At 44.3% G+C, this 72,089-nt stretch overlaps 1 protein-coding gene across 1 annotated transcript; it reads right to left on the reverse strand.

The window, feature by feature from the left end:
• Positions 1-18,924: 18,924 nt before the first annotated feature.
• Positions 18,925-57,651, reverse strand: LOC124722677. Its single transcript, XM_047247820.1, has 2 exons — positions 57,542-57,651; positions 18,925-19,441 (listed from the first exon to the last, which is right to left on the reverse strand). The coding sequence occupies exons 1-2, from the start codon at positions 57,649-57,651 to the stop codon at positions 18,925-18,927; spliced, it is 627 nt and encodes a 208-aa protein (XP_047103776.1).
• Positions 57,652-72,089: the final 14,438 nt, after the last annotated feature.

Raw genomic sequence — 72,089 nt, forward strand, 5'->3', positions numbered from 1 at the left:
TAATAGTTCAAAATGGTCACATTCAAGTTTCGTATCTTAATTAACACAATTAGTAGCAAAGTATTTGGCATTTTTCTGTAACCACTCCACAAATATCCACTCTAAGTTTGAAGCTACGAACAAACACGTCCCAGATTTTTCTGCGTCCATCGCGATGGTAAGGTTAGCCTGGAGGAAACTACCAGGCCGCTTGATTTATACTGTGATACTCCTTTGCAATCTTCAGTATTCTCGGCACGTACGGATGCGGAATTCTGGAAAATGATGGTAAATAGGAGAGAGTTGATTCAAGGATGGCGTGGAGTGAGGACTGAAGTAGCAGTGGTCGCCCATGGTGCACCGATAGCAGCGGAGTCCACCATTCGAGTCCGTCTACGGGCACGCTAGTCGTCCACATGTAGATTTGCGGCAGCGAGTACGAGGCTACTGTCGAGGGGCAGTTGTGTACGGTGAACATTTTTGCAGCCTGGCACATTATGAATTTCCCAGGTGTTCTATCACCCTCTCCAGCATATTCTTTCGAGATGCAGCAGCATATGTTTAGCTAATGCAGGTACCATACTCTTACAGTTCAGGGGTTCGCTGTCACTGTCGCTCAATGTAGAAACAATATAACAGAGTTAATGGTTATACTCAAAAAAGGAAACATGTCATGCAGAATTCCACTTCTTGATGCCAACTTGGTCAGTCCCATTAGTGCTTATACGATTTTGATATATGGCGTACTTTTTTGTTTTTTTTTTCTTTAAATATCAAATTGCATCCACAATCTATTCAATAAATCCATTATTATCATGAATAACTGATGATGGTCGAAGTAGAGAGGATATAAAATGTAGACTGGCAATGGCAAGGAAAGCATTTCTGAAGAAGAGAAGTTTGTTAACATCGAGTATAGATTTAAGTGTCAGGAAGTCGTTTCTGAAAGTATTTGTATGGAGTGTAGCCATGTATGGACGTGAAACATGGACGATAAATAGTTTGGACAAGAAGAGAATAGAAGCTATTGAGATATGGTGCTACAGAAGAATGCTGAAGATTAGATGGGTAGATCACATAACTAATGAGGAGGTACTGAATAGGATTCAAAGTCATTACTCTGCAGAACTAGCGCTTAGCACTTCAAGCGTTGAGCTATCAATGTCGGAACACTATTGCTTGGTCCAAGAATAGCAACTAAAGTTTTGTGGTCTGTGAGTAGGATAAATTTACACCAGTAAATATAATCATGAAATTTCTTGAGCGCAAATATAATCACAGCAGCCTCCTTCTCAGGCTGACTGTAATTTATGTGTGCCACCGTCAAAGTCTTTGAAGTGAACGCAATTTGTCGTTCAAAACAAGCATTTTGTTCATGTCATACGTCGTGAGATACTTCGCATCAAGTAAACACAATTTGTTAAATGCGCATTGATTTTCACTGTTCCAGTTCCATCTGATACATTTTCGTAACAACTTGTGTTGTGGTTCATTGAAGGTAGTTGCACGAGGAAGAAACTACCTATAATAATTTATTTGTCCTAATACAGCACATAATTGCTTGACGTCCTTGAGGGAGAAACTCCTTATAACAATTTATATCTCCTAATATGGCACATAATTGCTTGACGTCCTTGGGAGCCGGAAGGTGTTTAATAGCATCAAAATGCTGCTTTGTGGGCTTGATGCCTCGTGCATACGATATGTGTTCTAAATATCGCACTTCGCGTTCGAAGAAGATGCACTTGTCTTTCCTGCATTTCAAATTTGCCTCTTGTAGAATTTTGAAAATGGATTACAAATTCTGCAAAAAAAATGGCTCTGAGCACTATGGGACTTAACATCTATGGTCATCAGTCCTCTGGAACTTAGAACTACTTAAACCTAACTAACATATGGACATCACACAACACCCAGTCATCAAGAGGCAGAGAAAATCCCTGACCCCGCCGGGAATCGAACCCTGGAACCCGGGCGCGGGAAGCGAGAACGCTACAGCACGACCAGGAGCTGCGGACACAAATTCTGCAAGAGTTCTTGTGGCCCGAGAAAATTACGTCGTCAATGTAGTTCACAGCATTCGATGCCTTCTAAATTTATTATCCTAGATACCGCTGGTAGAAGCCGACCTCGGCGAAGATCAGTTTGGATTCCACAGAAATGTTGGAACACGTGAGGCAATACTGACCCTACGACTTATCTTAGAAAATAGATTAAGGAAAGGCAAACCTACATTTCTAGCATTTGTAGACTTAGAGAAAGCTTTTGACAATGTTGACTGGAATACTCTCTTTCAAATTCTAAAGGTGGCAGGGGTAAAACACAGGGAGCGAAAGGCTATTTACAATTTGTACAGAAACCACATGGCAGTTATAAGAGTCGAGGGGCATGAAAGGGAAGCAATGGTTGGGAAGGGAGTGAGACAGGGTTGTAGCCTGTCCCCGATGTTATTCAATCTGTATATTGAGCAAGCAGTAAAGGAAACAAAAGAAAAATTCGGAGTAGGTATTAAAGTCCATGGAGAAGAAACGTTGAGGTTCACCGATGACATTGTAATTCTGTAAGAGACAGCAAAGGATTTGGAAGAGCAGTTGAACGGAATGGACAGTGTCTTGAAAGGAGGATATAAGATGAACATCAACAAAAGCAAAACGAGGATAATGGAATGTAGTCAAATTAAATCAGGTGATGCTGAGGAAAATAGATTAGGAAAGGAGACGCTTAAAGTAGTAAAGGAGTTTTGCTATTTGGGGAACAAAATAACTGATGATGGTCGAAGTAGAGAGGATATAAAATGTAGACTGGCAATGGCAAGGAAACCGTTTCTGAAGAAGAGAAATTTGTTAACATCGAGTATAGATTTAAGCGTCAGGAAGTCGTTTCTGAAAGTATTTGTATGGAGTATGGAAGTGAAACATGGACGATAAATAGTTTAGACAAGAAGAGAATAGAAGCTTTCGAAATGTGGTGCTACAGAAGAATTTTGAAGATTGGATGGGTAGATCACATAGCTAATGAGGACCTATTGAATAGAATTGGGGAGAAGAGAAGTTTGTGGCACAACTTGACAAGAAGAAGGGACCGGTTGGTAGGACATGTTCTGAGGCATCAAGGGATAACAAATTTAGCATTGGAGGGCAGCGTGGAGGGTAAAAATCGTAGAGGGAGACCAAGAGATGAATACACTAAGCAGATTCAGAAGGATGTAAGTTACAGTAAGTACTGGGGGCTGAAGATGCTTGCACAGGATAGAGTAGCATGGAGAGCTGCATCAAACCAGTCTCAGGGCTGAAGACCACAACAACACAATCTTTCATTTCACATAAATTAGTATACCTTAATCACTTAACTAATTTTGGGCTTTTTATACATGTTTTGTTGTTTTATGAAAAGTTTGAGACTTAAGATTCAGTATTAGGGCTACACACTTCATTAATTCGCATCTATATATCCAATCGCGTACAGATTACAGTGGTTTTTCTTAAAGGTGGTTCTGTGTCGAGGGTCAGTCTAGCACATAGGTAATTCACACATTACCATACCACTGGGCATTTTGAAACAGCGTCTAATGTTAAAGAAAGAGATGCATGGGCCATTTAACTATTATCTACGTAATGAATTCCCCAAGTTCGTCACTGCGAAGCATTGTGTCAATACGGAGCTACCATTTCTCTTGCAAGGGAACCACAATGTGGCAGAGAGATAAATATTTGGGAGAAATCAGTAAGGAAGCACTGGAAACCATTTCGAAGAAATATAAAATTCCTATGGCTATACCATATAAAGTAGAATTAGCCAGCGTTAAAGTGGATGTCCTAATGAAAGAGCTGCTTGGAATACTGCAGCAATTTCTGTAGACGACTATTACCTTTTCGATTTACACACAAGATTTAGTTGGGATTTTTAACAAAATGATACTGCTACTACCAAACCACGACTTCTACATGGAAGAAGATTGCCAGGGAAACAGCAGTGTGATTGTGGACAACGAGAAGATAGTTGGAATTAACTGTTTAACGTGGATCAATTCCAATTGTACGGTAAATGTACACCCAAATTTATATGTCAAATCACAAGTCCGGGAGTGAACAAAGTTAGCAGCAAGCGCCTTATAGATCTTATAAAGTGTACAGACATGTAACTACCAGCAACTTTTACGTCTTCCCTGGCTAAAGAACATGATATTGCCACGTTGGAGGCTACAATACACAACTACAGAATGGATCGTGTGTTTGGCCGTGTGCAAGACTGTTAAAGTTTATTAATTACCACACACTTCCATGTGGTACCGGTTAATGAGTAAATTACAGAGCAGCTGCTGTGTGGTGTTTAAAAAAGTTCTCCAGTTTGTCTACTGGGGTAATAAGAATTCATGATGTAAGTGTATACAGAAGTGTTGTATTAAAGCAGCAGATACATATTTTTCCAAATCCAGATGATTGTTCTCCATAATACCATCAAATATAGATATTGCTGGCTCCCACGAATAACATAACCCCACAAGTCCCAATAAAAAGAAATTAGTGTATTGAAAAGACTTAAACCATACACATTTATGGAAATTACTCCTGTAAGTACAGTTAATGTGTTACGTGCGCAAAAAAGAGAACTCTAGATCAAAGTCAAGAAGCGAAAATTGCCGTAAAGGAAGAATATAAACTGCAATTGGAAAAGAACAAGTTACGGTAGATGTGCAAGCAAGGTTTACCCATTGTTTTAAACACAGTGTATGGAGAAATCTGGCTATAACTGGGGGATATAAGAAATCTGTATTTACAGTAAACGACAAAGGAAATGGATCACGTGTCGGAGTACTGGACAAAATACGTGGAATCAAGTATGTTTGTCACATTACCGGACATGACAATTTTCTTTTTTTTTTTAATTAATCCTCCATTTTCATTAGGATTGGCTTAAAAAGAATGGCTATATTCTATCTAAATGTGATACACTGGATGGTGTGCACCTATCAACAGAATAGATGTTTGCGGAGTTAAAAACTGATAGAATAACATCGGAAACAGAATATCTAGGGACGTTTAGGAGTGTGGAAACCTCGCACACAGACGTATGACACAAGTGACACCCAATCACCTAACCATGTTCGAATTCCGTGAGTGCCGCGGAGCTCCCCTTTCTGCTCTCTTACGATTTCTAATGACTGATGAGGTCGCTGATATGGAGTACCTGGCAGTAGGTGGCAGAACAATGCACCTAATAGGGAAAACGTATGTTTTTGTGGGTGTCCGAATACTCTGGTCACATAGTGTAGTTATTCTTGCTGTTGAACGCACACAATCTTATAAACAGCACGAAAGCAGAAGGATAATGGTGGTATTTTGCATATTGTTGTGGGGATCAATCTGAGATCTCCACTTGACATGGGAAGTCCGCTGGCAACTCTCTCTGTTGTTTGATACAAGCGCAAATGCTTTCTCATAGGCACCTATGTGTCGATGCCACCGTGCTGTGATGTGGTTGCTGTTGCTACATAACATGCATTTGGAAATCTATCTATTTGCTATGTATCACTGTTAATGTACAGCACTGAATGAAAGCTTGTGGAGCGGAGAATGAATACACTGGCCGCATCTCTCCTTTTAGTAATTGAAGTATGTGTTGTGACACACGATATTTGAACGACTGTTATTAGTAGTAGTAATTTTAAACACTACAGTGTGCTTTTTGACTAGCAAGGGAACACTCCAATCCAATATATCGAAACGTGCCCTGAATTTTTTTGTGTTGGAAGAATACACCCAAAGAAGCAGAACGTCAAAATGTTAACTGCTAACACACACTACATGCATTTTTTAAAAATATGTTGACAACTGCCAAATTCGTAGCTCGTCAGGTGGCTGGAGAAATGTACAGCCCTGTCATAGTTGTAGCAGACAGCACATGCGCAACACGGTGGGCTATATCTTTGGTTGATGGTACATCACTAAGCAGATAACATGGCACAATGCGACAGTAATTCGTAAAGCGAGTTCCAGTTTCCGTTGACAGTTTTTCTGACACAGTTGTTCACTGTTGCTATTCGCTCGAATTTGCAAACGCATTAAATATCCTTAATAATTAGCAGTGGTTGCTAATAGCATCTGCCACTGTGCAGGTTCCAGATTTACACACAAATGTGGAATCAAATTAATGTTTTCAACTTTGCAAAGATGACATGAAGAAGTCAATATGTTATCGAAATCCCCTACTTCTCCCGAAGACCTACGTATGTGTTATTTCTTAGTTAATTTCTCTGACATTCATTCGAATTATGTCAACCTTTCTACAGAAATTGTGTAAACATTAGAAGAAACAGGAAATAAGTTGGACGACTCCGTGAATTGTGGTTCGAATGATAATTGTTCTTATGATTAAAGTCCATAACAAAAATAGAGTACCTTCCAAGCCAAAGGAAAACATGTGCAATGATAGCTTTCAGCAACAAAGAAAAGGCTCTAAATGTTTTGGTTGAACGAAGGAGGAAGGAAACGATTATACTTTAGCAGTATGCAAAGTCAGTTTCGCTTTGTGGAATCTGAACATGAATGGTGTAAATGGAAGAAAGATTTATACGAAGTACAATGCGCCAAAATGAAACTCGCAGAGGTGTGAAAGAAAAACTATTCAGAATATTTAGAACTGCTGGTCAGAGTTAGTGCTCCTTTACCAAGGGAGATCCACGAGACTGAGCGCTCTGAACTGCAAGTGAGATGAACATTACTGATTTGCAGGCTTCTTTGACTTGGTTACACAGATTCAGGAAATTATACAGAAAAGGAAGTCTCAAAATTACGAAGTTTACTTCAGGTAAACGTGTAGAGGCGATGTCATTAAGAGGCCGTTCTATAGAGAAATTCGTAGCTGACATGAAGACGAAACTTCTTTTTATCTCCTAAAACGCTGTGTATAAAGCCAATTAGGTTTTGTGCAAGAACTGCGTGCAAATCACCCTTTATCATTTCGAGTGAAAAAGATAGAGCCGTTCCTACAGACGATGACTGCTATGACAATTTCGTATACAACAATGCCACTGATGAGTATCAGTGGGTAACTGTTTACGCAGCTTTATATCTGTATTCACTAAACAGATATACATCTGTATTCAGGATCATCAAAGGAAATAATGACCAAAAATATAAAAATGTAAAAAAGGACTGTTTACTTGCAAAAATCTTGTAATCTACATAGCAAAATCGGGAAAATGGGAGAAAATAATTTTCAACATTACAACCGAAACGTCTTCTTACCATTTTCAGAAAAATTATTTGTTGCTTTTGTTGGGCTCTTGGCCTGAACATAAGACACCTCTGTCTTCAGGAAGATGACCAAAAGGCTCTTAATATGATTTGGATTCTAACCTCAACTAATAGTGTGATTTAGCTCCTCAATAAAAAAAATTTCAACAGCGTAAAGCATTTTTCAGAAAATTGTCGGACGTGTCCGAAAGAACAGATACCATCGTTGACCATACAGATCTCTTAGAATGAAATAATAATTAAATCAAGACGTTAAGCTGCCAACAGGCGTTGATATACATCAATAGGGACAGTTGAAAATGTGTGCCATGGCCGGCACTCGAACCTGGGATCTCCTGCTTACATGGTAGACGCTCTATCCATCTGAGCCACCGAGGGCACAGAGGATGGATTGAGCGTCTGCCATGTAAGCAGGAGATCCCGGGTTCGAGTCCGGTCGGGGCACATATTTTCAACATGTTCCCAGTGATGTATATCAATGCTTGTTTCCAGTTAGGGTGTCGATTTAATTATCATTTCATTCTAGAGAAGCTGCACGGTCATCAATGGTACCTGTTCTTTCGGGAACACACTACTTCAGTATTTTGCAACTCTCGAAGTACCACCTCTTTCCTTATAATAGTTGTTTGAGCCCTAGCGTTTTTGAGGGACGCTTTAAAACGTTATCAGCATTAATCGATGCATGCCCATGAACAGAAATAAATTATTTTTCTTGCTCGTAAAACTCGCGCATCCTTCGTAGTGATTCCAAAGCCTGACTACTTAATGACTCTCCACGACGCAACGGATTGTCACGTGGTCTTGGTGAACGACTTTCTTTTGGTGACATTTTTTAATAAACGTCGAGACGGTAACGGCAACACAACTATATAGAAGCAGGCGGTCGTGCACTAACACACAATCTTTACGCAGAAGCCGGCAAAGTGGTAGAGTCGACACCGGAATCAGCTTTTGTTGCTGTGCTGTTAGTGGTTCAGAAGAGACAGGGCTTCGCTTTCCTCGTTTGTTTGTCAGTCATACTGCCATCTTAAGACGCTTGTGGAGTGACCCTGATGTGACATGTCTCAGCGGCCCGGGTATAGTTTAATTTCCTGAAAAGGTTTAACTTCCTGAAAAGAGAGTTTTGTAGCGTTGTCAGTGACGATGACAGTCCATCAAAAGAGACGACCTTAGACAAAGTCAGAATAGTCTTTGTTGAAGATATAGAAGACATCGCATATCCAGTTCTGGAGAAGGCATCGATGAGGATGTGCCAGTAGCTTCTGGGAAACGGTACTGCAAAATCAGTATGCAGACGTGACACGGGTTCTGATGCTTGTGGTCAAGGTAAATATTGTTGAGGCGGAGCTGACAGGTAATTTCTGAATAGTTTAGTAGCTTTTAGCTAGCATCATTTCATTGTCTTCATCAATATTTTTCTGGTAGCTACGTTCTCTGGCAATTCGTTTGTTATTGACTATATCGAGTGGTGTTATGTAGCATCTGTAATAGTTTAGATTAAAGCACTGCAGGAATAACCACTCGTGTCTTGTCTGATTCTGAATATTGTACACAGTAAATGCATGCCGTGTGATGTAATAAGATTTCATCTCTGGCTGATTAAATGACATCTTATCATTAGGCCTCTTCGTTTGAATAAACTGTTTGATATTAGACAAAACAGGGTCTTTAGGCACAACGTTGCAAATTAATTTTGAATTTACTGGGAAATTTTACAGTTTCTTGCCTACTAATGCCTATGGAGAAACACAAAACAACAGATGAATCTACTTTTTATCTTGCCATAATGGCAGACGTCAAAGCGAATCTGTATTCGCGTGTTGTGTTGCGGGCCTGGAACAAACTCGGAGCGCTGTCTGTTGCGGAGGGCAACCTTTTGTAACGGCAGAGACCTAATGGAGTATTTATCACCATAAATTTCTGTGTTTTCTTCGTCCAAAGGGAAATGCAAATATGCTTCTCTAAGATCCAGTTTGGAAAAGTGCATACCAACTAATTTAGGCATCAGTTCTTCCAGCTAGGAAATGGGATATGAATCAATAATGGATTGAGCGTTAACTTCAGTCTGATATCTCTGCAGATGTGCTGTGAGCTGTTCGGTTTCTGTACAACTACGATTAGCGTTCGTCATTGGCTACTGGTTGTGTAACCTCATTCTGTTCAATACGGTCGAGTTCCTGTTCAACTTTATGTTTTAAAGCAAAAGGGATGTTGTACGCTTTGGAAAATTTCGGCACCGCATTCAACTTCAGCATACTGTGTGCCTCCTAAATTTGATACCGCATGTTGCTTCGGAAAACAATATTGGCATATTTTTGCAACGCTTGATTTAACTTTCCATTCGGAGCATCTGTTTGAAGTCTGAATCGCTCCTTTGTGATTGGTGAAGCCCAAAGTACTGACGAGATCCAGTCCCAGTAAATTAGTATTTGTATTTTAAGTTACAACTACGAATTTAACTTGTTTCGTTAACTGTATATACGTACCGTCTACTGAAAATCGTCCTTTCACTGAAATCTCCTCATTTCTGAAACTGAACAACGAACTTTGACAGTCTGTTAACGTTGGTGATGCAAATTTTCAGTACGACTATATTTAACGATTGCAACTGACGACTGATGACCTCGTGTCAATTTAAAAGTTGATTGTCAATTTCAAAAATGGTTCAGATGGCTCTGAGCATTATGGGACTTAACATCTGAGGTCATCAGTCCCCTAGAACGTAGAACTACTTAAACCTAACTAACCTAAGGACATCACACACATCCATGCCCGAGGCAGGATTCGAACCTGCGACCGTAGCGGTCACGCGGTTCCAAACTGAAGCGCCTAGAACCGCTCGGCCACACTGGCCGGCGATTGGCAATTTGTTACCTCGAAGAGTTACAGATAACTACTTTTTATTGACAGAAAGGATGGAATTCACATAACGTTTCGCCCATGGAAGTTTTTGAATTTGAACATGTTCGTTATGAACATTAATTGACTTAATTTTAACCACTATCGTATGTTTGAGTGTCCGATTTTTTTGTCGGTTGTGCATCGATTTGTACGTCTCAACTCTATGTCCGGTCTCTTCACAATAACTGCAGGGTACTTTCCGATAGAAGCAATTACCACTTTTTCGTTTAAGTAACAGCGTGAACAAGATTATATTCAGCATTCCTGAACTTGTTTGCTGACTGTCTCAGGCGAGTAGCGTGCTCGCCCTGTATTTTTCGGGTTTGGCGGTGCCGTGTCTTGACTTGACAGTGCCGGCTGTTGGAATGATGTGAATACGTCAGCGTCTTCCCTATGTAGTGCTTCATTAGATACATTCGTTTGTTCGTAGGTGAAATCAGTGGCACACCGTCTTGTAAGGGTGGGTTTGTTAGACTAAGCAGGCTGTTCTTTAATTTATTGTCAGGGGAGTGCATGACAAGTATAGCGCCAATTAATAAATCTGCGAGAGAGTCACAGGTTCAGAAGTAGGTGACGATTCCTGAAGAAACTGAAGTTGAGTGGGGCCTCAATAAACAGGTAAAAGTGATTTTAGTTCCAAGTCACCTGATATGTAAAGTGTGACGAAATGCTGCTCCAGATGCTGTATGTAGCTGTCCCATGCCCCAACTTTCCGGCCGTATTCCTCAAAGGGTGGCGGCGACACCTTAAATTGCAGTAGTTGTTTTTGGCCTTCGTCCTTGAGTTCTTCAAGTCTGGCTAAGCACGCCACCCTGAGCTCCTGGGTAGCTTACAGTTGTTGTAATAAATGGAGCATGAGCTGTAGGACATTGAATTCCGATTGGGCCATGACTGAAACAGATGCTCAGAACAGTTAACGAAATTTACAGAATCTTCCTGAAAAGGAAACAAATTAGCAGTTTTAGAACATAGTATGAACAAATAATTTTAAGCCACGTAACGTTGCCACAAAAATCAATGGCATAAAACATGCATTCAAAGAAAAAATTGAAAATAAAATTGCCTGCTTAGTTCTGTAATTCATTTCCGGTATTGTTTCCTTTTGTTCGGCGCTCTTGTTGGGAACAATACTGAGAGTTTGCCCAGCGTCGTTTTCAGTGCTGGAAACTGACGAAAGTATCATCAATCTTGACTTTATCTATTCGCTAGTGTTGCGCGCTGGTGGAAACTTCTTCAGCATATCTATAAACTTTCCCTCGTTGCCAGAATTCTTAACTGGCGAAAAATTTCTATTCATCAGTGTGAAGTTTTACTCGTCGCCAGTGCTGGGATGTTGCAGCTGGATGTTACTATTAATTCAGCACAAACACCCTGATTAGCAGAAAACTTACCTCGACGATAGTTCAATGTAATGGGGCAGTTTGCACACTAATTATTACTAATTAAACGCTTACTGGACAGGGCTGCACTAGAACAGAAATGTGGCAACATTATAAGAAACAGTCAATAGCATTTATTAATTTTGATGATACAACAGTTTACTTAACATTGGTAACGGGTGGATGCCTGGTATTTCATGTGCCATACCTAATGCAATGAATTCAAAATAACTTTGCTGTCTCTTGACAGTCTATGATTTAGTCGCTATGACTGAAAGTAATTATGCAGACACTCGTGACTGACTGTAAAAGGCAATTCCTAAGTCGGAATGTAGTTTTCTGAATGGAACTCGCAGAACTGTGCTCCATAACATAATGCAGGAAATACTTGTCGAAATAGTTGAACTATAGGAACTGAAATGAGAGAGTGTCTTTGGCACATCGTCTTTTCTGCCTGGCGGCGGAACGATCTCCACCTCCACCAGTACCAGGCAGAAGGAAAGCCTCCGGTTAAAAGCGCTCCCTGTGGCTGCTGGCAACATTATCGGCAGACGAATATGACGCGCTGATGGATGTAGGGCGGAAGCAGAAAGATAGTCCCGGTTGGCATGCGCCATCTGGAGGCTAGTGCACGGAAGTTAGAGGACGCCTGGCGACTGATGTTGATAAATATCTCAAGCATCTATACTTCAATATCAGGTGTCCCCACGTAGCACTGTCCTCTCCCGACGTGTCAATCTCGCAAGGACTATTTATTTATTCATACGTTGGTGAAGTCCACTAAACGTTGTGTAATTTGTAGGCGTTTTCTGCCAGGGACCATCTGTCTGTAGTTACAGGAAGCTTGCTTTCCGTATACTCTGACTTCTCTGAAACATTATTATGTGAGCTCAGAAAAATTAGTGACACCAGTACACGCGTAATGTTTGCCAGCAACTGCTTGCAGAGTCTAGAACAGAAACAGAAACAATTTATCGTTTACATACACGGAGTGTAAATCCCAGCCAATTGAAATGTGTGCATGGTGATGAGAGAAGCAATGCATGTCGTTGTGTATTGAAACGAAACGGAAGGAGCTATTCGTGCTCTTCTACCATGGAAACTGAAGCACTAGGTACAGAGCTTCTTACAGTACAGCAATAAAACAGACATACGAATCTCCGCAATCTTTTAGTCGATTGCCTGCAAGGGTTATCTGGTGCGTTTCCGTCAGTATTTCTGGTTGGACCACCGGGCAATAAAACGCAAGTTTCCTTTGTTACGAGACATTGACATCCTTGGAAATCGGAAACAGGACTTCCGAGGAAAACTTTGCTAATTACTTTCTCTGTTGTGGTATGGAAGTCGGTAGTTTAGAGCTAAAGTCTGAATGCAATACGCAACAAAATAATCGGTACAGGTTTAGCTTAATATTTTAAAATTTCAGATCTCGCTGAACTGTAGAACTGCGACGTGCCTACATTTCAACAGGCAGATTTGATGCAATGCGACTGTTTTCTAAAGTGCCACTGGATCATACTCCTTAAGACTGTAATGCTGACATTAACTGACTTGTCCGTTGGGTCCTGATGAAAGACTGTAATCATTACACATGGAAATACATTTCTACCTACGTAGATTACCTTTTGTTATAAACGATCTACGTTTTTCGGTTCCAAGACCGTTTTCTAAGTGTTACACCATCTCAGAAGTTTTATTAATACATTATGATATTTTACCAAGCATGGAGGCTTGCTAATAAAATTAAGTGACAGCTGTAAATGCATTGGGTCTTACATTATACGAATGTATACGTTACCCTCCCAGTTTAGCTACCAATAAATAATAAAGCGTATTTATTGTATCAGCCATTTATTACTATTTGCTACTGAATATAGTGAAAAGACAGAAACTGTGTTTTCGAACTGTTCTCGGTGTGTTTGAAGTCTGTATTACTACGTATTATGTACCACTGACATGGCATTGTTAACTGAGTAAATGCAGAGGGTGAGGAATCAATAATTTTTATAAGTATTATTCCAGTAACCAGAAGCGGTCAGTAAGTGAAATCAGTTTAGTCATTCAGCTGTTGCTCGTAGTGGCTCTTTTGGTGTCTTTTGATCTCAAGTATTTCAAGCACTGTAAGAATGTGGCTACTTTGTCGCCAGTACCGGATTTCAATATCGATGATGGGTCTAGTTTCCAAACAATTCTAAGCGAAAGTAGAGTCGGTTTTCAGCAATTTCCAATATGTACGGTGTTCCTTCAATTTATTACAAAATGATCCCTCTGTTTCTGCTGCATAACAAGAGCTACACTCCTTGAAAAAGACTTGCGTACATCCCTTTCATTCTTTGGATGTAGCACGCCTTTATAACTTAACAAATTTTTGCGTACCGCATTACTAATATAAAAAGCTACAAAATTATATCTTATGCTCAACCTATTCACCACTCAGGTAACGAATTTGCCAGTTGTACTGTCTGCCATCGGGTTCCCCTAAATGGCAGGCAGCACCGCATAACAGCCACGCTATGAGGGAAGCAAACCAACAGCCAAACAGGCAAAGACATCAGGTAAACACGCCGAAGATTCCAGTCGATTAATAGGAACCTTTCCTTGCAGAGGTCGCCGCGACATATCCAGCCACGGATTCCTACGCCGGGCTTCTATTGGCTCCAGCTCACTATGTAGGCCCGGCCGGTCGAAGGCAGACCAGTCTTCATCCACTGCTAATGGCCACCGCTATAGCAGAGACTCTGAGAAGATATCACCGAAGCCGCTGTACTGCACCGCCAATCGAAGTACCAGCCGACCGAGAGGAACCACATCTCTGGCTAGATCGACAGACGTCTACATCTATTGTACAGCCAGCTATTGTATTGTAGAAGAAGTTATGTTCAATAAACTGTTGGAGAATACAACAGTGGCGACGAGTAAGGATTCGACAACCCAAAGAAGATGGAACCACAACAACAACAAGCACAACCACAACTGCAACAGCAGAATCTATCAGTGCAGCAGGTACTGAATCAACTTTTTCAACAGTTCGTGATACTGCAGCAGCAACTGATTGCCGAAATTCAAAATCTTCACCGTCCACCGACACCGCCAGCGTTCCCGGGATTCGATGAAGACGCTGAAGATTTGGAAACATACGAAAAGAGGATTCGTCAACATTTCCGGATTCATCAGGTATCCCAGGAAAATGATCAAGGAGCCTATTTTCTTTCTTGGAATGTCTCCCGTATGTACGTGCTCATGACGAAACTCCAGCCACATGATGCGGACAGTCTTACCTTCACCGCCATATATGAGTGTCTCACCTCCTACTATCGCCACAGATATCACGTCATGGCAACAAGAGTGGAATTTCACCAGAGTCGAAAGAAACCCGATCAGACGTACCGACAATGGGCTGCTGAACTCCATGGTCTCGCTCGGAAGTGCAACTTTGTCACCCGCATTTCCCGGGAATCTTACGCAGATGACACGGTTCGGGATCACCTGATCCAAGCAGCCCCCGACGCGGCTTTCCGCCATGATACCTTAAAGTTGGAGGACCCGTCGCTAGATAAAATCATAGAACTTGCATTCAAGTTTGAAGTTTCCACTGCAGCTGACCGCAGACTGGAAACGTGGGCCGACGTCGCAGCCATCCGAGAAGAGACTTCCGACGTCCAGGAGGACGTCGCTGACATATACGCACCTTCACGCCGCACTCCTCAGCGCAACACCCCGGCATCTTCTCGGCGTACGGAAAAGAAAAAAAAAGACGGTCGTTCCAGGAAGACAACCAGCAGCCGCCGCCGGGCCAGCAACGCCACCGCAGGGAACCCCTTGCGCCTTCCATCTTGTCCGGGATGCTACTCTCTGCATGAACGCGAGGATTGTCCTGACCTCTGGGCGACGTGTCGCCATTGCGATCGGGACGGGCACCGTGCATCTGTCTGTCGCTCCGCCACGGCACCGATCTCCAGGCGCTCCGACACCGAGGCGTCCATGGACATTAACCAGGTTGTGTCTTCGGCGTCCCCCAACCTGTATATTGATGTCACCATATTGGGTAAGCCAGTTCGAACGCAGGTCGATAGAGGGGCTGTGGTATCCCTGCTCAATTACACTACCTACACCGTTTTAGGAGCGCCAAGCCTTCAACCAGCTCCTCGACGCCTCCTTACGTACAACAGAGAGGAAATCGCTTTGTTGGGGCAGTTCACGACGGTGGTTTCTTACAAATCTGTCAGTCGTACGATTTCTTTTCTGGTAGTCAACAGTTCCGATGCTACCGATCTGTTTGGGTTGGATGCTTTCCAAATGTTCTGATCCACAATCGACGATCATGTACAACTGGTTTCTCCACAGGTGCCGTTTCCCGAAGTTGACTCTCTCGGCACCGAATTCCAGGATCTCTTCTCCCCTGGCATCGGGTGCGCCAAGGGGTTTGCAGCGACCCTCCACCTCCGGTCGTCAGCCCGCCCTCGATACTTCCGGGCGAGGCAGGTCACCGTCGCTCTCCACCAGCCGCTGCGTGACGAATTGGACCGTCTGCAACAGGAAGGGGTGCTACGGCCTGTTCAGTTCAGCCCCTGGGCCACGCCTCTCGTCATCGTCCAGAAGCCAGGTAGGCGTCTCCGTCTCTGTGGGGACTTTTCGGCGACCTTCAACCCCCAGCTCCAGGTGGACGACTTTCCGCTACCTCGGCCTGATGATCTCTTCCGTAAATTGGCTGGTGGTCGTTACTTTACCAAAATTGATCTCGCTGAGGCGTACCTCCAGGTTCCTTTGGATGAAACTTCTCAAGCCCTCACCGTTCCGAATACGCCCACCAGCCTGTTCCAAGTCACATGTCTCATGTTTGGCCTGGCTAGCGCCCCGGCCATTTTCCAATGCTTCTTGGAACAACTTCTGCAGAACATTCCCAGTTGCATTAATTAACTCGACGACATTGTCGTTGCGGGCCCTACTGCTGCAGCCCATCTTACCAACTTGCGTCAGCTGTTTCTTTGCCTCCGCCAGACTGGGCTAAAATGCGATACGCAGAAGTGTTCCTTCTTTCAAACTTCTATTTCCTATTTAGGACATGTTATTTCACATAAAGGCGTCTCTCCATCATTTTCCTATGAGAACACCATACGCCGCCAGCCTCCCCCACGGTACATCCATCAGCTGAAATCCTTCCTCGGAAAAATATCTTATTACCAGAAGTTCTTTCTGTCAGCCGCTCAGGTGGCGGGGCCCCCTTATATCACTTATGCTGCAAAAATGTCCCCTTCAATTGGTCCCAGGCCTGTGAGACGGCCTTTTCCACCCTCAAACGCCAGTTGCAAATGGCCTCCTGCCTGATGCCGTATGATCCGTCTCTGCTGTTGCTCCTGGCCATGGACACCTCTGATTACGGGGCCGGGCCTGTCCTCTCCCACAAGCTTCCGGATGGGACAGAACGTCCAGTGGCTTTTCTATCCAAGGCCCTAACTGCCACCCAGCTGAAGTACTCTCAGATCGAAAAGGAGGCATTGGCTATCGTATTCGCCTGTTCCAAACTCATGCCTGTTTTATATGGACGGGCCTTTCATATCGTCACTGACCACAAGCCCCTCCTCTCCCTGTTTTCCCCGGAGGCCCAGCTTCCTACGAAGACGTCTCAGAGGCTTCAACGATCTACATCTACATCTACATCTACATTTATACTCCGCAAGCCACCCAACGGTGTGTGGCGGAGGGCACTTTACGTGCCACTGTCATTACCTCCCTTTTCTGTTCCAGTCGCGTATGGTTCGCGGGAAGAACGACTGTCTGAAAGCCTCCATGCGCGCTCGAATCTCTCTAATTTTACATTCGTGATCTCCTCGGGAGGTATAAGTAGGGGGAAGCAATATATTCGATACCTCATCCAGAAACGCACCCTCTCGAAACCTGGCGAGCAAGCTACACCGCGATGCAGAGCGCCTCTCTTGCAGAGTCTGCCACTTGAGTTTTCTAAACATCTCCGTAACGCTATCACGGTTACCAAATAACCCTGTGACGAAACGCGCCGCTCTTCTTTGGATCTTCTCTATCTCCTCCGTCAACCCGATCTGGTATGGATCCCACACTGTTGAGCAATACTCAAGTATAGGTCGAACGAGTGTTTTGTAAGCCACCTCCTTTGTTGATGGACTACATTTTCCAAGGACTCTCCCAATGAATCTCAACCTGGCACCCGCCTTACCAACAATTAACTTTATATGATCATTCCACTTCAAATCGTTCCACACGCATACTCCCAGATATTTTACAGAAGTAACTGCTACCAGTGTTTGTTCCGCTATCATATAATCATACAATAAAGGATGGGCCCTGTTCCTCTCGCAATCCCGTTACACCTTGCATTTTAAGTCCACCTCCCAGCACATCGACGCAGATGCTCTTTCCCGCCTTCCTCTTGGTCCCGATCCTGCGTGTGACTCTTCGGATGTCCTCGTGTTCCAAGTTGATGAAGCGATCCACGACACCCTGCACGGGTTTCCCATCATGGCCTCCACGGTGACAATTGCGATCACATGTGACCCATTGTTACACCATGTCCGCTCCTATGTTCAGCGCGGGTGGCCCAGCTGTGCCCCCACCCACGACCAGCAGCACCTTCAGTTCTTTTTTTTCTATCCGCCATCAGCTGTCGGTGGTGGATGGTGTCCTATTGTGGGTAGACCCTACGTCCACTCCACGTGTGGTCATTCCTCAGCATCTACAGACAAAGTCCTGACTCTCTTACATCAAGGCCATTGGGGAATCGCTCGCAGCAAGGCGTTGGCCCAGCGTCACGTCTTTTGGTTCGGACTTACCAGGGACGTCACTCACATGGTTCAGAATTGCTCCACGTGTGCCCAACAGCTGTCCCAGCCCTCTCAAACCTTCCTCTCTTGGCCTAAGCTGGCGGGTTCCTGGGATTGCATTCATTGGGACTTCGCCGGCCCCTTCCTCGGCTACCAATGGCTTCTCGTCACCGATGCCCTTTCACATTTTCCGTTCATTATCCGTTGTACTAGCACCACTTCGAAAGCAACCCGCACTGCTCTCCAGAAAGTTTTTTCCTTGGAAGGGTTGCCGCGAACAATTGTTACCTTCAATTCCGGAGCCAGGAATTCGCGACGTTTTGTGCTGCCAACGGCATCCAACAGGTCCTCACTCCGCCCTTTCACCCGCAATCGAACAGCGAGGCCGAACGCCTCGTCCGGACATTTAAGGTCCAAATGACAAAATATGCCACCGTCCACACTTTGGACGACTCGCTGACGTTATTCCTCAGTTCCTATCGGTCGACGCCCATCGGCTCCCATAGTCCGGCGGAATATTGCATGGCCGGCAACCTCCTATCCTTTTGCACATCCTCCGGCCTGGACACAAACAACGGGTTCTGACTGCACAGGCTCCCTTTGTTCCGGGATCCCTTATCTGGGCTCGAGGTTCCGGCCCGAGAGCCGGATGGATCCACGGAGTGATCGTCCGGCCGCGAGGCCGTCAGCTCTTTGACATCCACATCGCCGACGCGGTGGTCTGCCAGCACCGCAACCAACTCCGGCGCCGGTATCAGGGTTTTCCGACCGCCTCTTCTTTTCAGCAAGCCGCTCCGCTGCCTTCTTCCGGCCGCCCGGATGTGCTCCCTTCCACCCCTGGTCGGCGTGCAGGGGCGCCAGACCCCGTCCAGCAGCAACAGTCGTCGTCTCCACAGCGGCTGCAGGCTCCACCGGCTGCTCCGCCGGCCCGACTGCACCATCCGCCATCGTTGACGATGCCCCCATGCCCTTGGCACCGCCGCCGCCGATGTCGCCGCCTAGCCAGCGACGCCCGCACGGTCCCCTTTCCGGGCAGCATCCCGCGGACGTCGATGAACCTATGCCCCTGGCGCCGTCGCAGCCGGCTCCCCCGCCTCTTCCGCGAGGCAGCTCCGCCACGCCGCGCACTACTCTGTGGGGCGAGTGTTCACCGCCTCCTTCACGAGGCCGCCAAGGCCGAGAGGGACGACGTCGCCCTCCTCTCCACGCCCCCCCCCCCCCCCCCCCCCCCCGCGGGAAGGGCGGTGTGTACCGTCTGCCATCGGGTTCCCCTAAATGGCAGGCAGCACCGCATAACAGCCATGCTATGAGGGAAACAAACCAACAGCCAAACAGGCGAAGACATCAGGTAAACACGCCGAAGATTCCAGTCGATTAATAGGAACCTTTCCTTGCAGAGGTCGCCTCGACATATCCGGCCACGGATTCCTACGCCGGGTTTCTATTGGCTCCAGCTCACTATATAGGCCCGGCCGGTCGAAGGCAGACTAGTCGTCGCTGCTAATGGCAACCGCTATAGCAGAGTCTCCGAGAAGATATCACCGAAGCCCCTGTACTGCACCGCCGATCGAAGTACCAGCCGACCGCGAGGAACCACATCTCCGGCTAGATCGACGGACGTCTACATCTATTGTACAGCCAGCAATTGTATTGTAGAAGAAGTTATGTTCAATAAACTGTTGGAGATTACAACACCAGTATGTAACAGCATGAATATTTTCTTGGCCAGTATTTGGGATTCTATTGCATGGTAAACCAGAGTATGTCCTTGTTTACTTAGTTTCCTTTGAAGCACGCTATCTGTTACAATGTTTTGGTACCTGCTGTTTAAAGCTATTGTGTTAGTAGTCTAAATTAATTATAGACGTAAGGACTGAGAGCATACAGGTTATCAGAAGCGGAACGCAGCAAATTTATGGGTAACTGGTAACATTGGGGCAGCTGGCATCAAGGATTCTGTGGATGCGTCCTTCTAGGTGTTTTAAACCAATGTCTTGCTATCTACATATAGAGTGAGTTGACGGCAAAATTAAGACTGAATTACTTCTTGTTCATGTGTACTGCGGCTAACGCCAGGTTCATTTTTTTCTACCAGTTCTGTGTTCCTATTGCCCTGATCGTGTTAGTAACTTCGGACGCCAAAGCTCATTTATTTGCCGATCTATTTTCTGCGTATGCATCTAAAAAAGCATACTTGTATCACCTGAGACTGGAATTAACTACAAGCTGATGTCAGCAATACACGTTAACTGCTGGCCTCGGTGGCCGAGCGGTTCTAGCCGCTTCAGTCCAGAACCGCGCGACTGCTACGGTCGCAGGTTCGAATCCTGCCTCAGGCATGGATGTATGTGATGTCCTTAGGTTAGTAAGGTTTAAGTAGTTCTAAGTTCTAGGGGACTGATGCCCTCAGATGTTAAGTCCCCTAGTGCTCAGAGCCACTTGAACCATTTTTTTTATGTTAACTTTGTGATCACAAGCGCAGCGTAGCTCTAAAAAACGATAGAAATAAACAGTGTGAAAATTAAGTAAAAAAACAACTATGAACCGATTTCCTAAGCATTCTCTTGCCAGCCGCGAGATTTTCGTGGAAGGGGTCTAGAAACAGACATAATGGTACACAAACATTGTTTGCTTCTTATCTTGAGCTGATGCTATTGTTTTATATTAGTTGAAACATAACGTAACACTTCCTGATTTTGCTGTTTATATCGGACTAATTTGGCTGACGAAACAAATTTTATCGAAAACTTGACAGAAACGTTTATCAATACATGTAGACCCTGCCTTACATGCACTAGTTCTTGCTCACTCACTGTTGTTGAAGTAGAGCTTTGTGTAATCTTAACATAGAAGACTTCCTGTGACCCACATAAGAATAAAACGCGAACGCCGAACATGATCCTGGCAGATAGTGACATCGCTTTCCCCTCTCATTCTTCCATTGCTCTCAGGTCCGGCTAACGAAAGCTAACTGCTACAATTCGAAATACCATACAAGTTGTAGATCCAGTATTCAACGCGTTTATGCATATAGTAAACAATGTGTCTTTTGTTTAGAAGGCCGACGATAAAGATAGAAGTTACCTTTAGCAAATGCGCAGCACTAGTGCCGTTAAATCAATTGATATGGGGGGCGATATCAGCTACCATAAAAAGTAATGGCCACTTTGTTGCGCTAAACACGTACCACAAGCCGTAATTGGTTTCCTATGAAGCCAGCGCAATCGTTGCAAGCCATCCTCGCAAATCATTTGATGTTAAACGTAGAAAATAAGGTTTGTGCGCTGCGATTTCGGAACTTGTTTCATTCTCGTTTAAGTCGTGACTAGAAAATGATTCGAACTATTTTAGTTTCCGAGGAATCATAAGATGCCTATTGTATCTTGATATGTTACTGAACAGATTTTCATTTAATTTTTTCAGAGCTACAAATGGAACAAGTCCACGATAATGTACGCTTTGTGATTCAGTCACTGAAAAGTGACCGCCCGCGAAAATTCGCACGTCGCTTTCCGTGGCCTAGGCTTTGTTCTGTATCGCGAACAAACCGAAAATAACGTAACGCTGTCCCTTTTGGATGAAATCATTTCTTTACATCTGATGATGCAACATTTTTGAGTATGGCAGTGCAAGGAATGAACTTCTAATGTTCCCTTGACATCTGTGTCATTACACGGATGTTCATTTGGATAAATATGACCACGGCCGTCTGTCCCCTTTATTTAAACTAGCGTCCTAACATTTGCTTAGGAAAACATAAATAAAAGTAGATAGATAGGAATCTGGATCGTGCTCTTCCCTAATTCGAGACCAATGCCTTAACCACCGTCGCACCTTGTGGTATTCGTGAAACGTGGAACGTAAATTAATCGCTTCGTTTTTCAAAATTACACAAATATTTAGAGTGGAACAAACATACGTCCAAAACATCTTGGTTAACATTAAGTCAGAGCAAGAATATGGATATATACTGACGAAAAAAAATCACAGCACCAAGAAGTAGTTGTGCGACATAAACGAAAGCTGGTAGGCGTGTTTCTACATCTGAAAGATTTCGCGCCAGTCGCATAAGAATGGTGTCACTAGAGCCAATATAAGGATGAAAATCAGGTTTCAAAAAATGGTTGAAATGGCTCTGAGCACTATGGGACTTAACATCTATGGTCATCAGTCCCCTAGAACTTAGAACTACTTGAACCTAACTTACCTAAGGACATCACACAATACCCAGTCATCACGAGGCAGAGAAAATCCCTGACTCCGCCGGGAATCGAACCCAGGAACCCGGGCGTGGGAAGCGAGAACGCTACCGCACGACCAAAAATCAGGTTTCCTTTAAATACACACTTTATCGGTTGTGAGCGTTAGCTGTCTTTGAGACTGGGCGTGGGTAGTTGATGTTAGTCAAGAATGCCTTTAAGGCGAAAAAGAAGCCATTATCAACACCTCACTGAGTTTGAACGAGGTCATATAATAGGACAAGCTGGATGTTCTTTATGCGATATTGAAGAAAGACTTGGCAGGAATGTAGCCACTGAACACGATTGCTGGCAGCGGTGGTCACGGGAATGTACAGTCTCAAGAAGACCGTGCTTCGAACGCCACGTGGCACTACCGAGATGGAAGACCATCGTGTTCGGCGTAAGGCTCTGGCGCTTCGCACTGCATCTTCAGCAGCAATGTGAGGAGCAGTTGGCACCACATGGAAACAATAAACTGTTACAAATCGTTTAATTCAAGGACAGACGTCCCGTGTAGTGTGCATTCCACTGACCCCAAACTGCAGCCATTTGCGACTTCTATGGTGTCAAGCGAGAGTTCATTGGAGGGCAGAGTGGAGGTCTGTGCTGTTTTCTGTTGAAAGATGGTTTTGCCTCTGCCAGTGATAGCCATGTGTTGGTTAGAAGGAGGTCAGTTAAGGCCCTGTAACCAACCTGTCTGCGTGCTAGACACACTGGACTTACACCTGGAGTTATGGTCTGGGGTGCGATTTCGTATGACAGCTGGAACAGTTTCATGGTTATCTCACGCATTCTGACTGCAAATTTGTACTTCAGTCTGGTGGCTAGACTTGTGCTGCCATTCATGAACAGCATTCCAGGGAGTATTTTCCAGCAGGATATCGCTTGCCCACATACTGCTGTTGTAACCCAACATGCTCTAAAGTTGCCTTGGCTTGCTCGAGCACTAGATCTGCCTCCAATCGAGCACTCATCGGACATCATCGGACAACAACTCCAGTGTCATCCACAAACAGCACTTACCGTTCCTGTTGACCGACCAAATGCGAGAGGCGTGGAACTCCATCGCACAATCTGACATCCAGCACCCGTGTAACGCACTGCATACAGATTTGCATGCTTGCATTCAACATTCTAGCGGCTACACCGGTTATTATAGTAACATCATTTCACGTTTACAAGGACCCTTACTTTTTTGTGTATATCAGTGACCTTTGATCCCTGATGTTATCGGATGCCAAGTTTATTTTGTTTGCAAATGATACAAGCATTGCATTAAATAGCAAATCACGTATACTCTTAGAAATACCAGTTAACGGTATTTTCATGGACATTAATAAACGGTTCGTGGCCAATTGTTTATCACTAAACTTTGAGAAATCACACTACGTTCAGTTCAGAGCTGGTAGGACGTTTCCCATCAGTATATGCCTAAAATATGACGACCAACGGATAGGAGAAGTTGACAATGTGCTGTTCTTGGAATTATAGCTTGATAAAGGATTCAACTGGTAGGAGTATACCACAGAAACGCTTAAGCTATGCGAATGTTATCAGATATATGGGACACAAAAATTTAAAAAAGCTGGCATATTGTGCTTACTTTAATTCCACAATGTCACACTAATTTTTTTGGGGTAACTCATCAAGACAAGTTACATTTTTCCGGGTCCAAAAACGTGTAATAAGGATTATTTGTGGTGAGAACTTAAGAACATCCTGCAGAGACCTGTTTAGGGAACTAGGGATATGAACTTCTGCTTCCCAGTATATTTATTCCCTAATTATATCTGCCATTAAAACATATCTCTTTTTCAAACCAACGACTTAGTTCATGGAATCGATACTAGAAATAAGAATATCTTGACAAAGATTTAAAGTCATTTACTTTGGTCCAGGAAGACGCCCATTATTCGGAACACAAATTTCCAATACTTTGTCACCAGCTATAAACAGTTTAACTTCTAATAAAGTTCAATTTAAGAGGGGCCTGAAGGATTTTTTGGTGTCCACCTCCTTCTACTCGACTGATGAATTTCTTCGTAGAACCGAATGATGTGTGTATGTTACTAGTACATACACTGATCATCCAGAACATTACGACCACCGACCTACTATTGATATAAACCATCTAGGCGATAGCAACGTCACCTGCGAGGAATGCCTGCTAGTCAGACACGTACACGATGCATTTAGTATCAGTGAGCGTGCTGTCCTTGTGTAGAATGGGAAAGACGCGCGATCTATATGAGTTTGACCGAGGGCAGATTGTGATGTCCCAGAAGCTCGGTACGAGCATCTCGGAAACTGCAGGACTTGTCGGGTGTTCGAGGAGTGCTGTGGTGAGTATCTTCAACACGTGGCGAAACCAAGGTGAAACCACGTCCAGATGTCGGACGTCGTAGGCTGGGCAGACTGGTAAAACAGGACAGGCGGCGAACTGTGACGGAACTAACATCAGACTTCAATGATGGGCAGAGTAGAAATACGTCTGAACGCACAGTGCACCGAACACTCCCAACGATGGGCCTCCGTAGCTGACGACCCATACATTTGCGAATGTTAACACCACGACATCGGCAACTACGACTGAAATGTGCACATGATCATCGGCACTGGACATTGGGGCAGTGACAGAGGGCAGACTGTTTTGTAACACCTCTTGTTGAACCACTTGTCACCATTGTAAGTAGGCTGTTTAGCTTCTTATATTGGTAACGCCACCGCCAGGTAGCGCTCTGTATGAAAATCACTGGCTGTGCTGTGTGCAGTCTGTGGCTAGTTTGCATTGTTGTCTGCCATTGTAGTGTTGGGCAGCTGGATGTTAACAGCGCGTAGCGTTGCGCAGTTGGAGGTGAGCCGCCAGCAGTGGTGGATGTGGGGAAGTGAGATGGCGGATTTTTGAGAGCGGATGATCTGGACGTGTGTCCATCAGAAACAGTACATTTGTAAGAATAGATGTCATGAACTGCTATATATATTATCATTTTTGAACGCTAGTAAGGTAAATACATTGTTTGTTCTCTATCAAAATCTTTCATTTGCTAACTATGCCTATCAGCAGTTACTGCCTTCAGTAGTTTGAATCTTTTATTTAGCTGGTAGTAGTGGCTCTCGCTGTACTGCAGTAGTTCGAGTAACGAAGATTTTGTGAGGTAAGTGATTTGTGAAAGGTATAGGTTAATGTTAGTCAGGGCCATTCTTTTGTAGGGATTTTTGAAAGTCAGATTACGTTGCGCTAAAAATATTGTGTGTCAGTTTAAACACAGTCATGTATAATTTTTCTAAGGGAACGTTTCACCATTTATGTAAAATCATTCACTGAATCACTTACTAAACACTTTAATTACTATAGTTCTAAGAGTATGAAAACGATAACCATTTATAATGTACCGCGGTGGTATAGGGGAAGTCGAGACGAACCATTTGATATGGGACACATGTGGTCTATCAAGCTGGCATGTAAACTGAAATTGGCCTACAAAGTCCACCTGAGCTATAGCACATTCGCATTAAACAAGATTTTCAATATCCTCTCGCTCTCTTATGCCACCGGCTTGGTCGACTATTTCGTTGACATTAAATTAAGCTTTCTCGTGAGTGTAATGAAAGAAAAAATCTTTTGTTGCATCTTATGCGAAAACTGACGAAAAAAAATCCCATTGCCAAGAAATAATTGATGTAGAGTAATGAAGTTTCTGGAATACATTTGTCTCGGTAATGTATTTCAACGATTAACATTGCGATTGTAGAGGTTAATGCAAGCACGAGATAAGCCAGGGCAAATGTGAAATGCTGGTACGATCATAACTGGTGCTGTGGTTGTCGTCCATTAATGTTCCATACGTGCTCGATTGGACACAGATCTGGTAATCGAGCAGGCCAAGGCAACATGAAGACACTCTGTAGAGCACGTTGGTTTACAAAAGCGATATGTGGGCGAGCGTTATCCTGTTGGAAAACACCCCGTGGAATACTGTTCATGAATGGCAACACAACAGGTCGAATCACCGGACTGACGTACAAATTTCCGGTCGGGGTGGGTGGGGTAGCCACGAGAGTGCTTCTACTGTCATACGAAATTGCACCCCAGACCATGACTCCAGGTGTAAGTCCATTATGTCTACGCTGCAGGCATGGGGTGCAGGCGCTCACAGCCCTCCTTGTAACCAACACACGGCCATCACTGGCACAGAGGCAGAACCAACTTTCATCAGAAAACAAAACAGATCTCCATCATGCCCTCCGAAGATCGCCTGCTCAATACCACTGAAGTCGCAAACGGCGTTGGTTTGGGGTCAGTGGAGTACACACTACAGGGCGTCTGGCTCGGAGCGATCCTTGAACTAACCGATTTGTAACGTTCTTTGTGTCATTCTGGTGCCAACGGCTGCTCATATTGCTGCTACAGACACAGTACGATGCGCCACCGACTTAACCCAACACGACGGTCTTCCCTCTCGATAGCGCCACTTGGCAGCCCGGAGCCCGGTCTTGTCGTTGATCGTTCCTTCCACTTACCACCGCTGCCAGCAGTCATGTACAGTGGTTACATTCTTGCGAAGTCTTTCTGCAATAATCGCGGAAGGAACATCTAGCTTCTCGTAGCCCTATTAAACGGGCCCCGTTCAACCTCTGTGACCCGTTTATGATGGTGTCTTCGTCTTCTTAAAAGCGCTCTCGACTAACATCAACTCACTACGTCCAATCTCAAAAGTAACCAACGCTCTCGACCGTTTCAGTTCGTATTTAGAGCAAACCTGATTTGTATCCTCATAAGTGCGCTACTAGCGCCACTCTTATGGTTCAAATGGCTCTGAGCACTATGCGACTGACCACCTGAGGTCATCAGTCCCCTAGAACTTAGAACTACTTAAACCTAACTAACCTAAGGACATCGCACACATCCATGCGCGAGGCAGGATTCGAACATGCGACCGTAGCAGTCGCGCGGTTCCGGATTGAAGCGCCTAGAACCGCTTGTCCACAACGGCCGGCCCACTCTTACGCGACTGGCGCGATAATTTGAATACTGGTCATCTTTCAGATGCAGAAATACGCCTAACAACTCTCTTTAATGTCCCACAATTCCTTCTTGGTGCTTGTATTTTTCTTTAGTCAGTGTAATACGATCTAATCTTAACCCTTCAATCACAGTAGTTTCACACTAAAAAGAACAACAAAACGATGTAATTGTCAATTTTATGGTATTAAAATCACAGTATTCTGATATAAATTGACACAAGCGTCAGGTTTACACTTTGTGTGCAGCGAGAAGGGGTTCTTAATATTCAGTTACGATTCAGCTAGAAGGTGGCTGGCACGCATGCGCTGTAGCTTAGGCGGCTTTTGTTGACCATTTTGAGGCTGTTAGACGCTGAGTCTCCTGTATCAGTTTGTTCGTCTCGATTTCGTCTACAACAATATGGTACGTCGTGGACAAGTTATGAATCAGATTTTCGTAAAATTCATGTATTTGGTAGTGATGTGGTATCAATGGCATCCTCGTCGACCGCACCCGGAGCGCCACGGGCGCTCGCAGGTATGCGGGAGATGGCTCTTTTAAACCTCCCACCAGTGCGTCACTGTCTTCAAAATAGTGTGTGTGCGTGGGTGGGTGGAGGGAGGTGGGGAGAGGAGGAGGAGGGTGGGTGGCGCTACTCGTACACGACACCAGAGAAGATGCGGAATTCACATTAACTCACGGCCTGCGAATCTGATTGGCTGGCATCTCTTTTTAAGCAGTCACACTGAGAGCTTCGTCCCAAACTTAGTGAATCTATAGTTATCAACCTCAGCACGTAAGACTCCAGTGAGGAAATTATAGTAACATAGTACGATGCTACTAAGCATTATTAGTTACCAGTAAGTTATATGGCTGTATCTGCGTTCAGGTCTATTTGTTTCTATCGAGAACATTACTCTCTTTATATATAACTCAGTACCCCGAATGAACCTACAGCATTTCGAAGTTATGTATATCTCAGTTTTAAGTGTGGATGTTTTAAATAAACTTATTAGTGTGTTACCTTTCTGCAGATGTCAGACTGTCTCTATTGGCGTTTCCAACCACTGCCACGCCATATGTATTTCAGACAGATCTGCTCTTCAGGTTTCACATTTATAACTAAGGCTCTCCATCGTGATCTGCGGAAGGAGATGATATACATATACCATCTTATGTGTGCATTAGATATGATGATGATGAAGTCCCATACTCCCAGGAACGTAGGGGACGATGCGGGAGTCCCGCACCGCCGACTAGGCAAGGTCCTAGCGAAGGTGGTTTGCCATTGCCTTCCTCTGACCGCAATGGGGATGAATGATGATGATGAAGACGACACAACGACACCCAGTCATCTCGAGGCAGCTAAATCCCTGTCCCCGCCAGGAATCGAACCCGGGACCCTGCGCAGGGGAAGCGAGAACGCTACCACAAGACCACGAGCTGCGGACTACCCAATATTTTTTTCTTAAAGAGTCGATAGATAAATGACTTTACGAATGACGTCCAATGGTATACAGAGTAAGGTAGGTAAGGCAGGACACTCAGATATACACAGAATGAGTAGATATATTGTGATATCGAGCTAAAACGGACAGTGTGACAAATTTTCTGATGCACAGATATAATTTTAACGGTTATAAGCTGCCAAATGAAAACACCGCTTTGTTTTTTAATGAAACTACAGGGCTACTACAAATGATTGAAGCGATTTCATAAATTCACTGTAGCTCCATTCATTGACGTACGGTCACGACACACTACAGATACGTAGAAAAACTCATAAAGTTTTGTTCGGCTGAAGCCGCACTTCAGGTTTCTGCCGCCAGAGCGCTCGAGAGCGCAGTGAGACAAAATGGCGACAGGATCCGAGAAAGCGTATGTCGTGCTTGAAATGCACTCACATCAGTCAGTACTAACAGTGCAACGACATTTCAGGACGAAGTTCAACAAAGATCCACGAACTGCTAACTCCATTCGGCGATTTTATGCGCAGTTTAAAGCTTCTGGATGCCTCTGTAAGCGGAAATCAACGGGTCGGCCTGCAGTGAGCGAAGAAACGGTTGAACACGTGTATCTGGACATGCTGGAAAATTGGCTCGTGCCACAAGTGGAGACCGACAGCACCGACTTCATCTTTCAACAGGATGGTGCTACACCGCACTTCCATCCTGATGTTCCGCATTTCTTAAACAGGAGATTGGAAAACCGATGGATCGGTCGTGGTGGAGATCATGATCAGCAATTCATGTCATGGCCTCCACGCTCCCCCGACTTAACCCCATGCGATTTCTTTCTGTGGGGTTATGTGAAAGATTCAGTGTTTAAACCTCCTCTACCAAGAAACGTGCCAGTACTGCGAGCTCGCATCAACGATGGTTTCGAACTCATTGATGGGGACATGCTGCGCCGAGTGTGGGAGGAACTTGATTATAGGCTTGATGTCTGCCGAATCACTAAAGGGGCACATATCGAACATTTGTGAACGCCTAAAAAAACTTTTTGAGTTTTTGTATGTGTGTGCAAAGCATTGTGAAAATATCTCAAATAATAAAGTTATTGTAGAGCTGTGAAATCACTTCAATCATTTGTAATAACCCTGTATATATCTTTTTTCTGTGGGTTTGGAAAGAGCCTTGGAAGAGGACTACAATGACATAACGTGCGTGGAACTTTATCAAATGGTAACAACATAACAACACCATATACCACTGTCCTACCATCAGAAGAAGAAGTCTCACCAATTGTACCAAATGTAGGCAGACTTATATCGCAGTTACTGTTCGTGTGTTTATTATTATCACTGTCATATCAAGTGCTTAAAATGTTATCCTCCTGTTTTAATACATGTTATAAAGCGAATCCGGAGAGACAGTTCTGCACGTTGAATTTCATCTGGACTTGAGTGCAGCACAGGCCGGTGATATACGACATATCAATCTTCAAGAGCCGTCGGCATTCCTTTTTAGTCCTCTTGTATTAATTTGCGCGACAGATAATAGTTCACCAAATGTTCTGTCGAGGACTGTAATTATTAATTATCTGTGCGGAAGAGACATTATATCCTGTCCGAGGCGCCTTGTCACGGTTCGCGCGGCTCCCCCCGTCGGAGGTTCGAGTCCTCCCGCGGGCATGGCTGCGTGTGTTGTCCTTAGCCTAAGTTAGTTTAAGCTACATTAAGTAGTGTTTAAGCTTAGAGACCGATGACATCAGCAGTTTGGTCCATAGAACTTACCACAAATTTCCAACTTTCCATGATATCCGCCACGTCAGTACCACATGGATTGAGTTATGTCCAGTGGGGTGTTTGGCAATAACTGCAGCAGTTTCCGGAGACACTGTTCGAACAACTGTAACAGATTTTTAAGGTTACTGCCATGAAGTGGCTAACGGAGCGAAAGTTGGAAAGGATGAAACGCATTGGAACGTGTTATTTGCAGAGCATTCCTTTGACTGATCCTATACACCCACTCAAGCTGCCTTATAGTGACTTGCAGAGTGTGTGTCACCACTGGTACAGTGTTAGCTGCATTTCTCTCATCAGTTGCTCTTCTTTTCTTTGGTTTATCTTATTTTTCACAGTTACGATTGATCGGAAATTTTTATAATGTTTGCAAAGATAATTCGTGATAGTTTGGCACAAACGGAATATTTTTCGGCATACAACCGCACAGCTGCTCTAACAGTCTGACGACATTTGCTATAAACAAATACCATACCAACTTTTTCGATTGTGGTATACATTGTGGAAATGTCAGTAGCTTCACGAGTAAGTTAACTGGTCGCTACAACCGCAGACGCATACTCATGGGCTCCGTGTGCACAGGTAAATATACGAACCACACCTAAGTCACTTTTTTGCATACATTAAGAACACTTTTGTAGGACCTCTTCTGATGACGACGGGACAAAGCTTTACGATGTTGTTATCTTGTTATTTGATGAGGTTCCACACATGTTATGTCGTTGGAGTCCTCTTCGAAAACTCTTTCCAGTAACACAGCAAAAGAAAACAATGTCGGTGTCGTAATTCAGCAGCTATAAATGTTAAAAATTACTTGGGAACATAAGAAAATTGGTCATATTGTCCTCTATAACTTAACAAAAACCATGCCTCGGTAACGGTTCTATAGCACTATGCAGTTCAAAATGGCTCTGAGCACTATGGGACTCAACTGCCGAGGTCATTAGTCCCCTAGAACTTAGAACTAGTTAAACCTAACTAACCTAAGGACATCACAAACATCCATGCCCGAGGCAGGATTCGAACCTGCGACCGTAGCGGTCTTGCGGTTCCAGACTGCAGCGCCTTTAACCGCACGGCCACTTCGGCCGGCTCACTATGCAGTTTCTATGGACTCTGTAGGCTAAATGAAACACCAGAATACGTAATTTGGAACGATTTTACTGACAAAAATGTAGAGTACAATCAAATAGAATAATAGAACCAGTGGCTTCACTAGTTCAGAGTAAATGTTCAGTGTGTCGACCACCAACTTCATTGCATAACGTGCAACGATGAACAATGTTTTGCCTGATTCTCTGCAAGAATCCATGCGCCCCTCTGATGGTATAAAATGTAGTAAAGATGCGCTCAATCAACTTAGCTAGTGTTCCTACTGCTGTTGAGTGCACAAGAGACCTTACGTAGCTCCAGAGGGTAGAGTCAATAGGGTGAGATCAGGGGAGCACGTAGGACAAGGGACTGGGCTTCCCCTTCCAATTACTCTCTGCCTGAAGCTGTCTGTTAGATATGCCCTGGTCTGACAATCGAAGTGTGCTGAACCACTGTCGTGCTGAAACCAAAAACTAGCGTGCAGTTGCAAGGGAACGTCCTCCAGAAGTTCAGGCGAGGCATTACCCAGAAAGTTCAAAAACCACACATCAATGAAACGATATGGTAAGTAGTGTAGACCAATAAAATGATTTCCAAGACTTCCAACCCAACTACTGACTGATAATTTCACCTGGTAACTTTCAAGAGCCTAGTGGTGGCTACAGAAACTTTATTTCACATTTCTGGTTATAGGTTCCTTATATTAAAACGTTCAGGATCTCCCAACTATTTATAACATCATTCTGTTACGCCCTGTACTTCTCTCGTTCTGGGTATATTTGAGGTGACCTGTCTTACATGTCTCGCCCTGTAACGCACCAGGCTGCACTTCCTGCCTCATCCCTGTTTTACCACCGATGCACTCGTAAAGAACGTATGGCCGCCTTTGTGCCTATGTAGTCTCCTTCCACAAACACTATGTGCTCGGGAGCCGGCAAATACACTTTTATGTGACAACAAGCTACGTATTCGAGGGTATACAAATGCAAGCAAATTACATTAAAATCTGAGAATTATTTTTTGCCAAAGTGAGTGAACATAGAAGTTTGACTGACGTAGAACAGGACATGAAGGCCCACATCTTCAAACATTCCATGGGAGAGTATTCACAGGAACTACACGTTCTTCATCATTATCTTCTTCTTCTCCTCCTTCCACAGTATTTGTCCCGCCTTGTTGTGGGGTCTGCTCTTTGAGTGTCTAACTCGACTTGGAGCGATTTTGTGCTCGGTCTGGGTGGAGAGCCGCTATCTTGAGGTCTACATGGACGACCTATCGAAGGTCACCTCGGATCCCAATAGGTCATTTACCATCAACTTGTAACGAAAACCCATGTTTTTCTAACGTTTCTTGATCTGTTTAAAGTACGTGTCCATACCATCTTTTCAACGACAGCCGCTACTCCGTACCACCTGTGAATTTCATCATTGGTCACATGATCATGAAGTGTCAGGCCAGAACCCCACCGAAGCATTTTGGTTCCAATTACAAGTCGTTGCTCTGCTTTTCTTGTTACGGACTAACATTCTGCACCGCACATTGTAACTTGGCGGGTTGCAGAACGGTATATTTTCGACTTAGATCGGTCCAGGATCTAATCTCAAAGCACACTGGTCATCGTGTGCTATTTATTCCTAACCCGGTTTCTGATTTCTGGAACGGGTGAGCCGGCGGCAGTGATTTTTGAGTCAAGGCACCTGAAGATATTTGTCTTTCGCAGTCAAAATGGTTCAAATGGCTCTAAGCACTGTGGGACTTAACATCTGAGGTCATCAGTCCCCTAAACATTGAACTACTTAAACCTAACTAACCTAAGGACATCACACACATCCATGCCCAAGGCAGGATTCGAACCTGCGACCGTAGCAGCGGCGCGGTTCGGGACTGAAGCGCCTATAATCTCTCGACCCCAGCGGCCAGCCTTTCGCAGTCCTATAACGTCGATCTTGATGGTGTCCGTATTATTTGCATCTGTTGACAAGTACTCAGTCTTCCTTATGTTGAGATGTGGTCTGGAATGTTCAAGCCGGTTCTTCCATGCTTGGACTCTTCAGCAGCCAATAGATCACCATCAGCATATAGCAGTGTACTAGGTGCTAAGTTCTGAATGTCTCTGGTGACAGTGTCCATTACTATAATGAAGAGAAGGGGAAAAAGGACAGATCCCTGACGGATACTCACAGGAACAGGAGCGTCACTTGATACCTTAGCAGCAGAATGAAGTCAACCTATAGGACTATGGTAGAGAAGCTGAATTAGAGACAGCTGCTGCCTTGGATACACAGCGCTCGTGAAGGCATGGCCAATGATATACGAGGGGTGTACAGTAAGTAATGCAACACATTTTTTTCTGAAACCAGGTTGGTTTTATTCAGGAATCCAGTGCATCATATTATTCCCCACTCTTTTGGCTACAAAATCCTATTTTTCAACATAATCTCCGATCAATGCGACGGCTTTACGTCACCTTTCTGGGTGGACTTGTATGACCGCATGGTACCACTCTACTGCTCGACGTCGGAGCCAACGTCTTTCTGCATCAGTAACTTCCACTTCATCTACGTACTGCTTCCCGCGGAGTGCACCCCTCATTGGGCTAAACAGATGGAAGGTGAGAGATCAAGGCTGTAGAGTGGTTGAGGAAGAACAGTCCAATGAAGTTTTGTGAGCTCCTGCCTGGTAGGCAGACTTATGTGACGCCTTGCGTTGTCTGGAGAAAGAAGTTCGTTTACATTTTTTGGCGACGAACACGCTGAAGTCGTTTCTTTAATTTCCTTAGGGTAGCACAATACGCTTCTGGATTGATAGTTGCTCCGCGAGGGAGGACATCAAAGAGAATAATAAGACAAGGCTTCTAGTCCGGACTATACTGGTGTAGGTTTTATTTCGGTGTATGCTGATGAAATAGCTCAATTTTTAGCAATCATACACAGCCAGTCGCTAGATAAATGATCCGTAGCGAAAGAGTGGAAAGTGGCGCAAGTCACAACAATACTGAAGTACGGAAATAGAAGTAATTCGCTGAACTGTAGCCCGTATCATTGACATGGCTTTGTAATAGGATTTTAGAACAAACATTGTTTCTCAACACCGTGAAATAACCTAATGATGTACTGATGTTTTAATCATGTAGATGTAGGAGTTGGTGATGCATAACCAGTACAGATTCAGGGTATCATTCTTTTGAAACACAACTGGTGCTGTATTCACACAAAGTAATAAGTGCTGTCGACGAAGTTTCTCAAGGTGACTTCATATTTCTATATTTCCAAAAGGTTTTTGACATCGTTCTTCACAACAGGCTATCAAACAAATTGAGGGCATATGCAGCATCGTCCTCACTATTCGATTAGACTCCTGATTTTCTGTAAAAAAGGCCGTAGTTCATAGTAACTGACGGGAAATCATTTTCTGAAACCGAAAAGATTTCTATGGTTCCACATAGAAGTGTTATAGGTCCTCTGTTGTCCACACTCTATATAAACGATGTTAGTGACAACCTAAGCAGCCCTCTAGCGGGGTTGCTATTGGTTATGTCCTTCATCCTCTAGTAAACGATATCAGAAGATTAAATAAATTACACAATGATTTAGACTAGATGTTTGCGTCGAGTGAAAAGTGATAATTGACCCTCAACAATGAAAGTGCTATGTCCTCCACAAGCGTACTAAAAAAATTACCTTAAATTTCAGTTACACAAATTTAAACTTTGGCGATTCATGTAAATATTTAGGGATTACACTTACGAACAACTTACATTGGAACCATCTCACTGAAAATGTTATGGGGAAGGCGAAGCAAAGTCTGCGTTTTATTGGCAGAATGTTTAGAAGATGCAATAAATGGCTCTGAGCACTATGGGACTTAACATCTGTGGTCATTAGTCCCCTAGAACTTAGAACTACTTAAACCTAACTAACCTAAGGACATCACACACATCCATGCCCGAGGCAGGATTCGAACCTGCGACCGTAGCAGTCGCGCGGTTCCGGACTGAGCGCCTAGAACCGCTAGACCACCGCGGGCCGGCAGAAGATGCAATAGATCTATTAAATAGCCTACCTACACTTCATTGTCGTTCCAATTCTGGAGTATTGCTGAGCTGTATGGGATCGTTACAACATACAATTGACGAAGAACTTCGATAAAGTTCAAAGGAGGGCAGTTCGTTTTATGTTATCGCGAAATAGGGGAAGACGGAATACATATGACAAGCAAGTTGGGGTTACAATAATTTAAACAAAAATGTTTTTCGTTGGGGTGACATCTTTCCACGGAATTTCAGTTGCCAATTTTCTCCTTTGAATGCCAAAAATATTGACTCCGAGTAACATAAGGAGAAATAACCATTGTAGAAAAAAAGAAGAGAAGTCAGAGCTACAACGGAAAAATTTAGGTGTTCATTATCCCACGTGCTATTCCAGAATGGAATGGTCGACAGATAGTCCGTAAGTAGTTGCACGAACCCTCTACCAAACAATTAAGTGTGAATTACAGAGTAATTATGTATATATAGACCTAGGTGTTGTCTGACAGCTGATACTGACGTGATGAAGAATAATGCTGCATTTTAGGTTTTTACTGAGTACGTCAGTGACATGTGGAAACAAACCTTTGGATGTCGTTCATTGTTAACTGTCATTCTATCCTGTAAAGAAATGGCCGTGATGGTGTGTATTGTAACCAAATAAACACAGAACCATTTTCTTGAAAGTGCATCGTGAACGAACAACATATGTTGATTTGGTTGGTGTTTGGACTCTAAAAATGCTGCTTAGTTTACGATTCAGCTTCTGTTACAGTACTGTATGCAGTTGTCGTTTTCCTCTGGTGTTTCGTATAGCAGTTGACACGAGCTTCGGCTGAGTCTCTGACATGGCCCTGTCTCACGGTAGGTCACATGCAGAACCATGATTTTCCACACAGAATCGGTGTCTTTTGAAAAACATGTGACTTCGGTCGACTTTCACGAAATCCGTTGCTGACGGAAGTACGACCACCTCCAAGTTTTACAAAGCAATTGTAAGGTCTTTTCTGAATGTGATTGATTGCGAAAAGTTGAACGAAGTGATTACAGGCGTTGTAGCAGAATTGTGCCTTTACAAAAATCGTACAAAAGTCATACAGCGGTAAACTTCGTAAGAAATTTCCATTTTTTCACATTATTTCTTTAAATGGTCACTGTAAATAAACTACTCAGCTATTTCTTGAACTGACCTTGTTTTATAAATAACAAATAATGCATCGAAAAACAGTAGCAATGACACATCTCAATAAACTTATGTGCAAAAATTTAAACGGTGATCCTCGTAAGTGTTCCTAATGAGAGTGTTCTGAGTGTGTATGGCTGCGTCCACTGTAATCGATGTTATTGTGAAAGATAGTCGCGAAAGGAGATACAGCTCAATCATTGCTCTGGACGGCGTAAGAAATTGAGTGACAGAGGTCGCCCAATTTCTAAATGTGCTTTTCGAAAGAATCGCCAGACATCCTTGGTATCTGTACCAGAGGACTTTCATTGTATCCCAGGTACAGCAGTCAGCGATGGAGCGACCCGTCCAGTAAAGAAGAAGATCTGTTTTTGCACGCTATGTGATCAAAAGTATCCGGACACCTGGCTGAAAACGACTTACAAGTTCGTGGCGCCCTCCATCGGTAATGCTGGAATTCAATATGGTATTGGACCACCCTTAGCATTCATGACAGATTCCACTCTCGCAGCCGCGCGGGATTAGCAGAGCTGTCTAAGGCGTTGAAGTCATGGACTGTGCGGCTGGTCCCGGCGGAGGTTCGAGTCCTCCCTCGGGCGTGGGTGTGTGTGTGTTTGTCCTTAGGATAATTTGGGTTAAGTAGTGTTTGAGCTTAGGGACTGATGACCTTAGCAGTTAAGTCCCATAAGATTTCACACACATTTGAACTTTTCCACTCTCGCAGGCATACGTTCAGTCAGGTGCTGGACGGTTTCTTGGAGAATGGCAGCCCATTCTTCACGGTGTGCTGCATTGAGAAGAGGTATCGATGTCGGTCGGTGAGACCTGGCACGAAGTCGGCGTTCCAAAACGTCCCAGAGGTGTTCTATAGGATTCAGGTCAGGACTCTGTGCAGGCCAATCTATTACAGCGACGTTACTGTCTTTTAATCACTCCGCCACAGGCCTTTCATTATGAACAAATGCTCGATCGTGTTGAAATATGCAATCGCCATCCCCTAATTGCTTTTCTACAGTGGGAAGCAAGAAAGTGCTTAAAACATCAATCTAGGCCCGTGCTATGTTAGCGCCACGCGAAACAACAAGGGGTGCAAGCCGCCTCCATGGAAAACACGACCACACCATAACACCACCGCCTCCCAATTTTACTGTTGGTTCAAAATGGTTCAAATGGCTCTGAGCACTATGGGAGTTAACATCTGAGGTCATCAGTCCCCTAGACTTAGAACTACTTAAACCTAACTAACCTAAGGACATCACATACATCCATGCCCAAGGCAGGATTCGAACCTGCGACCGTAGCAGCAGCGCGGTTCCGGACTGAAGCGCCTAGAACCGCACGGCCACAACGGCCGGCTTACTGTTGGTGCTACACACGCTGGCAGATGACGTTCACCGGGCATTCGCCATACCCACACCTTGCCATCGGATCGCCACATTGTGCACCGTGATTCCTCACTACAACAAACGTTTTTCCACTGTTCAATCGTCCAATGTTTAGATTTCTTACACCAAGCGAGGCGTCGTTTGGCATTTACCGACGTGATGTGTGGCTTATGAACAGCCGCTCGACCATGAAATCCAAGTTTTCTCACCTCCCGCTTAACTGTCATAGAACATGCAGTGGATCCTGATGCAGTTTGGAATTCCTGTGTGATGGTCTGGATCGATGTCTGCCTATTACACATTACGACCCTCTTCAACTGTCGGTGGTCTCTGTCAGTCGATAGACGAGGTCGGCCTATACGCTTTTGAGCTGTACATGTCCCTTCAAGTTTCCACTTCACTATCACATCGGAAACTGTGGACCTAGGGCTGTTTAGGAGTGTGGAAATCTCGCGTATAGACGTATGACACAAGTGACACCCAATCACCTGACCTCGTTCGAGGTCCGCGAGTTCCGCGAAACGCCCCATTCTGCTCTCTCACGATGTCTAATGACTACTGAGGTCGCTGATATGGAGTACCTGGCAATATGTGGCAGCACAATGCACCTAATATGAAAAACATATGTTTTTGGGGGTGTCCTGACGCTTTTGATCACGTAGTGTAGCTCAACGCCCCGTCCATGCGAGCGACTAAATATTCTTGTTTGTGCTCTCCACACTACCCTGGCCTCTGAACGTACAACTTCTGCGTGCCTACTCAGTCCTGAGCTTGATATCGTCCGGCATGCTTTAGTTGGGTAAAAAGTTATACGTGATGAAGGATTATTTACCCATTGCAAATGATAAACCTTATGTCAGGAGCTATAACAGTAGCTAGAGCGGGGAACTGTCAGATCTTCTAAGGGCCTAACGGTCGCAAAATTAAAACCACAGTGAAAACCCAATGAAGCTTTGCGCAGATGCGTTGCGCAGTGTCTCTAGTATGCCCACCGATCGCGTCACGTCGCACTTTTCAGTTCTGGGCACACGTTCAGCACGTAAACATGCCTGCAACAATAAAGTCTCTCCTCAAGTGTGAAGTGCGTGCTGTCGTTCAATTTCTTCATGCTGAGGGATACCGCCTGATTTCATGCAGCTGACTTAAACGTGACTGTCATGCGTGACACGAAAGTGCGGCAATGATGCACGAACTTTGAAGCAGGACTACAGCCGTTCATGATGCAGGGATTGTGTTTCGTCACCCACCATACAGCCCGAATTTGGCTCCCGCTGATTGTCATCTTTTTGCTCACATGAACCGCCGACTATGAGGACAGTAGTTTTTCACAGAAAAATATTCAAATGTGTGTGAATTCCTAAGGGACCAAACTGCCAGGGTCATCGGTCACTAGACAGACACACTACTTAAACTAACTTAAGCTAAAAACAACTCACACACCCATGCCCGAGGGAGGACTCGAACCTCCGGCGGCAGGGGCACCGCAATCCGTGACATGGCGCCTTAAACCGCGTGGCCGCTCCGCGCGGCTTTTTCATAGACGGTGAGCTGCAGTCCAGTGTAGAGCATTGGCGGGAAGCACAGGCGGCTGCTTTCTATGACAAAGGCATTGGAAAGTAGATGTCTAAGTTTGAGGGGCGACTATGATGAGAATTAGCTGGAAAGTGTAGCTAAATATTGCAAATAAAACATTTTTGAGTTTCACTGTGGTTTCAATTTTGCGACCGATCGGACAAAAAAGAAAGAAAGCCCTCGTAGCAATACTTCAGTAGGAGGGGCGTGTACAACCAGAGTCACTGATTCCCTGACGTATGCTATGAATTTTACTTTCTCATGGTTTTGTACCTGCAAATGGTAACAGTAAATTTAGTGCTCCAGAAGTATGTCGTGTGATTTGTATCTTTACTGTGTGCACCCTTTAGCAGTACTGCTAGCATTTGCAGCACCATTCCCGAAATCTGCCACTTTATACACGTATATGTGTTGTTACTGATAATTTTCTCAAAAAAAGAATTTTTATACCCTGTTGAAAGAAATATATTGTCACATTTTCAGTACGTGTCTCTAAGAGATTGACTGACAATATAAATACAAAAAAAGAAGGAAGGTTAGGGTATAATGTCCCATCAACAACGAGGTCGTTAGAGACGGAGGACGGGCTCAGAGCGTTTTTTCAAGGATGGGGAAGGAAACACACTCTGCCCTTTCAAACAAATCGTCGCTGTATGTGCGTCGAACGATTTAGGGAAATAACGGAAAATCTAAATCTGGATGGCCGGACGTGGATTTCAACCCTTGTAGTCACGAATGCGAGTCTAGTGAGCTATCCACTGCACCATCTCTCTCGGTTGTAAATAACACTAGATAATTGCATCACTTCGTATATCTGGTGTGTAAAAACGTATTTCGTTTTTGATTGATATATAGGAAAATGGTTCAAATGGCTCTGAGCACTATGGTCATCAGTCCCCTAGAACTTAAAACTACTTAAACTTAACTAACCTAAGGACATCACACAACACCCAGTCATCACGAGGCAGAGAGAATCCTGACCCCGTCGGGAATCGAACCCGGGAACCCGGGCGCGGGAAGCGAGAACGCTACCGCACGACCACGAGCTGTGGACGCGATATAAGAACCATAACACATTTTGGCATCAGTTTATATTTAATAAGTACATGCTATCTTCACCACTACATACACTACTGGCCATTAAAATTGCTACACCACGAAGATGACGTGCTACAGAAGCGAAATTTAACCGACAGGAAGAAGATGCTGTGATATTCAGAGCATTCACACAAGGTTGGCGCCGGTGGCGACATCTACAACGTGCTGACATGAGGAAAGTTTCCAACCGATTTCTCATACACAAACAGCAGTTGACCGGCGTTGCCTGGTGAAATATAGTTGTGATGCCTCGTGTAAGGAGGAGAAATGCGTACCATCACGTTTCCAACCTTGATAAAGGTCAGATTGTAGCCTATCGCAATTGCGGTTTATCCTATCGCGACATTGGTGCTCCTGTTGGTCGAGATCCAATGACTGTTTGCAGAATGTGGAATCGGTGGGTTCAGGAGGGTAATACGGAATGCCGTGCTGGATCCCAACGGCCTCGTATCACTAGCAGTCGAGATGACAGCCATCTTATCCGCATGACTGTAACGGATCGTGCAGCCAAGTCTCGATCCCTGAGTCAACAGATGGGGACGTTTGCAAGACAACAACCATCTGCACGAACTGTTCGACGGCGTTCGCAGCAGCATGGACTATCGGCTCGGAGGCCATGGCTGTGGTTACCCTTGACGCTGCATCACAGACTGGAGCGCCTGCGATGGTGTACTCAACGACGAACCTGGGTGCACGAATGGCAAAACGTCATTTTTTTTGGATGAATCCAGGTTCTGCTTACAGCATCATGATGGTCGCATCCTTGTTTGGCGACATCGCGATGAACGCACATTGGAAGCGTGTATTCGTCATCGCCATGCTGGCGTATCACGCGGCGTGATGGTATGGGGTGCCATTGGTTACACGTCTCGGTCACCTCTTGTTCGCATTGACGCACTTTGAACAGTGGACGTTACATTTCAGAACTCTTACGACCCGTGGCTCTACCCTTCATTCGATCCTTGCGAAACCCTACATTTCAGCAGGATAATGCATGACTGCATGTTGCAGGTCCTGTACGAGCCTTTCTGCATACAGAAAATGTTCGACTGCTGCCCTGTCCAGCACATTCTCCAGATCTCCCACCAATTGAAAACGTCTGGTCAATGGTGGCCGAGCAACTGGCTCGTCACAATACACCAGTCACTATTCTTAATGAACTGTGGTATCGTGTTGAAGCTGCATGGGCACCTGTACCTGTACACGCCATCCAAGCTCTGTTTGACTCAATGCTCAGGCGTATGAAGGCCGTTATTACGGCCTGATGTGCTTGTTCTGGGTACTGATTTCTCAGGATCTATGCACCCAAATTGCGTGAAAATGTAATCACATGTCAGTTCTAGTATAATATATTTGTCCAATGAATACTCGTTCATCATCTGCATTTCTTCTTGGTGTAGCAATTTTAATGGCCAGTAGTGTATTATAAATTAAACTCCCCCCACCGCGTTTTTCTACCTATACGTGAAGGCTAACCTCAGGAACTGCTATAGGGACTTTGATACGGTTTTCAATGGCAGTAGAATGATCCCTAAGGAAGGCTCGCGTATGTAATTGATAACTATTCAGTACAAAGTAACTGAACTGTGAAGATGTTTTCGATTCAGTTGTGCTTCCTGAGAATTCCACTGGCGTACACTGCTTAAGTTGTATTAGAACTTCGAGCTAATATTCAGTTACCTAATGTCCTCTGAATTATAATCGTTAGCCTACGCAGTAGCCCGTAAACAATGTTATCGTGATCGTGACAGACGGTCATTGAAGAGGATAGTGACGAAAATAAGAGGGCGACAGCTGCAAAAGTCTCTGCAGAACTGTATATCGGACTCGCAAACAATGTCAGCATCAAAATAATACGAATGAAGCTCGATAAGCAGGAATTTGCAGGGCGAGCTGGAATTTCAAAAACCACTCATCCGTCACAGGAAAACATAGTGCCGCAGCCTTAAAACCTAGATTATGGATCAATGGAAGAAAGTCATTTGGTCGGATGAGGCTTGTTGCACACTATTTCTAACTCCTGGCCGAGTTTACGTCCCAACAGTCAAACACGGTGGGGGTTCGGTGATGGTGTGGGCAACCATATCTATGTATTCCATGAGCCCTGCAGTTACTCTGCAAAGGCCGCATTACTGTCAAGGATTGTATGGTCATTTTGGGTGATCAGGGCCATCCCATGGTACAGTGTTTGTTCCCCAATGGTGACGCTGTTTTCGAAGAAGATGGGGCCCCTGTTGACACAGCTCGCATCGTCCAGCACTAGTTTTGTAAGCTCTTGCTCTGAGCACTATGGGACTTAACATCTATGGCCATCAGTCCCCTAGAACTTAGAACTACTTATACCTAACTAACCTAAGGACAGCACACAACACCCAGTCATCACGAGGCAGAGAAAGTCCCTGACCCCGCCGGGAATCGAACCCGGGAACCCGGGCGTGGGAAGCGAGAAAGCTACCGCACGACCACGAGCTGCGGACTAGTTTTGTAAGCACGAGAATGTTTCGTCGCATCTCCTCTAGCCTCATTATTATTGAGACTTTGCGGTCTACTTTGGGATGAAGGTGTGTGATTGCCATCCACCTCCGTCATCGTTATCTAACAACGGGACCCTCCATACTGCAAATCACGGATTTTGATGCGCTTCAAGTGTGTCGTAGAGGCACTTACCCTGAGTAACAGACTCTCCGGTTGTTTAGCGAAGGCATTGGTTTTTGAGAAAATCGATTTTGAAGTTCATTGCGCGCTTTGTATACCCGTAACATTACATGTGTTCCCAGCAAGTCAGCGTAGCGCAGTGGTAAACGTTCACGGCTACCGCGATGGAGGTACAGTGTTCGATTCCTGCTCTCATATGTTTTTTATGTATGCAAGAACCGTCCGTAAAATTTGATCCTAACATTCAAAAACGAGCAGACGAATTAACTGGGAAATGCAGAAAAGTAGTCGGATCCTGCACGAAATGCGGGAAGTTCACGAAACTGGTGTACGAAGAATTTTTACGTTCTGTAATTCTTCCGTACGTGGGACAGAAATTTTTTTTTGTACAGTATTGATTCGCAGGGAGGGCAAACCGATTCAACTTTATGCGATATTCACTGATGAAAGGAAAGTGAGCACCTTCACCCCCACCAAAGTGCACTCCTTATTGCCAGCCCTGCGATGTTTATTTTTAGTGACAGGTGAAAATCTTCACGAAAATTATTCAGAATGATGCCGACTTGATTAAAGACAATAGAGAGATCGCTTCTAGGGAAGATTCGATAAAATTACATTCGCTAATCCTACATCAATTCAGCGCACCTAATTTTCAAAGCATGATCAGATACGCATGGTTCGCATCGAAATTAGCGGATGAAAGAGAAATCTTTCTGAATGCAAAAGAATATTGTGTTTCCCGGTATCGCTCATGAAGAAAACGTGCGCCTGCAGGACGGTTGCTTTCATAAAATGTGCGTGGTGCTGCGAAAATTTGTGCTTCGGTTGTTTCTATGATAAGTATCACCCACAGTATTGTTCTGGCACATCAAGCAATGTAGACGATGAAAAATAAGATTTTGTAATATTCTATGACAGAAAAAATTAATAAAATGGCTCTGAGCATTATGGGACTTAACATCTATGGTCATCAGTCCCCTAGAACTTAGAACTACTTAAACCTAACTAACCTAAGGCAGCACACAACACCCAGTCATCACGAGGCAGAGAAAATCCCTGACCCCGCCGGGAATCGAACCCGGGAACCCGGGCGTGGGAAGCGAGAACGCTACTGCACGACCACGAGCTGCGGACGAAAAAAAAGTAATAACTGAATATATCTTTATAATTTCGCACACCTTACACTGTTTGTTGATATTCTTTGAAATAAAATTGAAAAATGCGGTCGATTTTGGGAAAAAAAGAAGTTCAGGAGTAGGATTCGAACACGGTACCTCCATCGCGGTAGCCGTGAACCTTTACCGCTGCACTACGCTAACTTGCGTAGAATACATGTAATGTTACGGGTATATAAAGAGCGCAATGAACTTCTAAATCGAAGGCGTCGTCGCTGAAAAACCGGATAGCCAGGTACTCAGGATAAGTACCTCTACAACATATTTGAAGCGCATCAAAATCCGTGATTTTCAGTATGGAGGGTTCCCTTGTAAGCTTCCAGGAGGAATGGCATAAGATTCCTTTGAAAACCTTACAGGATTTGTATTTATCCATTCGGAGAAAAGTGGAAGCTGTTTTGAGTGCCAACGGTTTTGCTACACCGCGTTAGGCATGATAATGTGTTGGTTTTTGGTGTTTGCATATTTTTGTCGACCCCTGTACTTAGTGCTAGCCGTGCGGAGTCGGGGCGGATCTGAAGTACGTAATATTTGTTAATAGCGACATGTCTAGGCAAACTTTGTTCAACAGGCCTCTGTGTTGTTTACAAAACTCGATTTTACGAATAATACGTATTTAAATGACTGGATAATGTAGTACCTAATTTATTGAATATCTGCTGAATTTCACGCTGTTCTTTTGCACACCAATGAAACGCATGAGTGAAATAATGCGAAATCAGTTTTTCTCGTCATTCTTTCAACTTGCGAATCACCGGAGCTTTTTCAAGTGATAAAGCGGAATTACTACCGTGATTTTGCTCTCGTCACGAAATGGTGCATGTTATTCTTTTCCAGACCTCTGAAACACGCAATGTCATAGACTCATGAGACAAAGAATCGGAAAGTACTCTCTTTTGCATTCTAGTGTTACTTCGTGGCTGCCGTATTGTACTCGTAGCTGGACGAGACACTGTCAGGATCTATAGCCGGAAAGTTTAGACAGGTGGAGTTCGACATCCAGTTTGGACGGAGATCACCATGACGAAGCGTCCATTAAGGCTCTAAGGCTGATCCTACCCAAAAAGTTGCAAAATAAATTGTCCATACTGATATCACGTACATTCGTAATTTTTTTCAAATATGCTTCGTCTAAAATTCGAATATGCGCCCGCCATTATAATACATCCCTACTCTACCTGTATAGCCAACAGCTGCTCGGAATTCCATGCTTGCTAGGAACATGTGCAGTAAACATTATTCTATCGTTTGGCAGACTGGGTTTCTACAGGGTTGATACGATTTTTGAAAATCTGGTATTCGATTGGGTTCTACTTCTCACCAGCAGATGGATACTTGCATGAGTGGAATGTTAAGTCATTGAGCAATTCCCTAACAGATAGAGCTACTTCGTGTCGCCTAGCCGGGCAACAAGAGAAATAATTAACTCTTAATTTAAGTGTTTATCTCAAACAAAAAGGACAGGAAGACATTCATAATTCATAGAATATAAATGTGAATGCATCAGTCGATGTTGTTGCAAGGTAATAGAAAATAGCGCATGTACACTCATGTTCAGAAAAAGCAGGACCCCTTGAACGATTAGAGGTAGGACGCTCATATTCACAGGACATGTACATCAGTATGTTCTGAAGAAATAATTAGCATTTCAGTCACCTCAGTTGCGCATGTGTGCTGTTGCCTAGCAGGCACAGAGTCCGCCATAGACCCTGATAACTTTTTCCATGCTTGATGGCATCGACGCGTATAAGGCGCGAATGGCCATATATGCTGCGTTCACCTGGTTCCAAAGTTCATCTGTGGTGGTTCGCATTGGGTCACAGTGCTGCACCCGTCGTTTCACCATATCCCACACATTTTCGATAGGCGACAAGTCTGGTGATCTGGCGGGCCAGGGCCGAAGTCTGACATCCTGTGGCACCAAGAAGCAGCATGTGGTCGTGCGTTGTCTTGCTGAAATATGGCGTCTGAGTTGTCGAGCAGAAAGGGTATCGCTACGGGTCGCAGGATATCACTCACTTAGGTCATACTGGTCACAGTGCCCTGGACACGCACCAGCTGTGATTTTTGCTTGTACCCAATAGTGTCCCACATCATAAGGCATTGAGTTGGCGTTGTATATCTTGTGCGAATTCCGTCACTGTAATGCCGCTTTCCCTGTCTGCGGCGAACCAAACTGCAGCCATCATTTTCATACAGAGCCTGGATTCGTCCGAAAACACTATCTGATGCCATTTCTGCCGCCAGTAATGTCGTCCCACACACCACTGGCGTCTAGCCTGTTTCTGCGCATTCGTCAGAGGTAAGCAGTAGACGGTGGAAGAGGACGACGAGCACGTAACCCATTCCATAATAAACGGCGATGGACTGTCACCCCTGATAGTGCACGATGTGTTCCACTGTTCCACTGTTGTGGCAGATCCGAGGAGCACGCAGATCTGTCCTGCAATGCCGTTCGAAAAAATGGTTCAAATGGCTCTGAGCACAATGGGACTTAACATCTGAGGTCATCAGCCCCCTAGAACTTAGAACTACTTAAACCTAACTAACCTAAGGACATCACACACATCCATGCCCGAGGCAGGATTCGATCTTGCGACCGTAGCAGTCGCGCGGTTCCGGACTGAAGCGCCTACAACCGCTCGGCCTCCGCGGCCGCCAATGCCGTTCGAATGAGGTGTCTGTCTTCTCGGCTGCTGGTCTGGGTGGTGTGACCTGACCCATCTCATCGTGTTCTACGGCCTTCTGTGAACCATTCTGCACACACCGGTTGCACGGCCGAAACTCTTCGTCCCACATGAGCAGCAGTTTCCCAGGTGGATGCATCACATTCTCTCATACCAATAATGCGCCCTCAGCGGTTCTAGGCGCTGCAGTCTGGAACCGCGCGACCTCTACGGTCGCAGGTTCGAATCCTGCCTTGGGCATGGATGTGTGTGATGTGCTTAGGTTAGTTAGGTTTAAGTATTTCTAAGTTCTAGGGGACTGATGACCTCAGAAGTTAAGTCCCATAGTGCTCAGAACCATTTGAACCATTTGAACCCTCTTTCAAACTCTCTGATTTGAAGGTACAGTTCGCGCATACGTCTGCAAGGCACCCTGCACGTCTGCTCAAGCCATACTGATCCATTACCTTCGGTTTATAGCGACAACGAGAACCGCAGACACATTTTATCGGTAGGTTGTGTTGCATAGCGATATCGATGTTGACCTTGACCCCGTGGGCTGACATGGTTCAAATGCTAACCATTTCTGCTGAAATACTAATGCACATGTCCTGCGAATCTCTACTTATTCAAGATTTTTATCGAGAAAATGAGCGTATTTTCATTTTTCTTCAAACTAAACTGTAGTAACCTTACGTATTTCTAATGTTGTTAGTCCCGTATTGTGTCGGTTGGTATTCGTATCGACAGTACTACATATGCTTATGGTGGAAGCTGGAACATGAATTTTGTAGTTAAAATGTAGTGGATAGTGGTAGTAATTACCTGATTACTGAAGTACATTTCTGTGTACCCTGTCATGTGTGCGGTATCATCGTGAATTTGTTACGTCGTTATGCTGTCGAATGAAAAATGTAAGTAGCCTAACATTTAAATCATTATCTCGTAACAAATGGTATTGTTGACTACTTCCAAATGTCACGTTTAATTTATCACAAGATACGCTGAGTTTTTTAATTAAAAGCCCTGCATTCTTCTCTCGTATTCCTCTGGACGCGTGGGGTAGCCGCGAGGTCTTAGGCGTCTTGTCACGGTCCGCGCGACTCCCTCCGACGGAGGTTCGAGCCCTCCCTCGGGCATGGGTGTGTGTGTCGTTCTTAGCGTAAGTTAGATTAACTTAGATTAGGTAGTGTGTAAGCTTAAGGAGCGATGACCTCAGCAATTTGGTCCCATAAGACCTTACCACAAATTTCCAGTTTCCTACAAACTCCTGTTGAAAGAAGAAAAGTCGACACCAAATCTTATGCAAAACTTGTAAGACGTTTCCAAACACAATGGTACATTTAGTTACCGTGATTAAGTGGTAGCGTTGCAAGGAACAAACTTTTTTGTTTTTACTTTGTACCATTCGGAATGGATTATGACGCAAGTGGGGCGAAATGGTGGGGAGGGGGGGGATGGAGGTGACGAGAGTCTTCAAAATTTCCTTTCGAAAGCTAAAAAACGTTAATTTTCCATTTCACATAATTATCACAGCAGCTATTAAGTAGAATCAGCTAGGTGCAGTAAGAATTGACGATGATATTTCAGAAACATCGCGCCTGGCAGCTTCGAAACATAACGAGAAGGTTGATTTAAATTTCTTTTCTTATTTTGAAATTCGTAATTCTCAGTCATTAACATGGTGCGAGGTTTCCCTTACTTGAGCAATGGCGCCACCGACGTCTTTCAGGTAACTGTAATACTACATGCCTTCGTCACCTCGTCTGACGGCTGCAAGTCAAACCGAGCAGCTCTCGAAATCGTCCCGCGGGACATCCTTTACAGCCGCAGTTGTTGAGACCGTTTAAACGATCTGTTAACCCACAAGTGACTCTTGCCCCTTTAACTTAGATCCTTCTCTACGATACACTTCCTAAACGGCGCGTCGGCACATACATCGCTTTAAGCCATTTGAATGGGCGCTGCGTAATAAGCAGAAGCGGTCTGTCACTGCTAACGTTTAACGACGCCTGGCGAACATTCTCGTCATACCAGCCACTCATTCTTGCCTTTTAATAACAGCATCTAAGCGGAAACTCGTGAAATTCGAGCTCTGTAAAAGAAATTGTGCAATCTGACACGTGACACATTCGCTATAATCTTTGTGATTATGTGTTTCTATACAAAGAGTAGACAGATATAAGAGGAACAAACGTAATGCACGAAAGTGACTGCTTCACAGACAGTTTCAAATGTCATTCAAGGGAATGAGGAAGTTACCATCAGAAGAAGCAGCTGAGGTCAACGACCTCGATAAAAATGGTATACAGGAACCTGTGTACCATTAGTGAGAGAGATGCCACCGTCACTGGTGACTGCTGGTAAACACAATGAACTGTAGTAATTATACAGTACTGAACACTAAAATGAATATGTAGCTATTCCTTCATTCTACGGTCGTGGAAACCAGAAGGCAATCAGTGTTGACTGGAATAGTTTAGGATGTATACAGGGATGATGAATAAACTTAAACTGGCAAAAAAGTAATTTACTACTAGAAGATAACAGCGTCCATAGATAGGACACAAGCTTGGATTGGAAGAAGCTGGGGAAGGAACCCATTAGCGTCCTTTTGAAAAAAAAAAAGGTCAGTCGATACAGGGAGACCAAGGATAAATTGGAGATGGATGATAAGACGCGAATTTGAAACCCATTCATTTCGAATGTCAGTGCAGTGCCATGATCTCAGCATCCCCTCGCTCGACGGGAGGAGAACGAATGTTGCACTATAAAGGTAGCAGCAGAATCACAACTTTTAGTAAATTTTGTACACCGAGGGAAGCGGATTTACAGAGTGAGGAAGAAAGTTTGGAGTTTCCAGTTCCCTCGTTAGAGAGAGTTAAATTCTTTGGAAAACGTAATCGGCCGTGGTCTATTTGGAAGAATAATACCTGCACTCGAACTTGGTCTGACGGGGATTTGTGCTCTAGTGTGGTTCGGAGTCCACATTAAGCTGCAGATCTCTCTGTAATTGGCTAGATAAGTCGGTCCGAAGATCGGAGGAACGCTAGGGCAAACAATCTCCACTAGTATCATGGCTAGTAAAGTTCCGCGGTGTTCGACCTTAAGATTTTGGTTGATGGCAAGTTCACCTTTCTATGCGATTGTATGACCTGTAGTAGTTACCTAGATGATACGGCGTAATTGCGAATCAGTGAACAAAAAACATTTGCCGTATCACAACAACCTCATCTGTTGCTCATTGTCAAATCCTCTGTCGTATTACAAATATAATAATGATGCATGGCAATACGTCTACATCCATACCCCGCAAGCCACCTTAAGGGGTTGTAGGATACAAGACTAATTTATTACTTGGTTATCTCTGACGGTTTATAGCACACTATCTAAGTAACCATGCTCGCTAAGGTATACTGCTGCGATCCGAACGTAGGTGGTTCGAATACTGATGCTGAAAGAAATTTCCGACAGGGGTGGTAGCGCGGAAGCTAAAAAAGACGAGATGATGTAAGGAAGGAAGATCAGCGCTTACATATAAATCTGCATCTACACGATTACTCTGCCATGCGCACTTACGTGTTTAGCATTGATTAACTTTCACTCTATTTCTCGACCTTTCCACACTCACACAGCACGTGGTAAAATGAACATCTAAATCTTTACATGAGAGCTCCGGTTTCTGTTATCTTTTTACGATGGTCATTTCTCCCTATGTAGATGGGAATCAATAAAATATTTTGGCACTCAGAGGAGAAAGTTGGTAGTCGAAATTTTGTGAAAAGATCTCGTAGCAACGAAAAACGTCTTTGTTTTAGTGATTTCCGCCTCAAGTCGTTTATCATATCCGTGAGACTCTCTCCCATGTTTCGCGATAACAGAAGACGAAGTGCCTTGTTTGAAGTTTTTGGATGCCCTCCGTCAAGCCTCTCTGGTAAAGATCCCATGCTACACACCAATGCTCCAGAAAAGGACGGACAAGCGTAGTGTAGATTGTCTCTTTTGATGTTTCTTTTAAGTTTTCTGCCGATAAAACGCAGTCTTCCGTTGTCTTGCCCACATTTATATGTGATGGTTCCAGAGTTAGTTCCCAGAACGAAATTTTCAGTCAGCAGCCGAGTGTGCACTGATATGGAATTTCCTGCCAGATTAAAAGTATTTGCTGGACCAAGACTCGAACTCGGGACCTTTGCCTTCCATGGGCAAGTGACCTACCACCTCAGCTGTCCATGCACGACTCACGACCCGTCCTTACAGTTTGACTTCCGCCAGCACCTCGTCTCCTCCCTTCCAAACAACAGAGAATTTCACCTGCTAAACTTGCGGGACTAGCACCCCTGGAAGAAAGGATATTGCGGAGACATAGGGGATATTTCCAGAATGAAATTTTCACTCTGCAGCGGACTGTGCGCTGGTATGAAACTTCCTGCCCGATTGAAACTGTGTGCCGGACCGAGACACGAACTCGGGGCCTTCGTCTTTCGCGGGAAACTGCTCTGTCAGCTTTCTTTTCCCTCAATGTCCTAACTACCTTTTTTCATCCAAAGGAACCTTACTGGTGCCCAAAGGGAGGGCTGGGGACAAAGTGGGCATGGGTCGCAGCCCGAAGCTTGGCCACGATGTCCCGACCCCTTCTCTGGTATCCAAGGAAAGCGTAGGGAACGTGGAGCAAAGGTGCAATGCAAATCAGTGCGACAAGTTTATTTTATTTTATTTTCATGTTTTTTGGTTTTAATTAATTTATTTATTTTCTTATTTTTATATTTTATTTTTATTTTACTTTATTTTATTTTATTTTTTTTTTTTTGTATATCGAAGAGCGTAGGAGGGAACCGACGTCGCAAGGAGGAGCGAGGGAGAATTCTTCACACTCGGTGGGACTATCGACTCATAGCTTTTCGGAGGAGAACATTCCTACGAGCAGGAAACAGCCGGTACTGAGAGTGGAAAAGGCGTGGATCATCTCTCCATTGCAGTAACACCCCAACTCTGGGGTGGGTTAAGAAAAACTCTACAAAGAAAATTAGGGAAAAATTTATGTGTTTGGGGTTGCGGACAACTGCACAGCGTCGTTCAGTGAGGAAATGCCAGAAATCAAGGACTTTTTCTCGTCGTCAGAAAACAAGTAATGAACTGTGTGTCCACAAATCCACTTCATTGAGTTCGTCTTCGTTTGTGGGAAGTATCCCGAATCCAGGAAGAGGATCAGATGAGGAGGTGACTGATGAGGGGTCGTACGGTTAGTTAAGGCTAGCAACTGTCGCACCAAGAACCAGACACCTATCGCTGATCCGCATACCAAGCGATGCTCATCTGTGTCTAGAAAATCACAGGCGACACACAACGGGGTGTCTGTGAGATGAATCCTGTGACTGGGTGACTGGCACGCTTACTTCCCATTGAGTGTAAGGTACCATGCAGACTGGACGTCAGTGGCAAGATAAGGAGCGCACACTGATCGTCAGATAGTACGCCAGCCGACGTGGGGACGCTTCCCGTCAATCACATTTGGAGACCTGTTCTGCTGAAGGAAGCCGTAGATCGCCTTCAGGGACATCAAGTACGTTGGCAGCATCGCAGGACAGAGATAGCTCACTTCGAGGAAAAAATGGCGGAAGTAAAAGAAGTGCGCCAGGACACCCGACAGCTGGATAGGTGCGAAGAGAGATCACGGTGCAAGGGCCTCCAGCAACAGGCTGGTAAGACACGTGGGACAACGGCGCCACAGCACCATTCGAGAGCTGAGGAAAAGTGGTGTCGCTCTGCCAGGGACATCATACAGATCTAAACCGGGAGGGTGAGGGTTTTGTACCATATCTTGAACAACAAGTCATGGAAAACATATGAACCTAACGCCCCTAGTATGCGACGGACCATGGATGGCGGTGTGGGGAGTGTCTGCGCCACCTGGATATCAAGGTATCCCATATTGTGGAGCATCCCTTCCAGGTAACCATGATCGACCCGATCAAACGCCTGGCTGAAGAAAAGCGTGGCCAAAAGTTCAGGCACACGATGAGTGTGAGCCAGAGAGATTATGTCTCGATAGTGGCAAAGGGTAGTGCGCATGTTATTGGCACCTTCCAAAAAGATATGATCAGGGGAAACCACGTACTCACATACTGGGCCATCAATTTAAGCTGTACAGCCAACAGCTGGATAAAGATCTCTGTGTCACTGTTATGCAGTGATAATCGCATATCCATGATGTACCCCGAGGCTTTTGGATAGGAATGAGGAGACCATTGAAGAAACCATCTGGGATTGTACGATAGGCGACATATGGTCCCGACAAATTTCCGTCCACACTGCGGCCAGTGGGAGGCAAAACATGCGATAAAACTTTAGTGGGAGACCGTCAGGGACGAGCGACTTGTTCGTGGAACCCATGTAGTTAGCATCATGGATTTAGGTCTCTTTAACATTGGCAAGCACAGCCATCATTACATCCTCAGGAACTGGTCCAAAGGAGAGTCGGTAGACCGCTGTAATGTTGGCATGGTGGTGATGTAGTGCAGAGTAGACCCTGTATTGGGTAAGTCGTAAGAACATTAATCAAAGTCCTCCAGTGGTGGCGCGTTCTGCCCTTACGGAGGGCAGGCTTTTCGCTGAGGATCCACCATGAAAGGGCAAACAAATAATGGATCGAGGCATTGACAACAAGCTGTCCACGTGATCGTGATGAGGTGTCAGCAGTCGGAAGAAGTAAGATGGATCGTTTTAGATTTCCATGGTTCCTGGCCATGCCACACACTTTGGCAGCAGAGAGTGATGACAGAGATATATGCGACACGGTCTGAGAACATAACAGGCCAGATTTCAGCAGTCTGCATCCCACTGTCAATATCCGAGGACTTACGAACATGATGGAGGTGACTGGAAGAATGGCTAGTGATATGTGTGAACGTCAGCATGATCATGCTCCCGAGTCAACAAGGTTGATGTGCTGGACAACTGCCACTAGCACTGGGCCCAGAGAGTGACTTGGCAGTTGGTCTTTGGGTGCCTGGGTAGAGCTGAAGCTGCCTCCCATGATTAAGGCATCCTGCTGACCCAGGAAGAGAGGCAGGATCCACTTGGAGAAGAAAGTGGAACGTTTGCAGTGGCGACCCGAACGAGATGGTGCATAGACGTTGACGATCCTGACGCCACCAAACGTGACAGCCATACGTCATGCATCCAGGAGATAGGCAACTGCATCAGCGAGGATACTGTCACATAAGAGGATCGCCTCGCCACTACCAGTAGGGGAAGCATGGGAGCCGTGTGCTGTAAAACCATGGGAAGCACAAAAGGTTGCAAGATGCACTTCCTGAAGGAGGGCAATGCCATTGTATTCAGCATACAGCATTTCATGAAGTAATGGAAATTTATGGTTAACGCAAATAGTATTGACATTGACCGTGGCTATGAGGCAAGTTTGGAAAGCTGCCCTTACCAGGAGGGCAGCCGGCCGGTGTGGCCAAGTGGTTCTAGGCGCTTCAGTCTGGAACCGCGCGACCGCTATGGTCGCAGGTTCGAATCCTGCCTCGGGCATAGATGTGTGTGATGTCCTTAGGTTAGTTAGGTTTAAGTAGTTCTAAGTTCTAGGGGACTGATGAGCTCAGATGTTAAGTTTCATAGTGCTCAGAGCCATTTGAACCATTTTGAACCAGGGAGGTGGTCAATGCAAATACAGATGAAGTACAGGGAGCTCCTCGTTAGCCTCCTGTCGAATGGTACATCACTGACACAAGGAGGGTGCCGACCCCATCGAAGGTGCTCCTTCGCTCTGTATGCCTCCAGAACGTCCATCCTCACCATCGACGTCATCCACCCAGGAGACAGACCTCTCACTGGTCCAGTTCAGTTGAACGCTATCGGAGGTGTGCCCACAGGTAGCATTAGACACAGAAAGGGGGCAACTGCATCAGACGCAGGTGAAGGAAAGTCATTGTCTGTAGGTGGATGCTGACCAAGGATGGGAGTGGGGAGGGACGTTGTGTCGTCCAGTGCCAAGGTGTCGTAGGACAGTGCATCATGAGTGGAAGGGTCGTCATCCTGTGCACATATATGATGGAGACACAGTCATCAGAAGGGGTACAGCTCTGTCTCTTCCATTTCCTTGGCTACCGTTGCCTGATAACATGTTGTTCTACGTCAGATGGCAGACGACTGTCGTCTGACAAGTCACCAGACGGTAGAAAAGAGGAGGTCGGTACACATACATCTTCAACAATCATGGGTTCAAGACAGATAGCTTGTGTCTTCTGATGGCCATCGTCTGTTGGTATTGCCTCTTGTGGTAGTAGGAGAGAGAGGCAAAACGTCCATCGCATTGTCGAGAGGAGTCGACGCTGGCGCCAACTGATTTGTAGTGGATGCAGCAAGCAGTACCACCGTGGACACGTAAGACGGCGGCACCACAGTGATTGCCGCATGGAGAGCTACGCCTCCAATCGGAATCTGAACCAGTCTAAGTTAGATACATTCAGAAAAGACGTGGCTCTCCTGAACAAGTGCGTGGCTGGCCATCGTACATGACTACAGCCCTGCAGCTGGCAATAATCAGGTAAGAAGGCACGCGATTTCTCAGTTCAGTTTTTATCTGACGGATACCACTGAGGACAAGGCACGTTTCGAACGTTTTCCGAGAACATCTTGCGGAGAGAGATGCATTTCATCCCGTATAAACTGTTCTGCTTCATGCTTTCAGTCGTTCATGACCCAAAGGAAATCTTAATTTAATCGTGGCTTGACGATAGGAAATCGTCATGATGGTCTATGAATGCGTACACGAAGACAAAAGCTGCTACTATGAAGTAAACAAACGCGCGCTCGCTTGCAAGCAGAACGACAGGTGAGACGCAAACAAGGCGTGCTCCCCTCAGCACTGCCGAAGACAGAGTGACCAACTGAGCTACCCAAGCACGACTCACGATCCAGCCTCACACCTTTACTTCCCCCAGTAGCCCATCTCCCAGATTCCATACTTTACAGAAGATCTCCTTCGAGGTTTCATACCAGCGTTCGTTGTTTGTAATTGTAATTCTTAGGTATCTAGTGGAATCGACTACCTTTAAAATCGTGTGATTTGTCGTGGAATCAATGTTTTAGTGCTTATGACGAGGACCGCAGACTTTTCATTGTTTAAGATCAGCTGCCACGTATGACACCATGCTGATATCTTGTCTAGGCATTTTGCAGTTTGTTCTGATTCTTTATGATTTTTACTAGAGGATAACGACAACATCATTAGCAACCAATATACGAGTGCTTCTCAGATTGTCATTTAACTCGTTCACATAGATTCAGAACTTCCTTGAGGAAACCAAGATATCACTTCAGTTTCATTAGATGGTATCCCGTCAGTTGCTACTTGCTGTAACCATTCTGACAGCATTTCACGAATCTAGTAGCACAACTAAGACAGTTTTCCATATGCACACAATGTGATTTGAAGCTTCTTGTGAGGAACAGTGTCAAAAGTCTTCTGTAAATCTAGAAATTTGGAGTCAAATTGAGATCCCCTGTCCACATCCTGTAAATGGATCATACAGTAACTCCTTAATTTGTAGTCCGCTGTGATCTCCACAAACTGCACAGTGAAGTGTAATGGTACGATGCATGCACAATAACATTGCAGAAGATGGTTCTATTAAGGCGGCAGAAGTTCAGTAACGCCGACACGTCCTTCATGAGCACCATCCATTTACTTCGGTTGGTGTACTACCTCGTTCTATTGTAGTTTCTTGTTGCTAATTTTGTCACACAGGCTGGCAGAAGTTCTCCCGCATGATGCGTCCATACTTGTTCGTCTGTGTAGTTTACTGTGCCTTCGAGACTTCTTCTGTGCGTGTGCATGTTCATCGTCATTGTCGCCGTCTTCATTTCTCCGCTTTCTCATCACTGTTCCTTCGCCACTGCCGCTGCCTCCTTCACCGCCACCTCCACTGTCGATCCTTCAACTGGTAACTTCACCGCCACTATGCCTTCACTGTTTGTAACTGCCCCTCCCATCCCCTACAACCACTGCATGGAGCACTTCCACCTTCCACCAGCCCTACTCCCCTCTCCCAGTCCTCTCCTCTCCAGACACGCCATTCTCAGTAGTACCACCTCAAATCCAGCACCTCCAGCACAAGAACCAGCATCATCAAGAACAGCACCAGCACCCAAATAGTCACCATACGTCAGTCCACTTGCACCATCACCACCCACTGAGCTAGATGTTTCTGTAACAGGTTCCTGGACTGTGGTACGCTCTTCATCCAAACACCATTCCAGACAATCCTGTCACCTGCGACCACCACTCCCTCATTATCCACACCTATCAGGAAAACATCGAAACACCTCAGCACTGTCATTCCCCCACTCCCAATCCCAGAAGAAACCCCAATGCAAACAGAAAGCCCAAAATTTTTGGACTGCTAGGCCATCCCATCTGAAACTACCTATGCATAACTTCATAATTCTTCCTCCATCATCCTAACCACAGCTTCCTCAAGTGCAAAATCCCCCCTCCTCGAAATCTGAAAATATATCTCTTTCTTACCCATCCCTCAGATCACTCCTAGAAAGACTCCATCCTAATCAAGCCCCATGGCTCAGAATTCTGCACCAAACTCCTCCAGAAAATCCCCTGCATCATTTTCAGTCCCTAGGCAAACCTCACACCCTTTCCCACAATCATCCAGGCCAAGCAATCACAACCTCTTCACTGTATCCCCATGCTCATTGCCGTGATTAACGGGATTGACCCAGAGACCACAGTGGAGAAGGTGGAGTCTGTACTCAACTCCCAGTCTGAGCTAGAAGTTCAGAAAGCACTCTGCATTTTTGACAGTTGTGGCCCAACCTTCAAAGTCTGCATTTTCACTGCATCCCCACAAACAGTCGACCACATGATTCATTATTGAACCCTGAACTGCAAATGACAACACACCATTGAACCTTTAGATTCCCATCCTCAAGCCTACCATTGTCAAAGATGCTTAATGTATGATGTCAACCTAACCACAGTTTGCAAGAACACTCCTACCTGTTCCCATCATTTTCTCAGGCAATGTCCTAACCTCACTTTCCCTCCCTCATGTAATACTTGTATCCTGTCCCACCAGACCTTCTCTTCCAAGTGGAAGCTCAACTGACATCTTTCTAACCTGAGCTGACAGTTTCCATCAAGACTACAGACTACCTCTCCATCCCAACAACTCCCTCTGCCCAACTCCCACAGCTAAAAACATCATCCATTTTATGACCATAGTATCCATCCTTTCCAGAGGCCACACATCATACAAAAACTTCTCTTTGTCTTCCACATCAACATGCAAGCCACCTATTTCCACAACCAGGTCCACTTTCTTTTCACCTGTCTCTGAACTATAGTTTAAACACACCCCAGCAACCCATTCACATCAACCCTTCTCTGCCTTAATTATCACATGACAGCAGTATAGTATCCTATTCCACAATATCCATCCTCATCAGCCAACAAACACCTCTTCATGTACACCCTATCCCAACAACATACTGATGCTTTCATCTTGAATGAAACGTTCCTCCAAACCCACCATAGTAGCTGCACATCACCATACATCCTCCACCAAACAGATAACCAACTCCTCATGACCCAAGGTGAAGTTGCTGTTGGCCACCACAAGAACAACCCTCTTCAGTCACAAACCTTCACAATACTCCAACCGAACCCTTCATTCTCACTCGCTGCATGAAGACTGTAACTGTTACCTGTGTCACTACTTCTATCCAGCCGAGTAGTCCATACCACATAGACCATACCTTCTCGACCTATATTATTGCCACTGACCTTAACATCCACAGCTGCTCCCATGTTGCCGGCCGCTGTGGCCGAGCGGTTCTAGGAGCTTCAGTCTGGAATGGCACTGCTGCTACAGCTGCAGGTTCGAATCCTGCCTCTTAGGTGGATGTGTGTGATGTCTTTAGGTTAGTTAGGTTTAAGTAGTTCTAAGTCTAAGGGACTGATGACCTCAGATGTTAAGTCCCATAGTGCTTAGAGCCATTTGAACCATTTTTTCTTGTCTGATGTTGCACTCTAGCAGTGGCGTCCGTTTACTGACCCCCCCCCACCCCACCCCAATGGTGATAAATTCCTTCTCCCATTGCAAACCCAACCTGAAAGCAATTCCACTCCTGATGTTATTGTGACCTCTCCTAAACTTCTTGGACATATTACTTCAGAGGTCGTCGACCCCATTGGAACTGACCATCTCCCTGTGTTACTGACTATCCCCTACACTGTACACCCTACCCATGCACCCACTCATTCTGCCTTTCCCAATGCATCAAGAAATATTCATGTACCAACTGGGATGCCTGTAAGCAATCAATTACTATCCAACATGGAAGCCATCCCTTACCCTTCAAACAGCCCAGTGACGTCCACCATTCTTGCACCTTCCTCCAACAGACCTTGTCAAACGCCACATGTATCTACATTGTCCCACACTCCCTCCATGTGATTTCCTATTCCTCCGTGAATCCTGTCACCTTCACAGATCCTTCCCATAGACACATGACCTAGATGCACTTACACACCACCAACGACTACAACGATACATTCGCAATCTACTGAATGCAAAGAAACGCCGAATTTGGCATCAAACATGCACAACGCTCAATGACACACTGCTCATAAATTCTTTGAGGTACTGGAAGGCATTTCACCGTGCTACTCCCAACATTCCTAGTCGCACCTACCCCCGTCTGCATGATACCCCCTCCTAAAGCCAATTACTTTACATCCTACTTCTGGTATCTTCAACATCCCAGACGACCCCCACTTCGATTACTTCTTATTCCTGACAGGCCATGAATGTACCAATACCTTCTCACCCCCTCCTAGCTGCAGGAACCTCGACAACAGCTCACAGACAGAACCCAATATTCCAATAACAACACAAGACATTCAACAGATACTACACAACAAAAGCAACAATACTCCCAGTCACAACTGCATAACCTACAGACACCTGAAAGAATGTCCCCACTCCATCCTGGAAATTCTAGTCGTCCTTTACAATATAATCCCACATAGGGATTTCTCTCCTGAGCCATGAGAAACCTGTCGAACCTTTCTCTTCTTCAGGCCTCATAAACCTTCCACTGACACCTCCTCCTACCGTCCCATTACCCTTACCTCCGTGTTTAGCAAGATTTATGTGCCCATACTATCGCGATATATCCATAATCACCTACCACAACACCTAACCCACACCTGTCCACCATCGTGCCTCCCATCCCAATTACACCTCTGGTGAGCAACTCCAGTACCTTACTCATCTGCTATCACACCAAATCAACAACCTCGAATCCGCCACTTTCGTCTCCCTTGATATTGAAAAAGCATATGACCATGTATGTCATTCTGGCCTCTTCTTTACGTTCCAGACCTATGTGCATCCCATAAATGTCTGACTTACTGCATCCTTTCTCTCTAACTACCCGTCTTATGTCACCATTAACAACACCAACTGCCATATCTTCCATCCCACTGTAAATGTGTCAAAAGGATGCACTATCTCTCCTCTCCTGTATGTCCTCTACAGCGCTGATATGTCGAAGCCATCTCCTCCTGTTCATCTCATCCAGTATGCCAATGACACTGAGTTCCTCGGCCTCTACACTGCCCTCCAGAAATCCCAACGATCCCTCCAGCTCCATCTCAATCAGTTCACTTCCTGATGTAACAGATGGCTCCTGAAAACAAACTCTATCGAACTTCTGGCAATAATTGTAAGCCACACCACCCACAGCTTCCCCTCCCCCCACCCCCACCTTGTTACTTGAACTAACACTTAATCGCAGATAAACATGGAAACCCCATCTACTAACCATTCAACAGAAAGCCCACAATAGACTAAAATTACTAAAACTACTAATCGGCTGAATATGTGGATTGGAAGCCTCATCTACTAACCATTCAACAGGAAGCCTGCAGTAGACTAAAATTACTAAAACTGCTAATCTGAGATCGTTGCAAGCTTCCTATTTTCATTTGTAACCAGGACTTTAATAAAAAATGGCAAAAGTAATGTTAATCAGAACACAGGGAGGAGTTGTGATCTAAATAACAATAGATTTATGAATTCTTAATATCACAAGACAAAAATGGCTAAAGAAACATCACACAAACATTTTTATTTGACAAACGCTTCCACTACTATCGGATCTATGGTGGACAAAGTGATCAGCTGGGGATCGACACACGACACTAACCAGAACACTAATCGCTTTATCTGACTTTATACACATGAATCCAGGTATGGCACAAAAACTACCCCACAATCAAGCATCTATACTCTACTGTTCCAACAAGAAAGATATGATTCGAAAGAACAGGGTGCTAAGAAACACATACTGGAGCCCTACGCCATAGCAGCGAATACTTTACCCTTCTCCTGGTCAGGGTGGCACACCATGATGCGTTCGGCGACTGAAGTCATGGACAGCAGCAATCTGTTATTAATAGCGCGCGCCCGAAAAATGCAAGTACGTGATGTCGCGTTCGGCTAATTCGGAATGCAGGTACTTCCCTATGAGCCTCTGAAACCCCAGTGGATCCCAGTGTGCAGGTGGACCTATTTGCTGGTCTGCCAGGCCAATTTGACTCCATCCCACGACTATGCATGACAGAATATATCAAATGCTTAGACGGCCGACTCAAGACAAATAAGTACACCCACACATCACTCGTGTGCGTGATGCTAGAGGCAGTACCTCTGATGGTTCGGAAGGTGACTGGTAGAGGCTCTAAGTGGCACACTAGTAAAGGACACAATTCTCACCATTTAGGTACAGACGTGCCATTCTTCACTAGCAAAGCGCCAGTACTAGGGTGACATTTTCTCTTTTTCTTCGCTTTCCTCGCCAGCTCGGTGGCAAAGCACATTTACATCTTAGACTACTCCCACTGTAGCGCAAGCCAATCACGAGCTGAAGTACCGCATTCAAAGATGGGAGACTGCCCCTTGTTCTGCATACACCGGTTTGACCAATCAGAGACTTTAAAGTTAATTGGGAGAAAGGAAACAAAATTCAGCTTCGTGGCCTCTTTCCCATGCGTTTACGCCGTGTCTTTTGCTAACAACATGACCAGGATGGAACCACAGCCCTCCATAAAAAGATCGTTATCTCCCCTGTTGCGTCCATTTCGAAGTTTCCAAAGAACGGCCATAAACTCCCCTTCACAAATATGTTTTGCAACAGAGTCTGGACATCTGGGCGCCAGTGAACTGTCCCACGGACATTTGCAGAACGTTCACCTTTGTCTCGTTGGCTTCCTGCCTAACAAGGGCTCATCCTCTGCTCTATTGTCGGTCTTCAATGCTTTGTACATTGCAGCGGCGTCTCCTCGGCGCTAGTCAGCCTACCTGGACGAGGCCCCCGACTGACCAGCGCCATCCAACATGTCTGCACAATGAGACCAAGGAACTCAGTCGTCCAGAAATGTTTTCACCCAGGTTCTGCAGAAAAAACGCTCTCCCCTCGGTCCTCAGTCGCCGCACACTTTTACTGCAGTTGAGCACACAAGCAAGAGCGTCAACTACTGCCCCCCATTTCGCCATGATGTATGAAGTCAGATCATAATAAAGATCATCTTCCCTAAGAACATTAAGTGGCATGACACCAAATCAGAAGTGAGAGTGCCCTTCAATCTCTCAACATGTGGATTGCACCCTTTCACAATCCTCCACACCTATAAATCCCTGATCAGACGCATTCTTTGCAATCCAAATGTAGCGTGGACTTCCGCTTCTCCCTCGTTTTATCACGCCTTCTAGATCCTCAAAAGCCACTCACTCTGGCTAGCCTTTCGTATCCGCTTACCTGGCCCACCTGAATTCTCTACTGACTTATAAAATTCCCCATCGTAATCTTCCATCTTAAGCACCTCCTAATATTCTACATTACCTGAAAACTTGAGACTACCCATCCGTTAGTTTCCCCCCTGCACACTTATCCTGGTTCGCTGCCGTGCCTCTACAACCACTTTCTCCCAACACTACACCTCCACACTCTCCATGTCCTCATCCAACAAAACTTTAAGCGCCTTCCCTTACATGACCATCAAATGTGCCCTGATGTGTGTATAGGTACCTGTCCTACCAGATCTAAAGTACCCACCTCTCCTAATCTGCTCAGGGCTCCCTTCGTCTATATTCGTCTCCAACCAGATCTCAAGGCTTGGGCTGGAACAGAAGTCCTATTCGCTCTCCCAAATCCCTAATCCACATATCTGCCACACAAACACCCTCTTACGCACTGCACCGAATGCTACATTCCCATTATGCACATATCCTTGTCAGGCGACATCCCCTCATTACTCCACTCATTGATACCTCTATCTCTCTCAGTCAACAAATCGACCTGTTACCTTTCAACTTATGCAACTGTCCATCTGTCATTTATATTTTGTGAAACTTTCATTTGACATTTCGTCTGTGTCAATATTTTGTTCACTCAACAGATCATACTTTTATATTTTAACTTATGCAATTGACGATCTGTCTTTTTATCGAGTCAAACATTCATTAGTCTTAACCGCCATGTCCAGTTTTAGAATATGTTTCACAAATTTTACTGTCATACGGCTGAAAAGCGGCAATTTGTATCCGTTGGCAGCCCACCCATGCTCATATGGGGCGAGGGGAATGAAATAACAATAAAGGGAAAAATATTCAGTAACGGCAGTCAACATGAAAAGTTACTGTAAGAAAACAGCAACTGCTTATGAATTTTTGCTTTTATTTCATCTGTCAAGACTAGGGCTTTTATAGCCTCTCTTACATCTAACCAGAAATGCTTACTGATTTAACATTACAACCGTAACAGTAGACGAGCAGAGCAAAGTAATAATAGTAATAATAATAATAATAATAATAATAAAATTATAATACCCAAGGGAGGGAGTGTTCTGGTCACCTACCAAACATACCCCCAGGTGTCGGATAGGGGAAGTCTCTGCACAAATGTGGGGTAAGTGGGAAATAAAATGCCACCCATGTACCAACACTGAAACCAAACTCCAAAGGCGGCTGTACCCGGATTAGGCGGCCTTTGGTCAGTGTCTGTTCCCCAGGCTAGGGGCGGTTGAGAGAAGTCTCCAGGGTTAACAACCGTATCTGTAAACCACTGACTCTAACAATAAGAGCTACTCCGTACATAATATTATCAGTCATGCAAATGTGTGATGTGAAACAATTTATCACAAGTGGACAACGCACCGGACCAAAGTGCACAGGCAGACAAATGGATTCTGGAGAGTCTGCAGCATTTCACAAAGATGAGGCGGACCGTCTGGGAACTTCAAGCAAGTTGTAGTATAAAAACCAAGTTACGTACTTGCTTCCAATGTAAATTATCGCCTAAAAAATTAGAAAACAAAAACATCTTACAGAAGAACTTCAAAAGCCACAAAATTCTCACTATGGCGCTATGATTTTGGAGGTTTCAGAATATACAAAGGAAAATTAGACTAAAAATTATGAAAAACACACTGCGCCTTGGAACTGGCTTCATATGGACAAAAATATTTTGGATTTCGTTATAAACTTTGAATCACAATCTATAACACTCTCAACTCTCACTTTCAAATCTGCCAACAGAATTTACACCGTTGTGAATGCATGTGCCCTGATAGATGAAGACATTAAAAAGGGCAAAGAAAAGTTGGATCTCTTTTGAGATCGACTAGATCATGTGGTGCAAAAAATTCCAGAAAACACAACGTCTGACTTATGGGAGGGGGGGATAAACTACGCAGCACATAACAGAAGGAAAATGGCATCAGATGTAGAACTAGGCAAGGCACACAATGTGATCCTGAAATCTACAGCCTTTAAAAAGCTACCTAGAAAACAGAAAACATGGATCTCATCAGACCCACACCTATGTGAATCCCACATCGATCAAGTGGCAATCAAAGTTCCGTAAAGAAATGCAAAATGTCAAAGTCTTCAGAGAAGCCAACCTACTTGTGACCACAACCTTTCTAAAACGAAACTCAAAATCGTTTCCAAAAGGAAAAACCGCACCAGCAACCAAAAAAGCAGAATTTATGATCCAGAAAAAATAATAAACTCATACGAGTTTCCACTTGCAACTGAAGACACGCACAACCAAAACTGGGATCAAATAAAAGTAAGCCTAATAACTAAAGCCGAGCAACTAGCTCCCATAACCAAAGCAGAAACCTTGCCTGGTGGATGGAAGAATGTCACAGACTCCTCTACATAAGAAGAAAAGCATGATAACAGTGACAATCGCAGAAAAAAGACCAAAGCACATAAAACGTCTTCAGTGTAAGAAAAGTAATGAGCAAACATCTCAAAATTAGCATGAGGGCCTGTTGGAACACATCTGGGACTATATCCGGTTCCAGATCCTCTCCCACAAACCACCACCCCATTGTTCACGTGAATTGCGTGGTCTCAGGGTAAACATATAAGGATTTGTCGAATACATGCCACCCAGAAAGGCTTCTGTATTGCTTTCCAAAGTGGATAAACGCCTTATTGAGCACGCGGCCACGATGTTTTGACTTATCAGTGTGCATAACAGCTGAAAATTTTGAATTATTTAAAGTGGAAATAAGGATTCCAGCACGTTTCCTAACAAACATTTATCGCAGAAAGTTACTGGTAGATTGGAACTGTGAGCCTGACCGAGACTCGAACTCGGGACGTTCGCCTTATGGGGGCAAGTGCTACGTGGGTAGCTCAGTTGTAAAACATTTTCCCACGAAAGGCGAAGTTCACGAGTTCGAGTCTCAGTCCGGCACACGGTCCTACCAGGAAATTTCATATAAGAGCAGAGTGAAAATTTCATTCTCGATTCACACAGAACTTTCAAGACAGATCAGAAATAACTGTAATCGACATATCTGTCTTAAGAAAGAATGATAAGTGTTTATTTATTTACAATGCCGGGCAAAGATAGTGAAACACGCAGAGGCGGTGGAGGAAATGAAACGAAAGAGGGCGTATGCGATTTTATTTTTCTGACTGCAAAATCGGGTCAAATTTACGGAGAACTGGGCAGTATGAGTCCACTTATCAGTATGGCATTCCCACCCTCTGACCTTAATGTATGCACCAGTTCGGCTGGGAAAGGTGTGATAAGGCCGTCGTATCGTCTCCTTAGGCAAACTGGTCCACAGCTCTTGTAACTGGTACGTGTTATCAGTCCTTTTGACTTTAATTCTTTCATTTCCTTTGTGCACTATATAATTTTTAAGCTTTATGTCAGTAACTATCCCCAGATTATGAAAAAAACACAAATATCTTTATATGGATCTGTGCACTGTATGAAACTGTGCGCTACATATTTCCAGCGGAGTTAGGTCTGGCTGTTGTGCGCATGCGCACATTGTGAATTGCGTGCCTGGCTTCAAGGGAGAGGGAGCACTGTCGCTTCCGTAGTGCCGACCCTAGCGTGTTGGTGGCAGGTTGCTTTCTTTTTTATTCCGCTTGTGTTATGCTTAACTATACACCATTTTCTTTAATAATATCAAATGTGAAATTATTCTCCCACTTCCAGTAACTGTATTTGATTAATTTTTTTCGGTTCATTTATGTTAGAGAAAACTTTGCGGCTGGGAAGTAAAAAAAAAACAAAGACACCATTTTTTTGCTTTCCGTGTTTGCTGTTGTAACGTGATCAACAGATCGTTATAGAAATATTAACAAAATGAAATAAAAAACTGAAAAACATTAGTAGTCAAAAAATCACGTTGATAATGTAGTTTCATTACCACTTTTAGAAACTGTTAGAGATTAAGGAAAACTTTGTGAGGCGTACAGACTTTCAAACAACGAGTATAATATACAGGTTAAAAAGAACCGTGAACTTTTGTCTGCAGCTTCAGTAAATCCAGGAGTATTTAGCGGATCAGTAATTTTTGCATCCAAATTAGATTCAGATTAGAAAAATCCCTTAAAACCAATGCAATCTTCAAATGTGTTTCTAAGACATTTCAAAATGAGATACTTGACTGTTTGCTAAAAAGGAGGTAAGGACGGAAATTACAAAAGTTTCCTTTACAGCTGTCATCTTTGATGACACAACAGATTTTTCGGAACGCATTCCAATGGTTTTTGATCTACCTTACTTATTGAATGGAGAAATATTTGAGCTTTTTGGTGGATTCTTTATTCCAGAAAACCATCTGCAAATGGCACGTCGAAACGTATTTTAAGATAATAGGACGAAATGGAACTTGTAAAAAACTGATAGCTCAGACATTTTATGGTGGAAATGTCATGAAAGGCAAAAGAGAAGGAGTATAGGCAAAAGTAAAAGTAGTGAAGAGTAATGCTCGTTTCATCCACTGTTATGCATTTATCCAATATTCTTGTCAAGGTCGCCGCAACGTGTGTCCATTCTCAAGAAGCACATGGACGTCAGCACTCCACGTCCATCTTCTACAAGGTGGAACTTCAACAAACGAACCACAAACAGAGTTCATAAAAATCTTTACAAAACAGCCTTACTGAAATATAGATAACATCAAATGCAGATCAAACCACTGCAGATGAACAGGAATTTTAAAATACCTGGATGATGATAATTTCAAGTTTTTTTAGAGCTTTTTCATAAGATTATGCCCCATTTTGAAATAATTTACAATTATTGTGTTTAAAGTTAATGAATATGTAACAATATATGAAAGTTCTATTTTAAAATTAAGAAATTGTGCAGTGAGAATCCTTCAGGGACACTCATGGTAGAAGCTGGGGAAGTGCGTGACTGTATATGTGATGATATAATGGACGACAGTTCTTCCACTGAACACTGAGTAGCTGTTAAATAGTTGAACTAGAAATGCTTAGCTAGTTTTGAGAATGAACATCCTACACAAGATAGCACTGGCCTTTGAAGCATACCCCATGGCTGACAAAGAAGAGCTTGAAACTGAACTAAAAGTATATTGCAGGTCTGGTATTCGTGAATACTGCAAATTAACTGAGCTGCTGACACTTATCTCGAAAAAAATCTAGATAATGTTCTTAGTGAAATTATGAAACTGATAAAAATCCTCTTATAAGTCCATAACTACATCAGAAGCAAAACTTTGATTTTCAACATTGAAAACAGCAAAAGCTTTTCTGGAAAGCACCATGAATTCGGAAAGACTAAATGCGTTTGCAGTGTCTCCAATGGAGAAAAGCTTGTTCAGATGTCATCCAGAGATCAAGGAGAAATTTATTGATTATTTTGCATAAATTAAGACAAGAACAAAGGATTATTTAAAATTAAAAAATATTTTATTGTGTTCTTTTAGGTTTTTATCAAGTTCGTGAACAAATTTTCCTTTTATGCATGTTAATTTCCTTTTATACCATTTTAAAACGGAGCTAAAAATTTTCTGTAGCAGCACCCCCGCTAATTTTAGCTACGAGCAGACACTACCTGTCATTATCGTTTGAAATTTGACTCAAAGATGCCCACGAACTTCATCTGCAATGATGCAAAAGCGTGGTGCCTTGCGACGTCACCCCCACGCTCAGCAACGCTTCAAAGAGCAACGTATCGACATATGCGGAAAAAAGGCCAGAATACATAAGTTCATGTAACGTGTAAGGTGGGTTAATGAGGTCACATTGGCACTAAATTTGACCCAAATTCTGCCCAACGCTACCGTGGACGCGTCATACGACGGGGAGTTCAAAACAGACATGAAAAGGCCTTAGGAGATGGCATAAAGAGCGTCGGTGAAACCAACCCTTGCCTTGAGGCGGTCATTTACACACACTTGTCAGCCGAAAAAAAAATTTCGCAGTGTGATGTGCAACGGTGCGACGTTCTCGACAATCTTTGACACTGCTGACACCCCTCCAGACAATTCAACCCTTCTCTAAAGATATCGTGGGGCTCCGAACACGTTGAATATCATCTGACCTCTTTGGAGTGTAGTGTGACCGCAATTTTTGCTGTGGTGTACAGGTTGGAACCACTAGGGAACGTTCTAAAACATTGAACGGAACTTGAACACGATCTGAAACAGCAAGCCGGCCGGAGTGGCCGTGCGGTTCTAGGCGCTACCGTTTGGAGCCGAGCGACCGCTACGGTCGCAGGTTCGAATCCTGCCTCGGGCATGGATGTGTGTGATGTCCTTACGTTAGTTACGTTTAATTAGTTCTAAGTTCCAGGCGACTGATGACCTCAGAAGTTAAGTCGCATAGTGCTCAGAGCCATTTGAACCATTTTTGATTTGAAACAGCGAAGAGTGCTTATGCACGTTCAGCCCTCCTTTCTCGCATGCTTCTCTGGCGTGATCTTGGGAGAGTGTGACTTTGACATATGCTTGAATAAAATGACAAAGGGTCCCACTTAAGACCCCCGTTCAATGTCACCTTTGGTGCCACCTGCACACCTTTGTTGAGCGCTTTAAAAATGTACCTATAAAGACCCAGCCCTTGAGCAACACCTATGTGCCTTCACGCAAGCAACCCCTTGACACCCCTCAGATTCTGCATGCCCCCATACAAGTGCTAGGTCAGGAGTGTAATGCGAACTTTTTTAAAGTGCGCAAGAGAGGTGCGCAGATGGCACCGATGGTGTTGCTGAACTGGGGTGTTTAAGATGAACTATTTGCCGTTGTATTCATGCATGTATCAATGCTGCAGTCCTGTGTGATCATACCACAGCAGGGCGCAAAAAGGACTGAAAACGCATAAACACCTTTTTCTGCTTCGGATCACGTTCAAATTTCGTCGAATGGTTTTGTACAGTCCGTGATGTTTCCTCCCTGAATACCAGAGCAAAATCTGCAGTTGGTAGTGCAGCTCCACGATATCCTTGTAGAAGGGGTGCCCGCAGTGCATGGTCTAGGGCAGGGGTCTCCAAACTGCGGCCCGCGGGCCGAAACCGGCCCGCGAGGGCCGACAAACCGGCCCGCGTTAGCTGGCCGGACATCCCCGGTATCCGGCCCGCCAAATATTTGAGGTGGTACCTATACTGACAACAATTGAGTTTCGAGGCCTATTGCGACCAATACACCGCGACATTGTCGGAGCTCTATCTTAAAACGGAAGGTCATGGTTAAACTTGTGGCTATCCACAATAAACAGACAGACCATTCTCCGTGCGATAGCGAAAAAAAAGAACGGTTAACAGGCTAGTTTGACGAAAACATTTTAAGTAAAAAAATTCTTTGCATTTTATTCTACTCACGAGTCTGGTGCAAGTCTTTCAAATGGACGCCACTTCGGCGACTAGCCTTAGTAATCAATCATTAAGGAAGATGCTTCTTAAGCGAGGTTTCACTTTCTTTTGATTACGTTGTAAAATACACATAGCAAGTAAATCGTACAAAATAATTTTATTTAAAGGCAATTTAAAGAAAATACAATACCTGGTGTACATAATGATATTGGATATTTTAGTTGTAACTGATGTATAAAAATAGTTGCAATTAATTTATATCTTGAAAACTCACAGTGTTAGAGTATTCACGTAAAGAAATTTAACATCTTAGAGATAATTAGTGACTTTTATGTAGCTGTAACTTTCCTTTCATAATTACCTCCAGTTGTCGATCAAGTTTACTGGTAGAGATAATCATCAGCGACTTCAAATGCTCATCACTTAATTTTGATCTGTAAAAACTTTTTGCATGTTTCATTTTGGAGAAAGTTTTTTCACACAAATAAGTAGTGCCAAAAGCGGAAAAATAGCCACGGGCAAATTTATGTAAATTTGGAAACTGTGTGGATGGAAGACACTTATAAAATTCCAGTAATGTTGACTCTGAATGTTTTTCTTTAAAAAAGTCGCTACACTGCAAATCAATAATTTCAAACTGAAGTCCTGCGGGTAACGCTTCTATATCGATGTCAAAGGGATTTTGAAATATCTTGATATCGTTTGAATTTGCATCGATATCTGAAAACATGATTCAAAATTAATTTTTAAAGCGCCCAAAGCTTCAATTGCGAAAGTTACAGGAAACAGAATCTCAGTTTGCTGACTGAATGTTTGGCATGTATTAAAATGCGTGAAGTATACTTTGTTCAGCTGAGATTGAAACAAAGCAATCTTTTGTCGAAAGGACTTAACATGCGTGTATAAATCAGGCAGAAGCTGGTTTTCACCTTGCAATTTTAAATTAAGGTCATTCACATGTTTAGTTACGTCTGTATAAAATGCTAGCTTCCACAACCACTCACCGTTCCGTAACTCAGCCAGAGAACGATTTCTTTCGTTCAAAAAAATTTCAATTACTGTTCAGAGTTCAAAAAACGGGTCGGAACTTTACCGCATCTAAGCCAGCGCTCTGCAGTATAATATGGCAAGTCGCTTACCTCAATATCTTCAAGAAACACGCGGAACTGGCGATGACTGAGTGCATGGGCTCTGATATAATTAACAACTGAAATAACTGGCTTTAAAACTTCTGAGATATCTAAATGTTTTTC

Source organism: Schistocerca piceifrons, chromosome X (genome assembly GCF_021461385.2).
Source record: "Schistocerca piceifrons isolate TAMUIC-IGC-003096 chromosome X, iqSchPice1.1, whole genome shotgun sequence".
NCBI classification, from domain to species: domain Eukaryota; kingdom Metazoa; phylum Arthropoda; class Insecta; order Orthoptera; family Acrididae; genus Schistocerca; species Schistocerca piceifrons.

Bases quoted from the DNA above. Each gene is read 5' to 3' on its own strand.
- LOC124722677 (XM_047247820.1), bottom strand. From the start codon at position 57,651: ATGGGAGGGGCAGTTACAAACAGTGAAGGCATAGTGGCGGTGAAGTTA. The intron at 19,442-57,541 runs GTGATGAGAAAG...CTCGCCCCACAG, and splicing joins GCGGCAGTGGCGAAGGAACA to AGTAGTGCGCGGCGTGGCGG.